Source organism: Diadema antillarum, unplaced genomic scaffold (assembly GCF_040938485.1).
Source record: "Diadema antillarum isolate AM-2024a unplaced genomic scaffold, OU_Dant_1.0 seq00000454_RagTag, whole genome shotgun sequence".
Lineage (NCBI taxonomy): Eukaryota > Metazoa > Echinodermata > Echinoidea > Diadematoida > Diadematidae > Diadema > Diadema antillarum.
The window spans coordinates 1348324-1420412 of record NW_027271426.1 but is presented as its reverse complement, the minus strand read 5'-3'; the positions used below and the strand labels follow the sequence as shown (position 1 = coordinate 1420412).

The window sequence follows — 72089 nt, the reverse complement described above, 5'->3', positions numbered from 1 at the left end:
AATTGTTGGTAGCACATTACATAAAACAGAAGAATGCTTGGTCAAGACATGTATGTGTGCACAATAATGTACTTTCACTATAAAGAAACCTGATTTCACTTCTGTAACACAACCAGACATGTTTTGACAACAGAATAATGGTACTTCTGTAGACCTAATTCCTATGACATTGCCATGACTATGCCGTTTTTGGTTGTATGGTGCACCAATCGTCATTTGTTCATGCTTTTCATCTCGGACAAAAGTTGTTGCTCAAGACATGTTGATTATGCAATATCTCACTGTAAACTCTCCTTCAACACAACTACATGTACAGCGTACACGTTCTTGATACCAGTTACTCTTGACACAAGAATCATGATAAAACAGTCCCTGCATTTGTCTGCAGAGTTCATATACAATGTATCTATTGTGATTTTTCAGCAGTTTAGAGCATTAATCACTTTGTTCCCTTCTTCAATGAAAAAAGCACACCAACAGACTCTTCCAGACAGATTAATGCAATTATCAGATATGCATGCTATCAACAATACACGTTGCTTGCATATCATTCAATTTACTTTGTACCCATTCACAAGCAAAAAATTCATGAACAGAAATAAACAGATAACATTTCTCTTCTTGTTTTCTTTGATGCAAGTGACCACTTTGTAAAAGGCACTCATGATATAGAAGGTCATTTCATTTGGTTATCAAATCTTGCAAATCTTTCTAAAAATCAACAAAATACAGAGAACAAAATCAAGGGAAAAGCTGTTTGCTTTCTTTCTCTTTTTATATCAAAAGACTTAATAATGTTTTCTTTACTTTTCTCTTTTTAATTTCCATGAACAGTTCAGGGCTGTCTATCTTTTCAAATGTCCCCTACTTTCACAATAGATCCTAGTTAATATTTAGCAGTCATTTAGGAACTGCAGAACCTTCTTTGGGCCTCCAACTTGTTTTATGATAACAGGGTGGTCCACGAGGGATTTTAGCATGTCGCTGCAACATGCTAAAATTCTTGTGCAACATCCTAAAAAGCCAGCAACATGCTATGCAACATCCTTAAGAATTTGCAACAAGCTCAAAGTAAAAGTATTCAATAATGTGCAAAACATGTGCATAACATAAGAGACATCAAACTACCAGGTACTTTAGATATTTGTGTGCAAAACATGAGAGAGAACATTGAATGTAAGCAGCACAAAGAGAGATAAGCAGCAAAATATTGCGTACTACGTACTCATCGTGTGCGCTCCGCGCATATTCAATTTCTGCAATATTCTCAGATTCTGAGCTTGCAACATGCTAAAATTTCAAGTTGTGGACCACCCTGGATAACACATGAAGACACGCCTTTAATCCTTGCGACATTCTATCTCCTCTTTCACATACAAAGTTCTATCAGTATGGAAGCCTCCACAGCTCAATCCAATATTGATATTTGGACATGTGCATTAACTGTCATGCAATGAAAGGAGAGATTCATGAATTTCTAACACTTTTTTTTCTTGGTCTGCTGAAGATTATTGACATACGTGCAGCTGCGGTGGTTTTACATTGCAGTCTGGGATCCCATACTGCCGAGTCTCGGTTGCTTTTCACAGTGCAGAATGGATCGTCATTATCCATTCCATTTCGTCCAGTCACCAAGCATAAACATGAGACTGCAGTACCTCGACAGTCACTCCCTCCTTCCAGGCTTACTTCAGGATTCCAGCCACTTCATTTCTTGTACTGCATAGACAAAACACAAAGCACAGGACCACATGTAATCAAATCATGACTGATACTGTATAAAGCTGTTATTTTCGCATACAGATATTTTCACGGAATGAGGAGTTCACAGACATTTTTGCAAGATATTGTTTTGGCAATTTTGACACCGAGGCTATCATAAGTGCACTGATGCCTACGTTAGTTTGACATATTTTCATGTCTATTGATCTTGTTAAATTCGTGGTCCAACAATGATTTGCAAAATTCGCAAAAATCAAACCCTTGCTAAAAATAACAGCTTATACAGTATACAATTCTTTCTGAAGTCTACTTTGCTCAGTCCATCTGGGACTCATTTCTGAGAAGATGTCAGGATAGCAATTCTTGAAACTTCCTCCAATATCAAGGAGTTCTGGTATGTTGAAGTTATGTGTGTGCGTGTTATATGTCAGAATATACCTAGTGTGCATTTATTCATTGGTTTTGCTTCAGCAGATCGGCTTCATCAATGGCTAAAATCTCAGAGCCCTATGCTTTAAGATCACATACTACACACATAAATAAAAAAATAAAAGAGAAAAGAAATTACAAATGATGCAAAATACAGCTAAAGCAAACTTACAACATGACCACATGGTTTGTAGTACTGCAGAAAAAAAGAGACGCATATGATAACTTCATTTGTGACCCTGCACCTCAAAACAAACAAAAAGTCGCCAGACATGAATTTTTAGTTAAGACCATATGCTGAAAGAGCAGACTTTAAGCTTTAAAATGATGTATAACTCAAATCAAATGGACTCTCCTAACCTATCTAAATATTGGAAAGAAAGCACAAACTCAGGAAAAGTGTGAACTGAGAAAAGAGGCTCTGAAGTACAGTGTCTATTCAAGCGCTTTAATCTTTACCAAACCGTGCTGGCTGTGCGATGAATGGGATAAAAACAGGAAGTAAACCAACAGAGTAACAACAATGAAGGGATTATCAGATTAAACTGAAATTAAGCATGTCTCATTAACACATTCTGTCCATAATCAATGCCAACTTTCAAAGCAGTAGCACTATCCTTTCAAAAGTTATTAGAGTTGAAAGTGAAGAGTGTGGACAAGGTTTTTCAGAAATGAAAAAGGGATTCTAAAGACACACCTAATCACACCATTCTACCAAAAATGTTCGAGATAAACTGCTAAAAAACACACTTTCCTGCCCGTTTTATGATACCAAATTTTAGCATAACGTAAAAGAAGAACCGCTCTTTCAGAAAATATGAAAAAGTCAAGTTGGGCTAGGTTGACCCATTTCACTTATTTTCAGTCCTCACGCAAAATCAGTTTGTGCGACTTTATGTTCGTTTTGAGGTGCACGGTCACATTTATAACATTACATTTTACTGACAAGTGACAAAGCACACATGAAAGTAAGAGAGAGAAAGATAAACAAAAACAAAAACTAAACAGACAGTATGCATGCATTTGCACATCTTCATGGCAAATATGAATATGTTTACGAGTATGTAAGAGTAAGAACTCTTACAAACCTTGTTAAGAATCCACTGGGCATCTTCCATAGCCTTCTCAATAATCTGCTGCACTCTCTCTGGATCAGTCTCTTCTGAATGGCTGTGGAAACCCTGCCAGGACATACAAAATAGTACCTTATAATGAATTTCTGCACCGTTAGAAGCCCTCATACAGTTATAAAACATTACGGGGGCTTCACATACATTGTAACTTTAATATCAATTTTGGCTTACAAGTTCAGCCGGCATTTAGGATGTCAACGAGCAAACTGCAATAGACCTTTACTTTAAAAATTTGCCATTGGAAAGGATGTGCACTCTCACCCAAACATGAGGAGGGAGGACTACACACAACTTTGATGCTCTGGTTGAATTTCTGTGCACAATAACAATAATTGTAAAGATTTAGCAGAATTAGTTCCATAATGGTATATCTGCAAACTGTACACAGTCTTCCAACAAGTAACAATATTTTGGAGATTGAGAATTTGACAATCGGCAGCCTCCTGCGTATTCATACTGCTCTGTAATTGTGAACTGATGGCACTATTTTAATTTCTCTCTTTCTCTTTGGCTTGTTTTCTAGTCCTCAAATCATTACATCATCATGTTTGTTGCAATGGTCCGTTGCCATATTTGTTCCTCATCACTTTTTCCAAACACAGATGTCAGATGTATATATTAGAAAGATGAAATTTGCTTATTTTTCTCTCCATTCATTATCTCACTACCAATGAAACTATGACACCATTCAATATGATTCATCCTGTACAAATCTTGACATACTTCTAAGATGTCTGTCTGCCATGGTGTAATATGTTCTACAAGTGCAAACACAGCATCCTTTGCAGCAGAGGTTTGCATATCACATATAATATCAAAGCAACTAGAGCAAGATGCTGTTCAAATGAGAAATTAAATTAGTAGTTTAAAGTTGTCAAACAATAAATTTTGTATAACTGCCAAGTGTTCATGTTTCACATCCAAGAGAGCCACTGGCTCTATTTCAAATGACCCAATTACCTGACGGACATGGTGCTTGTAATGGTCTTGCATTGCTTTCTCTGGCAGCTCATCACACACCCTCATTAGGTATCGGTACAGCTGGCGCGCCGTTCGAATTGACTCAGGAGCAACTCGAGGTCCAGACATCCTGCAACGAATTCAAACTATGAGGGATGAGGTCTTGTATTATCCATCTCACAATCAACAAGATAAACAAGAAATAAAAAGATAGGAAAATTATCTAATTCTTTGATCCAATGTAGGAGCACAACATGTTCACACAGTGGTGCAAGGAATCCTGTATCGACATTCCATCAATTTATAGAATTGAGGTGACAGAGAAGAATTTTTAATTATTGTAATGGCATTCAGAGTAGTGCTTGGGTATGAAAGCCGAACAGATACGTACATTACCCCTCCCGGCTTGTTCAACAGCAATCTCATAAATATAGATCCACAGATGATAACTAAAATAGGGGATTCCAAAATTCATCTTTATCAGTTCACCACCATTAACACTGTACCATCTGGGTGAGGACAACTTCAGTTTTATCAAGTCCAGAAAGTTCTGCAAAAGGCCAGGATTGAATAGAGTGCATCAACTTGCAAGGATGGCGTCGACGAAGAAATTTGGTCACACGAGTGTAAATGGATGCAAGTGCTAATAAAGATGCAAATGCAAAGGGTCTGGAGTGAAATGAGCTACACGTATACAGCTGAACCTCTATTATCCGGCCTCCCTTTATCCGGATCTCTCTATTATACGGACGCAATCTCGCCGTGATTTTTTTTTTTTTAATAATTACGGGAGGAAAGGGGGATTCTCAACTCCTTGAGAACTCCTACACAAACACACATGAATTACATATTACTTCCAACATGAATAACATACATTACATCAAATTTCCTTCCAAATTGCTTACATCCCCAAACATCCCCAAATGTAACAATGAAAAGGTTGCAGTATACACATTACTACATGTGGTACTACAATGGGCTACATCAGTACATGTGTATGTATATGTACATGTATAAAGCATCGAGTCTCCCGTATCCGGCCAAATCCCTTATCCAGATGAGCCCCGGTCCCGACTTGTCCGGATACGAGAGGTTCAACTGTATGTTGAAGCAAGAACAAGATCAAAGTCAACTACTAGCACGACACAAATGAGACAACTCGCAAGAGTCAAATGAGATGAAATGATGTAGACACACTGTGGCAGCCCTTCGATAAAGAGCCTAAATTGTCCAACATCAGCTTTTTCGTGAAGACGGCAAAATCAATGGAATTAATAGCGTCTTATCCAATAGGATTCAAAGCAGTGACGTCCATCAGAATTCAGCAGTTAGTGGGTCTGGCCTGGGCTAAGAATTTCTCAATGATAAAATTCACGAGGACACAAGATCTACAACAGTCTCTAGTCCGAATTGCAAGTTGCAAAAGACTGATCTTCGAACTGCTGTGCTGTAAATGCATCTCCTCCCTGAAAAGATGTTTATAATACATGAAGTTCCTGGCTGGCGAGAAGGTGAGGGTAAAAAGAAAGGACTGGCACACAAAACAAACAAGTTCTCTCAAAGTTTTGCAGCCAAAAGTGGGAAGGAGAAATCAGCTAGACGAGCTGACCTCAGAGGGCATACAAAGGTACACAACAGTAAGTGGCAGCTTTATTAATGTTCTGGTGTTTCCAAGTTTGAAGGGTTTTATATGGCTCAGTGGAGAAGCGACAGTGGTCAATACGAATGCCTCTTGAGGTGTCAAAGATGCACAGGAAGTCTCCATCTTGTCTGAGGTCAGATTTTGTTTTTGGCTGCCTGGCTTTCGCACCCCATCAATCAGACAGCAACTGGTACATTTCCCTGGCATATTGTTTCTGCTATCTGACACTTTGTAATGACATACATGTACCATGAGTTCTATTCATCCAAACTTGAGAGGAAAAGGGCATTGAGCGTGGGCATAAGGAATGGCAATGTTCTTTTCTGTAAGCTGGTGATTCATCATGGTTAGTGACAATAAGGCTGGGGGGGGGGGGGCTAGGGGTAGGGGTATATCTTATCATAAGGACAGAGAGTAGTCAACTGTCAGCTGTGGTGATATGCTGTGGAGTGACATCTTGCAGTGCCCACTCCCTATGGCCTATTATAATAACTGTATCAATACCATATCAGGCACCCTGCAACTGTTTTGTTTTAGCAAACAAACTTTTACTTTCTAAATGTGTACCAGATGCAAGAGGGTATTGCAAAATTCTCACTTTAAGGACATACTTGTAGCAGTGCACTATGGTCACCATGGTAATGAAGAACAGTGCTGCTACAGCTTTACTTGACTGCCCCAAACTGTGGGAGGTCTCCTGGATTCTCAAAGAAGAAACTTCTTCAACTGGTTCAAACTGCAGTTTCATCAGAAGGTAGACATACATAGTGTTGCATCAACATTAGGGTCCAAAATGTCACAGGCACATCAAGTCACGACGCCAACGATGATGATACACAGTCAAACCTGTCTTAGCGACCACTCATCTATAGCGGCAATCTACAATATACAACCACAATGACAATTCACTCTCTCGTGGCAGGTAGTCCTCTTCTCCAGTCAGTGCCGTGCAGGGGTCAGAAAGGTTAAGACCTAGCCAAAACATTCTTGGCTGGACAGGTCAGTGGAATGTAGGGGTACTAGGAAACATTAGCACAGTGTGCTGCACTGTGCTGTGCACACATTATACTTTGTGCGCTAACCAAGGTAAGACATCTTAAAGGGACCTCTACCTTTTACTAAAGTTTAATTCTATTCTGTTAATCAGACATTTATGACAGAACATTTGCTCCTGCGACAATTGCTCTGGTCTTATTTTCTCCAAGGATTTAGAGTTAGGGTTGTGATAGGAGTCTCTACCTTTTCCTTTTACTAACAATGTTTATTCTCTAAGCCAGACATTATGCTGCCACTACACATACAGGGCTCACTATAATGTATCATGTATGTGCCCCAAGATGTGACATACACTTCGTACATTGTATACGAGGTGAGCCAGACCAAAATAAGCATATTGTATGATAAACAGTAGAAATGCCCCAATTTTCTGATTATTCAACTGTACTTAGGCTAGTATGATTTGGCATCAAAATTTATTCTGGTCTATGATTGTTGATAATAGAATACTTCTGTTCTGCAAGTTCAATGAACTAATTTTCTCGTAGGTTGGCAAATTTTACATTTCAAAATTCAAGCATTCTTTCACAGCCTGTTTGATTAGATATTTTTGTTTTTAAAATTTGCTTTTATGCAGCCTACAGGAATGGCATTTACATTTAGCTTCAACTTCAAACAGGAGCTAACAGAAAGAGGCAAAGACCAACCTTCACAAATGTTGATCAATACAATTGCTGTACAGCATTTTTATTAAATAATTGAATCGATTTTAGTACCTTTTTACATTACAATCTACCCCAAATGCAGACAGTGCACAAGCCATGCAATAAAACACGAACAACATGTACAGAAACATCCGTCCAGGGGTAGGCAAGCCTGCTCTGAAAATCCCACAGCATTCACGGCTGTCTGCTCTGGATGCAGTGGGACATTGTTTAAAAGTTGCATAGAGAGGTGAGAGCTGCAGAAAAAAAGGACCAAAATTTCGGGTCAGATCAGGCCAATAAGTGCGGCAGCCCTGCATAGAGAGCCTGCACCCCCGCTGGTGCCTATTATGTTTTGATGGGTCGCGGCATACCGATTAACTAATTTAAACTCAATTTTAGTCATCAACAAAAAAAAACCAACAATTTTTTCCTTCTTTTCATCATGGTTTCATCATGGAGAGTGGGCATGTATGTGGGGAAAAAAAAAAATCACCATTCGAAATTGCGACAGTTTATATGTCAGATGTGAGCAGCACCGGCACCAAAACATTTTCAAAAGTGTTGGGGGGGGGGGGGGCACTTCTGGGTTTCTTGAGCACATGATGAGCTAACACTGAGTAACAGCTACAAGCAAAAAAAAAAAAAAAAAAAAAAAACAAGAACAAAACAAAACAAAACGAAGGCCTTCAGTGCAACTTCTGGTGCCACTTCAGGGTTTCTTCAGCTGACAAGCAAAGAAAAAATAAATGAATAAAAAATAAAAAAATAATAATAATACATGACAAACTAAAAAAAAGTAAATTAAAAAAAAAAACATGCATCAACTTGATCAAGTGCAAAAACATAAAACCTTACCAGCATGCAGCAATACAATAGATAGGGCAATAGTACCACACTCACATTTCAAGGTTTCTAATCTTGTCTATTTCTCTATTATTCTACTGCCACTTACACACTTCCATCCACTGAGCTAATCTTTCTAGTGGCATACCTAGACTACAAAAACAAACAAAATTTTCTAGGTATGGGACTAACGTCCCCTGCACTGCACTGGTATAGCCCATTCATACGCACATATCACTTCTCGTTTGTTTTCCCAGAGCTACTCTTGATCCGGCTAATGAACTTCAGGATTCGCATGAAATACAAACGCCGTAAAGAGCCTCATACCTGGCAGTTTGCAAATCTGTAGCAGAAAACAGATGGTTGCGTCGTCACAGAATCAAATGTCGTCTTTGTGAACTTGTTTTGATGACCACTGATTCGACTGTCTCTTTTCCCCCGGACCCTGGTTGTCGTCTGCGCTTTTATCACGCGCACGTGGCGCTGGTGTGTGCATGGCAGCAATGTCCCCGTTTTAATTGGTCCCTGGATCAAGGACTCAACATTCATAGCAACTGCAAAAAGTAAGGTTGCTATGATGATAACTCCCGCCGCAATGGCAACGACAAGAATTCTGCGTCCTGATTGGCTGTTGCTTCAAGAAGTTGCCCTGCTAGCAAGAAACTTTCGTGAAAATGTGACCGGTCCCCTCCTCCTCCTCCTACACCGCCGGCTCTACGCCCCTCCCCCCCCCCCCCCCCCCCCCCTCCCACAAACGCACAAACAAAATGAGAAATAGACAACAAACAAATTTGAATAATGAATAAGATTTGAATAATTAAGAGGATACTTGTAAGCCTCATACAGGAGGAGATACTCAGTATTCCTGCCGCCAGAAAAATAAAATTGGCATCATTCTTCGGCAAGTTAGTAGTTTCTTTCTTTCTAATTCATTTATTTGATTGAAGGAAATGAAAAAGTAAGGTCTTACCTAGTAGGCCTAAGGGTAGTTCCTTTTAGTGTCATCACTGTTCATCCTGAGGGTCCACCATTAAAGGGAAGATAAACCCCAAGAACGATGTGGATTGAGTGAAAGCAGCAACATTAGTAGAACACATCAGTGAAAGTTTGAGGAAAATCAGGCGATCGATGCAAAAGTTATGAATTTTTAAAGTTTTGGTGTTGGAACCGCTGGATGAGGAGACTACTAGAGGTTATGACGTATGAGTGGACAACAATACCAAGAAAATATAAAGCAAATACTACAAAAATCCATTTTTCATGAAAATTACAAATTCCATCAACTTGATATTGACATATGTTAAGGGTAGCAATTATTCCCCCTGCTTTCTGAAAGCGGTTGGTCCACTGCTCCTTCATAATTCTAGAAAACTGAATTTTGTTGAATTTCCTTTATATTTTCTTTGTATTGTTGTCCACTCATACGTCATATCCTCTAGTAGTCTCCTCATCCAGCAGTTCCAACACCAAAACTTTAAAAATCCATAACTTTTGCATCGATTGTCCGATTTTCCTCAAACTTTCACTCATGTGTTCTACTAATGTTACTGCTTTCACTCAATCCACATTGCTCTTTGGGTTTACCTTCCCTTTAACGTAACCCCAGTATTCAATTCAATTCAAATAAAATCTTATTTCCAATAGCACATGTTTGTTGTCAATACAGATTAATACGTACGATGTACAATGTATTACAGTGTACAACAAAAGGGCTATGCATGGAACTAATCATTCAAAATAATTGCGTGAATGGAAAAGAGGAACCCATGTAAAGACAAGTTTGTCTTACAAGTTGGCCACTCAATATATCGAACTTACAATAGAATAAATGCAAAGGTACGGAAACACACACACACGCATATACACACGCGTATACATTAACTTGTATAATTATGTATACTTTATGATCATAATCATAATATATGAATATATGAATATACAATGTATGCAATATATTCTATATTATATACCCGACATACAGGTAGAAAGACGACAGTAAATAAGAACGTAGACAGGACAAACAATGAGACAAAGGGAAGGACTAAATTAGAGGGAGAAATGAGGAGGGAAGGAAAAGAAGGAAAGGATGGAGGGGTCGAGATACAGGAGGTCTATTGAGAGAAGGCTGAAGGGGTCAGCAGCACATGCTGAGCTATTGCCAAACACTATTCATTGGCATTGGGCAAGGTATAAAAGGAACTTTTGGAAATCCGACTTATATTCAAACCAAGGAGGTACTAGGCAAACTCGCCCTAGTACCTCATTGTTAAAACCAACCAACCAAGCACTGTGCCTGGTAGAGGGGAACTTATACCGTGAGTATAATAGTAACACTTGGGTTTGTCCAAAGACGTTAGCACTCTGTAGGACTCGAACGCGGGACCTTCGTTTCAAATTCATACCACATGCAGTGGCCCCACTAATTCATATAATGAGGTGGTACCTTTCTTCTTCTTCCCCCTTTTCTTTCTTTCTTTCTTTCTTTCTTTCTTCTTCTTCTTGTCAGTTTGATCGTTTCTGTTGATGCGTATTCATCAATATAATGAATCCGTCTCTTGAATGAACAGGTCATGACAAAAGTTCATCATAGGTTGTTATCATTGATTTCATTAATCTGACTTGATTTCTGCATTCCTTTTCATACAGTTTTCATATGAATCCATAACTCATAGCTCACAACCGCATAGCTGACTTAATAACGCCCACGATCTAAACAATAGAATCATTTTCCAAACAGACATTTATTTTGCATATTTCAAACAACTTTTCATACTAAAATATCTTATAAACATTTTCATAGATTCGCATAAATAAATGAAACAACAAATTCTTACTACGTAGAATTATTGATAGAAATACGAATTTTATGCTACGCAGTTTGAAACAAAAATCGTCACCAGGTTATCTACTCTGATTATAAATAAGTTATTATTATCATCACAACTGCAGTATCTTACACACCTGGATTTCACGTTGATTTAATGTTATTATTTGGAGTTGTTTCTTTTTATCTAATTTTTCACGAAATTTCTTCAATAATTAGGCCCTACTGATATCTTTTCTCAAGAACCACATTGATGGTGGCGACGGTGATAATTACGAATTCACAATCACAGAAATAATATAAGAACATCAATGATAACCAAAAAGAAAAGAAAAGAAAATGAACTGTGCTTTGATAACTTGGAAAGACATGTACTATGCATGGTTTAAAACAAAAAGATATGCGTTAATTTTTGTTAAAATACGACCTTCCATTAACACATACGGAGCTTTAGCCTGCCACTCTCTAAATTTAGTGTTTCTGCATTGCTCATGTCTTTGCATTGTGTTGATATTCGCATCACTTAAACTCACATGCCAACGGTACTTCCCTATTAGAACTTATATCCATGTGTCCCTGCGACGCTCCATTTATATTTTTCTTTTCATCAACATATACCATGGGTATATTTGCGCTATAGGTATTTTTCCCCAAATCAGATTTCTGGATATTCCTTTGATCGCATAAGTTCCACGGCCGATGCCATGTTTTGAAAAGTTGGGGAAGTTTATGATTATTTCTGGTGCCACTTCCGGGTTTCACCAGGCCTTAAACCGCACTACCACTTCAATGTTTCAGCATTGCATTGGCTAGCAAAAAAAAAAGAAGAAGAATCGCTCTGTTACAATCGGCAAAAGCTTAACCACATTCTTTTTTTTCTTTTTTTTCTTTTTTTTTTTTTTGGGGGGGGGGTCTGGTGCCATTTCTGAGATTGTGTGTGTGTGTGGGGGGGGGGGGGAGGGAGGGACAAAGTGCTTACACCCTATGTATTCGTAGGTTTTGTGCAAAAAGTAAGGGCCCGAGCCCCATACCCCCTCCCCCAACCCCCGGTTCCGCCGGCACTGAGTTCCGTTCCTCCTCCTTTTGCAACAGGCTTCGCAGAAGAGACACATCTTCTGAAAACTGTCTCTTTAGGTGTGTCCGCAGATATCACTTCACGACACGGCGACGAACGCGGTGGTGTTGCATGAACTTACGTTGTGAGCGGTGTCGAATCAACTTGATGAGCGGTGTTGAATGAACTTGAGAGGTGTCGAAAGAACTCGAGCGGTGTTGAATGAACTTGCGCGGTATCCAATGAACACTCGAGCGGTGTAGCATGGCCCCGGACGGTGTCGAGTAAACATGAAAAATTGCACCCAAAATCAGGTGTTATCTGATAGATCACTGAGGACTGTCTCTGCGTGGGTCAAACGTGAACGCTTTTACTGTTCATAGTGCCAAATGAATGTGCCATAATACAGCACCTGTCCCAAAACCAGAAGTCGAAGTCAGAAGTCATGCGCGTACAAAATATTCGAGATTGTCATGATTATAGAGCCATCTCTCACGTAAATGGCACCTCTTAATCAAGAGGGGACTATGTTGTCTTAACACAAACATCCTTTAAATTCGATGAATGAGTCGTCAGAATTATCCTGCATGAGACATGCTGTGTGCGCGCAAAACTGTTGAGAAATAATCATGCTAAGAATATCAAGATCGTTTCCTCCTCCAAGGTTGTCGAACTTCAAAGTTTGGGAAACTCTTTATCCGAAAGACAAGAGTTGATGATCGCTTGAAACGACGTCGGAAGTTGTTTTATATCTCCCTGCAGATGACAGCCAAAGTCTCTTCAAAATCATCTCCAGTACAAAATTGACGAGAGCATACGAACAACATCCGATGTATGCATAAGAGAGGATAATGTTCTGTCATGCAAGAACTAGCGGACGGAAGTTTGTCGAGAGGCTTTTCCCGATAAGTTTAATCAGTGCTATATGAGTCGCATGAGCTTGGGTGGTGTCGAATGAACTCAAATGGTTGTCGTATGATCTCGAGCGATGTAGAATGAATTCGAGTGCAAGTTGAATGAACTCGAGCGGTGTCATACGAACTCAATAGCGTCGAATGAAATCGAGGGAATTTACATGAACTTGAGCGGTGTCGAAGGAACTCGAGCGGTGCCGAATGAACAGTCGAGCGGTGTCGGCACGACCCTGGAAAGAGTCGAGTAAACTCCCAAATCCGGATCCCACGTTAGCTGTTAACCCTATCTGACCCATTAAGTCAATATGCACTAATTTCACACACATATCCATGGCCAGACAGTGTTGTGTCACACAGAGGGTTGAAGATCCCTTGGAGACTTCCCTGTATGAAACAAAGGTTAACTCTCGCTGTTCATCATGCCGATGCTTCATGCTGAAAACTTCATCCCGCTTGGATGAGCTAAGCAATCAAAGTTAGCCTATAAATGAGCAGCTGAAATGGGCTCTTCGCTTCTCTTGTTGAGTATAACGGTGCAGAATTAAGGATTGCTGTGAGGGTCTTGAGAGAACATACCCGTTCGACAGACATAATGGTCAGGCACGAGCAGTTCAAACATGCGAAAATGGTATTGGATGAGTGTCAGAACTGTTCAATCTAAATTTCCAGAGAGTTTAAGCAGAGTATCCTGAAAGACCCATCATCAATTATGTTGATCATCTATCTCTTGCCGTCTAATTCCTCGGTGTATAGCGTAAACAATGTTGTTTTCTGAGGGGTGTGGTATGAAGAATTCAACACATTTCCAGGGTCTGAGCATCGGAGTTCCTGCGAGCTTTATGCTTGGCCGATACTCTTAGGAGAGCGGTATCATAGGTCAGAAGACGAATGATAACTCAGTGAGCTTGGAACAAAGTATGAACCATATTGGAGACATTGTGCTTTGGCTATACTGTATACGGCGCTGACGAGATATATGCTCTCCGATCGTTGCAGTCATGCCTCCAAGCTGAAAACAAAAAGAGCAAAATATACAATGATAACGATCTATGGGTATTTTCAGAAAACGGGATCATAAACATCTCTGAATCCTCTAAACTGAAGAAGATTGGTTTCTTTAAAAGAATACAAGAAAGAATACCCTTATGGTTCTTTGATATTGACGATCTTGATCAACAACCTTCACTTTTATGTTGATTCATTGTTTGCTGATCATTATGATGCTCTTATTCTGCCCATTAAAAGTTAGATAATAGTAGTAGTAATATAGGTTTTCCATTCATTTTGAACCTTTTTTCATTCAATTTCACAAATTTTTACTTCAATTTCCATTTCGTCGCAAGATGTTGGGAATAGGTCAATCTTACTTTCAAATTCGTCTTTCGTCGTTCATTTTCAAATAAGTCCATTATGGCATACATTTTCGTCATTTACAGTTCAAGTTCGTCAGTCTCACTCGCAGCACTAAAAAACAGCAGGATCGATTTCATCTTTTGTCAATCATTTTCGTTAAATTTTCATTCATATTCGTCTCATATCTCTATCCGGTTTGATTATCCAGACATTCATGCATTTTTTTAATACAAACAGACGTATACCGTCTCGCAAACGAGAACACTGGCAAACGACTTATGGGCAAAAGGATTAAAGACAAAACTTTAAGCGTAGAATTGTAGCCTGTTTAATGTCAAAGAATGGATAACATAATTATGTTTGCTGCTTTCCAGAGTACGAAATTTAAAGTTTGCTTCATGCATTATGATGCGAAAACCTGAAAATTACGAGTTAAAGTTCAAAATGTGACACTGACATACTGTCCTGGGTTATGACTTTTGACTGTCGTTTATTCCTCAATCAATTGTGGCAGGCAGTCATGCTTTTCGTGTGTATTGTTTAAGCAAATGGTTAGGGAATAATGTGTAACGACACAATTTACGAGAGAAAGTAAAATTATGTCGGCTTTAAGTTGGTTCAACATCAAAATAAAGAATCGACAACATCTGACTAATTTGAATGAAAAAAATCATGAAATCGTGTCAACAAAAACGAATTTGATCTTCACATTCTGCGATCCTTCAGCGGGAGGGATGAATTTGAATGAAAATTGACGATTCAGAATGCTGTGTCTTGGAAAATGTTCGACGAAAAACGAATTACAATGACAATTGACGAAATTGAAGTTAGGATTTGCGTTCCACGTGCTTCTCGGGACAAAATTGAAAAATAAATCTTTGAAATTGAATGACAAAAGTGCAAAAATGGATGGGAAAACCTATAATGATTAACGGTGCTTATATCACAGTGCATAACATATAGTGCATATACATGTCCCTATGCGCTTAAAGATCAAGATTACACAATGATTTTGGTCACAAACTTTTATGGTCGAACAACATGATCCATTACTCTCTCTGGTAATGGGGAAATAGGGAGAAAGTTTTTCCCCCACTTAATTCTTTCTTGTATAGCATATCGAAGGAAGAAAAGTTGTCAGCTAACCGTTCAGTTTTCGCTAGCTAGTGTCTTAAAATTGCAGAGATATTATAGTAGTGATTCTTGTTTTCTGATTGTCATAAAATGTTTTTCAATGACCAAAATCGCTCTGCGAGATTGTAATACAAAGTTAAAAAAAATAAATCTGCACTATAAATCATCTATACAAACACTAACCTCTCAAGAGCAGCAGAAAGCCGCTGCTCCCCTCGTCTATTAGTGCACCACTTGCAGTGACTTGATCCCATATAGGTGGTCATAGGTACATGTAAAGTTGACCATGCACCTTTTGATGACGTTTTGTCTGTTTTCTGCGTTGCGGTGCACTGTAATTCGCTGCTCCACGGACGCTTTCTTCCTTGCTGATCTCGACCTAGGTCTCGCCCAGTACCTCCTTGTCCCGTCGCAGCTGATCGGGATCTGGGCCCCCCTCGACGCTGCCGATCTTGAGTCATGGCGCTGGTATACGAATATGATGATGTTGATGATAATAAAGAAAAAACGGTCACGTTAGTATTCGATGGCATATTATGCAGCACACAGTGTAGGGTCTATAATTATGATAGCCATCATACGTATAGTTAGGATCAAGTAAAAATCAAATACAATATACAAAGGTCTTTGAGTGAGTCGTTAGTGAGAAATCATGGTATGTATATAGATGGGAACTCTGAATCCGGATAGCAAGTCAGGTTCAAGCATCCCTGTCCTCCTGTTCGTTTTATTTCATATCAGCATATCCATTTACACAATATAAGCATAATACATTATGGTTCATAGACGATGTGAATTCATCCTTTCGTTCTGAACAACAACAAAGCTGCAGTTGATTTTATCAAAATGTAATGCCGATACTGAGGAAATGCTTAAAAGACAGAAAGAGAGAGGGAAATAAGAAGACTTGTAAGCATGGTTGACATTCTTTTCTGTATTCTTTAAGGTAGGCACATTTTACAAGCAATTACTCTCTGACCCAGTATTCCCCCCCCCCCCTTATTACAAGACTGATAAAAGAGTTGTATATACGATCGACTTCCTCTTTTTTCATACTGCGCTGGCAGAAAAATAAGATTTTTGCCGCTAGGTTTGACCGTTCATGGGACGATTTGTTGAAGAATAAAATTAATTGAACTGTCGGTAACTTACGCCTATCTTGTAGCTGCCGTCTCTGTGATGTCACAATCGCTCCAAATACCCTCCCTTCCGTGTACTCAGCTTGTCTCTATCAAGGCAGACAAAACAAGAGATAATAATGATAATAATGATAATGATAATAATAATAATAATAATGATAATAATAATAATAACAATAATAATAACAATAATAATAATGATAATAATAAGGTCTTTTTATCCAGGGTAGCCTCTTCAGTGTTATTTGTTATAGTAATAGAAAGGGACATATCTCTTTGTTATTTTTGTTATGGTACAAACTCTTGTGTCTGATTCGGAGATTGCCAGCGGTAGCTATAGCATTGACAACCACAGACTCAACATGAGGAAATTGGTGTGAATTGTTCATAAATTGATGAAATAATAATTGTGTAATGTAGATTTTATACTTTTTTTGGTTTTTGTGAAGGAATGGAAATTAAACCTCCACTGAACTAAACTGCCTGCGTACCGTCTGCTGAGGGTCGACACCGATTTTGTTTTTCCTCCAGGAGAAAAACCGTCTCCATCCCCTTCTTGGACGGGGCTCCATCGGCCTGGTTGCTTGCTGGAGACGAGAAATTTCTGCCTCAAGCTCCTGGGAAAATAATCCACAAGGGTGATGGAAACGTTATTCACTTTTTCTTTGCTGGAAGAGGAGGTGACTTGCTTTATTCTCGGACTTAATAGGACCGGCAAACGCGATTGCACAGTGGGATTCATAGTTAAAAGTATATAAGCTATCAACATCTTTATCTTTATTAGTTTGTTGACTTTCGTTTATTTTTCGTACTTTGTAATGTATATAATGCTTATGATAGAACCCCTGATTTACGTTGTGTTATGTTTTGTTGAAAAAAAAATGAGAATGAAAAATAAATGAATTGAATTGAATTGAAATGAATATAAACAGTGAATTTCGCCAGTACGTGTCTATTGTGTATAGAAGAGAGTTTTTTCCTCTTTGTTTAGTTTAGTTTTGTTGTGTATGTGAGCGTATGTGTTTGTGTGTTTGTTTGTTTGTTTGTTTGTTTGTTTCATTTTTTGGGGGGTAAATAAGTGTGGGCCGAGACTTAATTGGTACTAGTATATACCGAGATTCTCTGCTCGTCTTCTTCCAGCCTTGCTCTCAGTACAGGTACGTCGCTGAAAGTTCGTCGAACTTTCTTGATTACGTCAGGAAAGTCGTCCCCTTTCTCCGTCGGGACCATCAGATCTCGTGCGAGCTTCTACCATAATCATGATAATGCGAATTGATACACGGAAGTTATATGATTTACAAGTGGCAAGGTCTTCAGACACAAACAGACAAGGATGACGTGATCATTGTCTCAACGTAAATATTATGCCATGCATGTAAATGTATTTTCTGCTCGTAGGCCTAACATGACTATCGATCTTCGTAAAAGACGTATAGGAAACACTGACATGAACATAAGATGTCATTTTTCTTGCTCCACACAGTAGTTCATCTTGTATATCACTTCCCTCTTCCTGTCCCCCTGTATACGACTAGTATTCTATGTTCTCTTCCTTTTCTCTTTCTATCTCTTGCATGCATCTGTTTCCACGTTCACATAACTGAAATAACAAAAAAAAATATTAATTTCTTGCTGTCAATTTGCTACATTCAGATCATGATTAGTATTCGTCATGAGTTTACCTTGATCAAGTCGTTCGCATATTATTTTATACCTTTATCTCCTGACGCATTGTCTCAGCATCTTGCCCGAGATGCCTAACCACGTGACGGCTCTCCTGTACATGAATGGCAGATAGAAAAATATAGATTCTATGAGAGATTTCAATGATATTGCTGGCGTGGAAATGATATGGTCAAAAGGATGCATCCGGCATGCAAAATGTCAGCTTCTGCTGTCATGAGGAAAATTGAATCTATTTTCTCAGATCGTGAAAAAGAAAGAAAGAAAGAAAGAAAGATAAAGATAAACCATCTTGTCTTCTCTTACCACGAGGTTGTCCTCCAGATCCTGGACCCTCGTTTCCATGGCATCCCAAGCTTCGGTGAAGTCACATGACAAGTCTCGTGTCTCGCGATCCTTCTTACAGCCAATCGCCCGCTTGATAGGCTGAACCAGATCTTGGTAGTCCTTATATGATATATTATAAGAAAAGGAAAAAGTGGGTGACTTTAACTCTACTGTGGAAATTGTAGTTAGACTCTTCAACAAGATATGCTGAATTCGACTCCCATATTCGGATGTCTCAGACATCCGAATATGGAGATATTGATATTGTATCGAGATATCATATGGAGATATCATAATGGAGATATTATATGGAGATATTTTGGTGTGGTACCCATGATGACCTTCTTCGCTTATATTTGTGTTCAATGCATTAATCTTAGTCCAAGATAATGGTGTCAAGTCGCTGTGGAAAAGGTAATGCTAACATAGATGATCAATTCACCCTTATCTCATCATTCCTATCTCAGATAGTCTAATTCTCAGCGGTAGTAGTTATGCAGTAGTATCATTATTACCACCGAGAAGATTATGTACGAAAGAGTTGTATCTACAGCCATCCAAGGAAGTACCTATTAAAGATCAACGTCATAATATCAACATAGTATAATGTTTGAATAATTATTTGATGGGAACTTGCATGAAAGGTGATTTTATGATATACCCAAAGCTGTTTGATGGGTGGATGATTTTTCAGCTTTTTCACCGGTTTCATGGCCAAATAACAAACATAATAATCATTCCTCTGGGTGGGGCGGAAAGTTAGATAAAAACCTTCTGCTCATGACTTTGTATTCAAACAATTTTACCTGTATCTGGTCTCGGAGCGTGGTCACGTCTTCAGAGAGCTGCGTACATCGCTCCTTCCACGAGGTCTCGATCCCCTCGGCCCTGGAGCTCAGCTGGGTCCAGGATGCCCGGAGATGGCGGATGGCATCCTCCGGAAAGATGACGTCATAATATGACTCTTTCTCCTCCGAGGCGGAGGTGTCGACCTCATTAGCCAAGTCTACAAACTCCTAGAATTGTTTAACAACGAAGTTGTTAATGTTAAGAAACAGCGACTTTTAATCCCTTCCGCGAGTATGCATTTCATTTAGGAGATGATTACAACCCTTGGGTCATGTGGAAAGGAAGAAAATTGTGGTGACATAGCGGTGGTGATTATATGACGTAATTATCATTATTAACGCCAGCATCGTCGTCATAAAAGGATGCAAGATGATTATATATAATGATGAGACACGGATTGTTGATAGAGACATTGATGACAATGATGAAAATGACTATAATGATGACAATGGAGACGACGATGATGATAATAATGATATCAAACACGATGATGATAACAAGAAGACAAGATGACAACAATACTCATAGCGATAGAAATGACGTTGATGCTCTTAAAACAATCGAGAACTTCTCACCTGTAGCTGGGCATCTTTCTGCAGCTTCTGCTTCGTGGTGTCATGCAGAACACCCCGGAGCCGATTGATTTCCTGCTGCTGCTTGTCCGAGGTGCTAAGGAGATCCTTCGCCAGATCTCCAGGGGAAACGTCATCTGGTGAACCGGTGACGACCCGGGCGGCTTTCTCCAGCTCACGTAGATCCTTTCGCAAAGTTTTACACATGAATTGTAGAATTAACCAAAGAGATTTTACAAGATGTAAAACCTCTTTGTTGGAAGTAACGCACATAGTTTATGATCTTCGAGGTTGTTCATATCCCTAATAAACAGGCACATCTAACTACAGAACTTTGTTCAAAGGTGTTTATCAACCATCCATAATAAAGATAATTATGATAGCGGACTCCTGAATTATCAACAGACCTATCCACACCGAATACTGTATCTTTCTTGTGCGAGTAATATAACCGGTCATGGTGTAATCGTTTGTTTGTTTGTTTGTTGTTGTTGTTGTTGTTGTTGTTGTTGTTGTTGTTGTTGTTGTTGTTTCCTCTGTCTTGGTTTTGAGTGATTTCAGGATTGGCTTGTGTTTTCAAAATGACACCTACCTGTGTGATCTTGTCATTGGTTCTCGTGTATTTTAAGAAGACGTACAGAGAAGCGAGGCTTACCTCCAGTTGTTCCTGAAGTTCTTTGATCTTCTTCTCGAGCTGAAAAGAGTTGGATTCACCGGCCTTTTGACAGGAAGATTGTAATAAACACGTTTTACAGCTTTGTAATGAAGCATTTTGCTCAGAAGGGAATTTAAGATGATACGCACTGACTTCTGCCGGTCTCGATAACTATTATTTCTAATCAATTATAATTCATGTTTCCTTTATGCTTTCACATTATGAATTGTGTTGCCTATACTCTCTTCCACAACTACTACTTCTCCTGCTATTTCAAAAAGGAGGAATAGAATTAATGAGAAAGATGATTGAAAATAATAATAGTAACCATAAAAACAATAACAATGATAACAATAATTGTCATTATGATGATGATAGTGATTACAATAATATTATATATAGTACTAAGTAATGATAGGTAATAGTATTTATAACAAAAATAATGATAATAATGATAATAATCCTACAAAACGTAAATTGACAAATTACCTCCAGGATGGTTTGTGTGGTGGCGGTAGAGGTGCATACCCGCTTACAAACCCGAAGGTCTAAGGCGGGGCCAGCAGCGATAGCATGAGACTCGGCACGCGGGGATCCGCCCGTTGTCTTGGCAACCGCATCCTCGTCGTCGTTGCTATCGTCATCATCCGCCGAGGCGACCACGCTGCTGGTGGTCGATGGCGGGACGCTAGGTTTGGCCGTCATCATCCGAACGACCATGTCCATGCGGGATGGTGGTGGGTCCTGCGGGACGGAGATGGGGGTGCGGGAGGTAGAAGCAGCTGCTTCCACAGAGACTGAGGCGTCCTGCAAGTATGAGCACGTTACAATCCATTTTCATACCATTACGAATAAATTCGACAATATGCAGATAAAAAACAAAACTGAAGTGTGATAATCGACAGCATGTAAGCAGCATCTCTTCGTATGGTCTGAAACACAGCTGAAATCATTTTCATCACACAAATTTCCTTCCATATATATAGATAAGGAGAAAAAACATGAGAAGAATTAGAATGGGCCAGCTGTGGCATGACAACAATGATAATCACCGTTTCATAATCTTGATTATCACTGATATAGAGACTAATATGTGAATATGATAGCTAAAGACAGGTAGACATAATCGAGTAATGGATTTGCGAATAAACTAATAATAATGATGATGATAATGATAACAATAATAAAAAGATATTATTATTATTATCATTATCTATTATTATTATTATTAATCATTATCATTAGTATCATCATCATTATTATCATCATCATCACCAACATAAACACAGTTCAACTATATCAAGCGCCTATACGAAAGATACTTGTACAAAAAAAAAATGATATATTTCAAATCATTACAACTGAGGAAAATTAAAAAGACATCAGATAAAAAATGCTCTTTTATCATTGAATCTTTCATAATATTTACTATTATGCTTCTTTGTTTGAAAGTTTAAAGAGACGTTTATTCATAACACATAATTCAGCATAAAGGAATGGTATGCAGAAAACTCATTGTAATGCCCAAGAAATTCTCTTTTATAAACTCAAAAGTACTCGACTGGACAACTAAAAAAACAACAACAAGTGTGATTCCACTGGTACAATAAAGATGAACATTTTTTGAAAATCGAATTCGATTATGAGAAAAATAATCATCACAGATAGTAATACATCGCAAACACTGCATTAAAATGTACGATGAAACGACTTGAAAGATAAAAAAAGTCACTTGAGCATTAACATTCTGTATAGTAAGCATGGGTGTTTTTTGTGTGTTTTGCGTGTATAGGCCTATTTATATGCATGTACGTGTATTTATATATGAGGGTGTACATAATGTATGTGTGTGAATATGTGTGAGAATGTATCTGTAAAGAATTGTGGTAGAAAAATTCATCGTCATCACCTGCTCGGAGTTTTCGACGTCGCTCGCCTGGTCGTCCGCCTCGAGGATGGAGTCCTCGTTGGAGGGATCGAACGGGTTCGTCCAACCGAAAGTCTTCTGCAAGACTTGCTTGACAGCCTTGGCGACAACGTCGCTGTCATTCTCCGATTCAACAGTGCGAAGGTCTTCTCGCCGGGATGAGGTCATCGTCCTGTTCGCGCGCCGGAGTCTCCGCGCCCCCTGTGCGGCATTGCTGCCGCTTGCTGGAATCAGTGGAAAATCTTCCATACTGCTGGAACAAAGCACATTCGTAATCGAGACTGTATACACCTGGGTCCCGTTGCATAAAACTTTTTTAGCAACCTTAAAAAATTCAGGTTGGGATTTGCCCAACCTGAATTTTTTTAAGGTTGCTAACCTAAGAATGTAAAATCCGTTGCATAAAAACTCTGGTTGGGAGCTTCCAACCGGAATTTTGTGATTTCAACCGGAATACAAATCTGGTTGGAGTTCTATGCAACGGGCCCCTGGGCTATAATAGGGGGGGGGGGGGTGGAGCCAGGGTGAATCTGTTTCTGTTCTTGTTTAGCAATCAGCAAACAAAGAAAATGAATTTTAAAGGTGGGCTAATTTCATTCAAAACTGAACTAAAATGTCAATAATTCCGTTGCGTCATACGGTGCTCACAAAAAGTCAACAACGCTTTGCTGGTATTATGACTGCACTGTCCTAAGTTTGTGGTTCGCAATTCTGCATGCCTTAAGTCAGCTCTCTTAATGTTTTCTACGAGTTTATTTGCATATTAATGGTATAATAATCACAGAGGATGAAAACACAGAATTGCACAAGCGACTTTGTATACATGTAATGCATTTATTCCACGATTGGTTACAGTCACTTTTACAGTTTCCACAGCATGCAGTCATGCACGCAGGTCAAGGTATACACACGAAAACAATATCACTGACTGAAAATATCATCCCAACATCCCGTTTCAACTGATCATAATATTATCTTTGTAAATTTTCATGGTAAAAATAACGTAAACAACTCACTCAGACTTTCTCGCCGTCAGCTATAATACGGTAGTTGATTCTGAGATGGTAGATGAAAAAGAACCGTCAAAAAGTCGCAAAAATACGAAAATTGAAACAAAGTATTGTTCCAGCCGAAGTGCACTCAACGAAAGAGTTAAACACAGTGAAGATCATAGGAGTGTAAAGTGTGTATAAAAACTGCTTCATTGTTTCTAGGTTGCTGATGACGTCATAATACAGAACTTCGAGCAAATGGGCCGGTTGACATTTGCGCATACCCAAATTGAGAAAACGTCATCAATGTCAGTGCGCGGAAATAGTGGAATACAGGCGATGATAAATGTATATCTCTCCCTTAAAGGGAGGGTACAGTATAATCAGCCTGGGCCGTTTCATTAAGAAGTTACTTTGATTACCAAGCCCGCAGTTGTAATTTGCAATAATTGCAGTTACAACAGTAATAAATAAAACGGTAAAGTCTTAAAGACTATTATTTTGTCAATGCGGTTTCAATCATTGCAGGCCGAAACCTATCGTATAGCCACAATAAATATTTAAAACTCCCGATATCAAACAGGGGCTCAGGATATTGCTCGTACACCAAAACCTTCTATAGTTTGGTCTAGGTCAAGGAAAATGAATGCCCATACTGTTATGATGGTACATCCAATCATCAATAACTTTCTGGGGTCTGGTTCCCTCAGATTTTCTATAAATGACCACTTATATGTCAGGGGAAAGGGAAATCAACGACAGGGCAGTGTTACAGCGTTGTCTTACAGTGTTCAATCGTTTGAAAATGAATAATAACAGAGTGAAATCGGACAAAGAGAATGGTAACGCTTTATCCAAAGTTGAAATGAAATATATAAGACAACTATGGGATCCTTAAACTTGATGTCTTCATGAAGCACAAATAATGGTAGCAAACGCGATATATGCGGTGTATTATGATTATGACTACTATGGCCTTACCAATGCGTCCGTTCATGATCTATACAGGAATGTAAGAAATGCATGAAAAAAAAATGAAATGAATTCGGTTCGTCATTTGAAAGATGAAATAAGGTTCTTTTTTTCCCAAAGTTCGTTAAAGATGAAATAAGGTTTGTAATCTTGAGGCTCGTTAGTACGCACCTTTTTTATATTCTCTCTCTTTCTTTTTTCTTTTCAGATTAAAGAACATCTGGTACACGCGGAATTCAGTGTGCCTTTTGGAATGACGAACCTGAGGAATAACGAAAGTTTATAGGTGTAGTTACATACCAGGAAGGAGAGAGGCCTCCCTGGTTATATCCAAAACATATGTATATCTTATGTAACATGAAATCAGAAGAAGAAAAAAAATCTCTGTACAAATTGTATGTTGGATTAGCCAACAATGTAATAAAGGCGTGATGGAGATAAGCGTAACTCTATAATTATCTTACACATAATCTATACAAAAAAGAAAAGATACCAAAATTCCCTCACAAAGCAGCAGCTGCAACAACAACAACAGCGACAACGACGACGACGACGACAACAACAACAACAACAACAACAGATCACTTCTCCAATCAGAGTCCAAGCTCCTCCAGAAGGCACGCATGGATAACATCACTATCTCTGTATAACATGTCACCGAAAGTTCAGTCTGTATTTCATAGTCGGGAACATCTTCCGAGGGGACTTCGTCTGGCTTCACGGAATATACAGATATATTTAAAATGAAACTCCTCCGAACAGACAGATTTTTCTGTCTAGTCAAGAGACTGCGAACTTTTTTTAGAATGTGTAGATCGAGTCATTTGAGTGATACTATCAATATGCAAAATATAAACGTGTGACCAACTTGCCCCTACTTTCTTCATTCCTTTCACTGAAGATTTTTTTTTTTTTCCACCCAGCTTTCTCCATTCGCTAAATCCCCATAATTGTCTACGCGGAATTCATGGTATCCTTTTCTGTCGAGGAATCTGAGAATGACAGCACGCCAGGCCAGGCGTTCTTCACTGTGGTTCTTCAGTGAGACGTCGTAACGCGCAGACGCACTGCCCTGGATCGATCGTCAGCCGGGCTCAAAGAATGACAAAGGAGTACCTTTTCCGACCAATCAGAGACCAGCACAGTGGACCTTTAACTTCAAAATCTAAACGCAAAACATCGTCGGCGTGTCTCCGGTGTGTGCAAGAAGTGGTCGTTTCATCAAATTCCAGTTAGTCAAGCACGCCATTATGCCGCGGAAACGTAAGTTTAAAGCCACCTCTTAGTATATTCTGAGGTATTTATACTATAATTCTTTTCTGCTTAATTCTACATATCGATTTGGTTGGTAGAAATCTCACGTTCTAAAACAGTGTGTGGCTACGGCTGCAAGCTGTTATGTTACACGTCTGCGCTGCTGGCAGCCGTTGCTATTAAGTCCCATATGTGGCAAATTGTGTTAGTGGGCGTTCATATGACTGTTTTCTTTACAACGGCGAGTGTCATGTTCTGTGCTGCGAGATTAACTTTCGTTCATATCTCTACTTCATCAGCTACAGCCGACATCTTTTCCGTTTTAATCTTAAAGAAGATAGATAAGGTCATGGTAAATATAGCCCGACGGCGACCAGACGCTGTTGTGTACTGTGTTACTAGTAGAGTCTAGAGGTGGGCTATAGAGTTCTAGAGGGTGACATTTTCAGAACATGCTCATCACACCTTAGTTTGATGACTTTTTGCCTACTGACACCATTTTTGAAAAAAAGAATGAAAAAAATGCAAAATCCAGGGTGCCCTGGCCGAAATCGTAAAAAAATCCAAGATGGCCGCCGTTTCGGCTTTAAAAAGACATTTTTGGCCATTACTCGGCTATTTTTTGGTCTATTGTGATGATTTTGGTGTCTAACCCCATGTTCTAGGGGTCAAGGAAATGGATTATCATGATAATTTTAGTGTAAAACCTAAGCTTCTACATGAAACAAACCTTTTCCCCATATTTAGGGTTAGATTTCCTTCTCCTTTTCCCCTACCCCAACCGCCATTTTTTGCACTTTTTTTCCGTATTTTTTTCAAGTCATGTTAACTACCATACTCTTAATAACAAGTTCTAGCAATCTGTTTTTTGTTTTTTTTTACTACCGACAATACAGCGAGAAATACACAAAATAACTTACGGTATACATGTATGTGTCATGCCAATACTGGTCATGTGGCTGGTGCATTCAGAATGCATGGTAACTGTTGAACCAGTATTGTACTGTATCTGCTTTATAGTGTCAATTAACATTTTGGTCCTAAGACCTTTAACAATATAAATAGATAATAATAAATATTCCTTCTCCTTTACCCCTACCCCAACTGCCATTTTTTGCACTTTTTTCCGTATTTTTTTTCAAGTCATGTTAACTACCATACTCTTAATAACAAGTTTGTTTGTTTGCTTTTATTTCTGCATTCAATCAGATGCAATTTGAATGCAAACTTCAAAAAGTACAAAGACAAAGAATAACAAGTGCAGTGAAATAAATCGATAACAGTACATAAATAGATTCACATAGGTGATTGCATTGAGCAATGTAGATACACAGAAACATAAAATAAAATATACAGTATTTTTCAGTAAACAACAGAGATAATTGTATGCAGGAGACCACCATCATAAGCGATTAAGCTTGAAATGGATGGAGGTCTAGCTATCAATGTGGTGTTTTCTTGCAACAATACAGCAAGAAATATACAAATAACTTACATTATACATGGTTTACATATGTGTCATGCACTACAGGTCTGAATACCAAATGTTTATCAGCACTACAAAGCAGATACAGTATAAGCACTGGCTTCTGTTACAATGTACCATGCATCCTGAATGCACAAGCCACACTATACCGATATGTGCATGACACATATGTAAACCATGTATTATGTAAGTTATTTGTTATTATTTATTATTATATTTATTTATTTATATTGTTAAAGGTCTTAGGACCAAAATGTTAATGGACACTATAAAGCAGATACAGTATTTAATACTGGTTCAACAGTTACCATGCATTCTGAATGCACCAGCCACATACCAGTATTTGCATGACACATACATGTATACCGTGAGTTATTTGTATATTTCTTGCTGTATTGTCGGTAGTTTAAAAAAAAAAGATTGCAAGAACTTGTTATTAAAAGTATGGTATGAAAAAATGCGGAAAAAAAGGCAAAAAATGGCGGTTTGGGTAGGGGTAAAGGAGAAGGAAATTTAACCCTTAATATGGGAAAAAGGTTAGTTTCATGTAGAAGCTTAGGTTTTCCACTAAAATTATCATGATAATCCATTCCCTTGACCCCTAAAACATGGGGTTAGACACCAAAATATCACAATAGACCAATAAATAGCCGAGTTATGGCCAAAAATGTCTTTTTAAAGCCGAAACGGCGGCCATCTTGGATTTTTTACGATTTCGGCCGGGGCACCCCGGATTTTGCATTTTTTTGGTTCTTTTTTTCAAAAATGGTGTCAGTAGGCAAATTGTCATCAAACTAAGGTGTGATGAGCATGTTCTGAAAATATGACCTAAAATTGACCCTCTATAGCCCACCTCTATTACTAGTGTTAGTGTTAGACTTTCTATTCAACTGGACCTGATGATATCCCGGTCCCAGGAACTTTCCTCAAGATGTTTGCAAAGAAACTAGCCCCCATAGCCCATCCTCACCGTTGTATTCCAACAATCGGGGAAATTACAGAATACCGGTTTTGCGTCATATAAATTCAGTTCGATTCGGGAAACCCACTCACAAGGGGGGCCCCTCCTTATAAGTAACCCGTCCCCCTTATAAGTAACCCCGTCCCCCTTAGCCCTTATAAGTAACCCCCGGGGCACCCCTTATAAGGAGTCTCCACGCTTTTTTGCAATGCAACGTGAAAATGAAAGGACTGCGGCAATTCGCTTGATTATGTCCATAAAGCTTCACAAGTTTCCTAGTTACTCACGAAATTTGAGCAAAATCGGTTCGAGGCATCATATCTAAAATCATGGATTTAAATGCGATGTCAAACGACCCATGCGAATGCTGAAATGCGAGCGATTACTGGCGTGAGTGTCGCCAGGCGCAGCGGCGCGGCAATGCTTGAGTGCAGACGTGGCGACTGAGTACGGAGACTTTCGTTCATTCAGGTGGCTAGATGAAAGTCTCCGTACGCATGGGTCGTTTGACATCGCATTTAAATCCATGATTTTAGATATGATGCCTCGAACCGATTTTGCTCAAATTTCGTGAGTAACTAGGAAACTTGTGAAGCTTTATGGACATAATCAAGCAAATTGCCGCAGTCCTTTCATTTTCGCGTTGCATTGCAAAAAAGCGTGGAGACTCCTTATAAGGGGTGCCCCGGGGGTTACTTATAAGGGGGACGGGGTTACTTATAAGGGGGACGGATTACTTATAAGGAGGGGCCCCCCTTGTGAGTGGGTTTCCCGAACTGAATTAGCATATTGGTGCGTATAAGGGCCGCCGGAGGCGGGGCCAAAGGCCCCGCCTCCGGCGGCTCTCCCTTAGAGATGAATTTCAGCCCGAAGGGCTGAAATTCGTCTTTTCCGTCGTCTGGGGCCCCAAAAAAGCCCGGGAACGGAACGGCCGTCAAAAAGTAGGTTGACCACACAATTTTTATGAAAATTGAGTGGTTTCAAAGGAAAACATGCTCTAAATCAAGATAACTCAAGTAAATCGTCGATAAAGAAAATTGAGCCGATTTTGACGGAACTATTTTAAACGTGATGACGTCATCACAGCTGGCAGCCCTTCTTCCTTTTACTCTTTTCGACACAAGTCATTCACGATCAATCACACTACAGTTATAACACACTAGTTTGGCAAGGCAGCGCGTATACGCGTATTGTCAAGAGACAAGCGCGCACTCAACTGCTATACGTATCATACACTGTACTAGTAAACGTGCACGCGTTCTGCAGACTCAATACGCGCTACCACTGCACACGTACAGTGTACGCATCAGAAGCTGTTATGTGTAGGGTACTGCATAGAGTCAACATGGTGGGCTGTCAAGGGCACCCACACAGTGCGTAGGCTCTACTGTAAGCTAGCACCAGCAGTTAGATAAGTGATTGTTTTCTAGTCTCACCTAAATTGCTATCGATTTCTAGGATATGGACTATCCTCGACTCCTAAAAACGTGAGTATACATCGTAAATTCGGGTAAATTTTAACGGCTAGTCTAGACAAGCATCGTCAGGATCTAGAACTACATTATTATCGCTATCGGGGGACACCCCCGAAACCCCCGTAAACAACGTATGAATACCACACTTCTCATCGCACAGAGCAAAGAAAACACACGTAAACGAATGCAATCGTCGACAGCCGAATCACGGACCGTATCGCAAATCGGATTAATATTTCAGATGGTTGCTATCGGCAAGCGTAATTACGCTCTTTTCAGAGCGATTTGCGCTCTCCGTGATTGGCTGCCGGTATTTTGTAATTTACCCCAACAATCTTTACTATACAGGTATTGTTCCTTCTGACTGGCAGGTAGCAAACATCACACCGATATTCAAGAAAGGTGATAAAAGCACTCCATCCAATTACCGCCCTGTCTCAGTCACCTCAATCTATAGTAAGATAAATTGATTAATTGAACACATCATTTTTAGCGAAATAATGGATCATTATGACAATAATGGTATACTACACGACTAACAACATGGATTCCGCCCCAACCACTCATGTGAGACACAACTTATTTAAACAGCACAAGATCTTACCTCAGGCCGGGAAACCCGCTCATGAGGACCGCTCCCGCGTACGAGGACTGCCCCGCCTCATGAGGACCGCCCCCACGCTTCATGAGGACCGCCCCCACGCCTCATGAGGCCCGGGGGGGAACGCCTAATGAGGCCCCCTATTCACTTCTATTCATCTCACATCTGACGTATAAATTGTCACAACTTTGCACGGTGATTTTTTGTTACACACACATGTCCACTATCCATGATGAAAAGAAGAAAAAAATCCTGTTTTTTTTTTTCAAAAATCGTGTTTTAATCAACCGATGCAGAGCGCCCATCAAAACACCCGTGAGGCGTGGGGGCGGTCCTCATGAGGCCGGGCAGTCCTTGTACGCAGGAGCGGTCCTCATGAGCGGGTTTCCCGGACTGTACCTTTAGTCTCCTTGGACCAAAAGGACCAGGTTGATGCAATCGCTCTTGACTTCTCAAAAGCTTTCGACCGGGTGCCCCATGAATGACTTTTGCTAAAACTCCATCATTATGGTATTAGAGCTCATCTCCTTGACTGGATCAGATCCTTTCTCACCACTAGGTCACAGAGGGTTGTTATTGATGGAGTCTCATCTGAGTGGACCCATGTTTCATCAGGAGTACCACAAGGGACAGTCCTGGGGCCTCTCTTTCATCTCATTCATCAATGGCCTCACAACTGACATAACATCCAAGATAAGATTGTTTGCAGATGACTGTCTCAACAATTCAGACCACCACGCTCTTCAACAAGACCTAGAGACCGCCTCCACCACTAGTCCAGCATAATGGCAGATGAAATTCAACACTGAGAAGTGCCATCTTCTCTGATTCACCCTGCGTCACAACATCCTAGAAGGAAATTACTCACTGGGTAACTCCCAACTTACAGCCGTGCAAAATTATGAATACCTAGGACTCACCTTCACCCACAATCTTTCATGGAAAACCCATATTAATGACATGATCTCCAAATCCAACCAAATGCCAGGTTTAATAAACAGGGATTAAGACGTTCTTCGCAGAAGATACGACAGAAGGCTTACCTCACCCTCGTGCGGCTGGAATACTGTGCCACCGTCTGGAATCAATTTACAAAGAAGGATTTATCTAGAATCGAGGCAGTACAGCGACGAGCTGCTCGATTTGTCCTGCAGAGGTACTATCACAGGGACAGTGTGTCCGATATGATCCAACAACTTAATTGGGACACACTAGAGCGCCGCAGGCTTCACTGCTGCCTCATTCTTCTCCACAAAATAAAGGACAACAAGGTAGCCGTCAACACAGACCATCTCTTAACACCCATTCCCTACACAAACACTAGAAATTATCATCCAAACAAGATCAAATCCATACCCGCATGAACCCGACTATACCAGAACTCCTTTTTTCTGAGGACTATACTGGCATGGAATGTGCTCCCAATCAGCATCCTGGCTTCCACATCAATATCTAAGCCTTCAAGGGTGCACTCACATCACTCAACCACTAAATGATGTGGCCTTTTTTACTTGCACCTTGTACTAAGTATTATAAGCACCATCTGTCTGCGCTGCACAGGACACTCACTAGTCCCCTCGACACTACATTCAGAGTGATGGATCCTGTCGAGTACCGAAGTAGAAGTAGAAGTATTCGTGATTAGTGAATAGTGTTAATACTAATTAATATTTTAGTAATAATACAGCGACTGGGCGGGCTGCTGGTCCTATCACTTTACTAGCCTGATCCGACTCAAACTTTTTGGTGCTTTTTTTTTCTGTGCCATGGCTCTCACTTCTCCATGCACAAATCAGCCCTTCCTGTAAAACTAAAGCCTGACATCATTTTACAAATATTCAGATTTAAGACCAGAGAAAAGTACGATCAGAACTATCTGATTTTGTGTGCATAGTATTCCAAATTAAAAATTTATATTGGTGAGTTTTATTGTCTGCGTCTGCGCACAGTGAGCGAACTCGTTGCCGTTGGCGCCCGATCATTGTAACCTGATTTTTGTCGAAAAGTGCTAACAGAATTTGTTTCTTCTTTTTATCACGGAGAGTGGACATACATATGATATGTGTGCAACAAGAAATCCCCATGCAAACTTGCAACATTTTATATTGTGATAGTTAATGTGAGATGGATGAGAAGTGAAAGGGGGCCTCATGAGCGTCTCTCCCCCCGGGACCTTAATCCAAGTTAATGAGCATGGCCAGGGTGCTCATGAGGAGGAGAGAACCTTATGAGCAGGTTTTCCATACTGATACTAGATAGGATATTTCTTTTGTGAGCAAGCGTTTCTTTAACCAATACTTGTATTTCTTTTCTCCTTATCTTGTATTGTCTTTTTGTAGGTAGCAGGGGTCGTCGTGGAAATTCAGGCAAAAGATCCAATGTTGACCAACAAGTGAGTGATTGAAAAAATGTATTGCTCAATTTCTATGCATTATTTTGCTTATATTGCATTTCTATAAATATTGACATTTATTAGAATCCAGATGAAGTTAAAGCTGCACTAATTTTCTAATATAATTGTTATCAGTAATCAATATGACTAAATAAGATAGTTGTGCTTACAATTGATTTCATAGTACCATAGTTTGTAATGTAATTCATCCCAGCACTTTTTTTTTTTTTTGGGGGGGAGGGGGTAAATTACTTTTTTAAACATGTCTTTTTCCTTTATTTGTACAGTTACAGAACAGTTTATGTTTAGCCATGAATTGATAATTATCAGAGGTCTCTTCTGAAATGTCAGGTGCAGTGAAGATGTACTTAGTGGTCTATTAAGTAGCAAAGTCTTTTGCTGTATGTCGTAAGATGTATTTTGTCTCGCCGTAGACGATGGTTGTCCTATATTACATAGCAACGTTGTTGTCAAAGCATTTGACATCAGGCCTCGAATTACCCGGGAGGCAAAAGGCAATTTGCCGCAATGCCCTATCTACTTGCCGCAATGCCTCTCTCAAAATTACCATGCTTACTGCAACTTTTCCTTTCTGCCCTTAAAAAATTTTGAGAGAGAGTGCCCCTAAAACCAAAAATTGCCTGTCCCTAAAACTGGCGAAATTCGAGGCCTGTGACATGTATTGGCATTCGTGTATAAGGGCATGTGCAAGTTCAGCGGCGATGCCAACATTATCATGCCATGCTTTTGGTCTGAAGCTTTGTTTTATCTACAATTGTACACGATATCCCTGCTTAGACATTTGTCATATAACAGGCATTTAGAGACAGTTGGCTTACATGTACATCTCATTCAAAGTCAGTGTTTGTTGCTTGTTGTTGTCTAGCTAGGAATACCGGTATTCAAGTTCACCTTTTGATTGCTGACGTGATGGCGTGATATAATCATCAAGTAAGAAGCTATTTGAATGAAGGATCCCCAGCTTCCACCAGTTGTGCACACAAGTGTATCACTGTTTTGTTTCATGCAGGCTACTGCACCTCCCTCATCTCCAAAGCTTGATGATTCCAAGATCACCCATTATTTTCCTGCCTCTGAAGGCCAACTTGAGAGTTCCCCTGACAAGCAAACATCTGACCTGATCAACCCAGGAGCAAATATTGGTAGTGAGTGTAAATCCCTTCTTGCCACCTTCTACTGTCATTCTATCCCTGGATGGTATAAAAAACCTGGGAAATTGAATTAAGTTTTTTGTTTTTTCATGCCTCCGCCAACGAAGTGGCCGGAGGCATTATGTTTTCAGGTCGTCCGTCCGTCCGTCCCGTTTTGTTTTTGTCGATATCTCAAGACTCCGTGTGGTGGTTTTACATCAAACTTGATACTAGTATGAGGGTATATCCTGGGGGGATAATACTTTGTTTGGATTTTAGGGTCACGGGGTCAAAGGTCACAGGTTATTTTGTGTAAAAAGGTTGAAATTTCATGTTTTTCTCCATATCTCGCAAATGCCTTTATGGTTCAAGTAATCTTCATGGAACTTAGTATACATGTATATGCATGTACCGATGGGCAGTAATTATGTAGGGAAGTTGGGGGTCATGGGTCAAAGGTCAGGGGTCAACGGTCAAGGTCAACTCCTCAAAATATCACTACTTTCCTTATATTTATGCAATGCCTGAAGAATTTTTTTAAAAACTTGATGTATGCATGTATAACCCAATATATATTCTGAGGGAAATTTCTTGTCAAAGGTCAAAAGGTCAAAGGTCAAGTGAAAGTGCTAAATTGCACTTCCTTCATATCTCAAAAGTAACTCAAGGTATTATCATGAAACTTACATATTTATGCATGTTCTACCTAACAGTGATTCTCTTTGGAACTGTGAGGTCAAAGGTCAAAGGCCAGGTTTAGATAATACTATTTTATCATTTGATACTGAAATTATACTTTTTCTCAATACCTTGAAAATTACTCAATGCATAAACTTATAAAAGGGTCAAAAGTCAAGTAAAAATCATCAGTTCCCCCAAATACCTGCACTCTGACGTTTTAATTATTCATCCAATTGAACCTAATTCTAGGAAAGTGAACATTCAGTACATTTGTGGCAAACCTGTCATTTTAATATTTTGCCAGTTGTGTGAAACTGACATCACACATTGTCAAGACATTGCACTATGGACCTATTGGGAGAACCATGCATTATTGCGGAGGCATACACCAGTCGCCGTAGCGACATTTCTAGTTTAATCAAATCTTTTGCATGTTTGTTGTTTGTTTGTGTGTGTGTTTGTTTGTTTTTTCATCTAGATCCCCATTGTATTAGCCAGCATGATAAGTCAGTGCTCCTGATAAAATTTTCTCTATTATGGCTTGGTATTCTGTGTTCAGCAGTTTTATGCATTTAAATAGCTTTTCTGGTGTTTTAAGGAGCCAATAAATGAACAAAATGATAAACACAAATCCCGTTGTTTAGTGTTTCTGACATTATATTCATTTGCATGCATTGCATACAATTGGTCTTCTTCATCGCAATGTTTGTGCCACCAGTATCCACCTGCGCAGATGTTGTACCAGGTTTGCTGACACCAGACAGCACCCCCACCAAAACTCCCATACCACCCGACCGTCGCCAGTCCCCTTCTCCGGATGCGACTCTGCCCTATCCCCTGGAGGAGGCTTCCCCGGGCAATAATTCCATCTCCATGCTGGCTGGGGACGTCGGGAAAAGAGGAGGTGAACAGCTGGGTCCCTCCGTTGACTCACCTTGTCCGACCCGAAGGACGTCACCCCGAAAAGGCAACAAATCTGTCACTGACAATGCCCAATCGTTCACCCTGCCGACTGGGGACGCTGGGGAAGGAGGAGGGGAACAGCTGGGTCCCTCCGTCGACTCACCTCGTCCAGCCCGAAGGACATCGGCCCAAAAAGCCATCAACTTTTTTGCCAACAATTTCCAATCGGTCACAGAGCAATCAGGTGAAGTGCTATTCTTCTACAGCCACAAATTGAATGTTCAATCTCCTTAGATTCATTTTCCACATACAATGTACATTGTACATAGGGGGGGGGGGGGGGGGGCAAACTGTTATTTTCCATTTATATCTTAATTGAAGAACAGAGTCCTAGTTTTTGCTTTGTTTGTTTATTAAAATTTTCCTTTGAGCAGCATGGGGACGACACTGTTTCCAGCTAGAAACTGTGAACCAGTGAGTGATACATGACCAATAAATCAAACAAACAATATGTGCCATAATGTGATCACAAGTTTGAGAACATGATCCTGAACGAGTATTGAGATGCAAAATTTGAAGAAACCCACTTTTCTTATCATTTATCAATTTTGTGTTTTTTCTGAACATTATCCCGCTACTGTTGATTTTGTATCAGTGCATTGATAGCAAAATCGGTAAGGAAGCTTTCATTTCATGCCTTCTCCTTTGAATACATATATGATAGATTCATATTGTCCAATGTACAGTGGACTCCTGTTATAACGAAGTCCTTGGGACCAGCAATTTCCATTTGTTATATTGAAATTTCATTATATCCGAACAAATAAACAATAAAAAAACATAGAAATGATATGGTTGCAGCCTGAAATTTTATTTCGTTGTAACCAGAATTTTGTTTTAACCATGGTTGTTATAACAGGAGTGCACTGTATTGTAAAACAGCCACATAGCTCAAGGAATTGTACATGTATATGTATATATCTGCTGATTTGGACTAATTGTATTTCTTCAGGTACCGGTAAACTCTTTTTATATATGTAAGCAATTTTCACTATAGTGTGTAAATATTGCTGTATTTCTGATAAAATGTGGTAATATGAACTGTTTTCTTTTGAAAAAAAAAATGGCACAGGCAAGGATTCTGGGCGACAAAGGAAATTTAGCGATACAGTGGAATCGCCAGTGTCTAGTCGAACAGAAACAGGGCCCAAGAAGTCACGACGAGGTCGCAGAGGAAGGAAGGCTGGCGCCAAGTCTGGAACCCCAAAGGCCCATTCAACTCAAAAGTAAGGGGATGGTGAAGCGCGTCATGATATTTACAGTGTGGAATACTGTAAATCCAGAAACGTTCGCATTAGATCATGAAACTCTTGTGATTTGGAGGTGACAGCATTTTTCACGGCATGGAACTTTTGTGAATTGCCAACCATGACGGTCTATGGCTTTGTACTGACATTCATTCAGTGCCTTGTGTAGCCAAAACTTTTCATGTACAGTAAACTTTCACCAGTCTCGGCTCCTAGCAAAGTTTCATTCACTCAAAAAATTGCTGGTTTTTCAGTACTATGATGTTGTGTTTTCTTTACCTTCAACATCAGTAAGAAAACACAGCAAAATCAAATATATGTCAAAGTTTAATGGGTTCAGCATCTTGAGAGAGGGCCAGAGTGAGAGTGAGGGCTAGAATTTGTAAAATAACCAATAAAGCAATAGTGACTTGACTTCTACAAGCTGCCTCCTATTTTCAAACAACAAAAGCAAAAACCTCTCATGTAGATGCTCAGTTCTTCTTCTACCTGCTGTTACCTTTTTCAGACTTTGCTTTATTGTGCAAAGTACACCTTGTATAATCAAATGTCATGTAATGAATTTACTTGTAGTCTTAACATGTTACTTTGCAAATAGGAGTGGTTACATTCAACATGACATTTAGCTGCATAGTACAGTGCACTCCCATTATTGCGAAGTCATTGGGACTTGTAGTTTTCTTTCGCTGTATTAAAATTTCATTATAACCAGACAGTAAAGTGTAGGCAGATGGCATAGATGATTATTTTAGGACATGAATTTTTACTTCATTATATCAAGAATTTTGTTATAACCAGATTTATTACAGTAGGAGTGCACTGTAACAACATGATATCCAAAGTCTTCATATGTATCCTTTTGAAGCTGAGGACCTTGTGCTGTAAATCCTATGAAATGAAATTGCTATCACTGCATGTAAAGTGAACATTGATAGAGTTGACTTTGCATTTCTTTTGCTTTATCAGGCGTGAGAGTGAAATGAGAGTAACGACCATCAAGGATTTCTTCCCAGTCCGAAGAAGTGATCGACGATGTAAATCAGAGCTTGAGGTCAGTGTGAAATGACAATCACTCTGTGTTGTTTCCTCCACCAAGGAGGTTATGTTTTTCCAAGTGTTTGTTTATTTCTTTATTTGTTTTTCTGTTACTTTATTGCAAAATAACTCCTGAAGTTATGAAAGGGTTTGGATGGAATTTTCAGAAAAGTTATTATGACACAAGGAACACATGATCTAGCTCACCATTTGGATCCAGGATATTTTTGGAAGAAGGAAATCACAGTGTGGGAGCAAATGAACTGCTTGGTAGAGGTCTGCATTCTTCAAGTGATTTTCAAGATTCTTGTTCTTCATTGTTTAGTTGTTGTTGTTTTTTTTTTACTTCATGGTTTTGGAAGTAGTAGTAGTAGTAGTAGTAGTAGTAGTGGTAGTAGTAGTAGTAGTGGTGGTAGTAGTAGTAGTAGTAGTAGTAGCAGTAGTAGTAGTAGCAGCAGCAGCAGCAGCAGTAGTAGTAGTAGTAGTAGCAGCAGCAGCAGTAGTAATAGTAGTAGCAGCAGTAGTAGAAGTAGTAACAGTCGTAGCATCAAGTTGCAGTGCTAGTTGCAAAAGTATTAGCAGTAGTAATGGTACTTGGTAAATTTGATATTATCATTGCCAGTGCTATCACTGTTATTTACTTGTCTGTCTGTCCATCTTTCTATCTATATCTATTCATCTGTCTGTCTGTCTGTCTGTCTATCAATCCATACATCTATCATTATTGTCCCCGCCGAACGAGTTCGAGCAGGGGACTATGAAACGGGCTCCATACGTGTGTGTGTCTGTCCGTGCGTCCGTCCGTGTGTGCGTCCGTGTGTGATCAAAATGTTCAATTTGCTACTTCTCTCTCATTTATGACCCAATTTTGATTCTGTTTGCTTTATATGATAGCACTACATGGGAGCTTTAAAACTTCTTCACAGAATTTCAGTTGCGACCTTTGACCTTGACCTTTCATTTTGCTACAAAATGCTACTCCTTCGCCATTTCTAACCCGATTTCGATTCCGTTTGCTTTATGTGATGGCACTAGGTGAGGGCTTCAAAACTTCTACACAGAATTTTGACCTTTGACTTCTTTGACCTTTGACCTTGATTTTTGACCTATATTGTACATTTTGCTACAAAATGCTACTCCTTCGCCATTTCTAACCCGATTTCGATTCCGTTTGCTTTATATGATGGCACTAGTTAAGGGCATCAAAACTTCTACACAGAATTTTGACCTTTGACTTCTTTGACCTTTGACCTTGATTTTTGACCTATATTGTGCATTTTGCTACAAAATGCTACTCCTTCGCCATTTCTAACCCGATTTCGATTCCGTTTGCTTTATGTGATAGCACTAGGTGAGGGCTTCAAAACTTCTACACAGAATTTTGACCTTTGTCTTCTTTGACCTTTGACCTTGATTTTTGACCTATATTGTACATTGGCTACAAAATGCTACTCCTTCACCATTTCTAACCCAATTTTGATTCCATTTGGTTTATGTGATTGCACTAGGTGAGGGCTTCAAAACTTCTACACAGAATTTTGACCTTTGACTTCTTTGACCTTTGACCTTGATTTTTTACCTATATTGCACATTTTGTTACAAAATGCTACTTCCGGCGGGGACATATATTACGCACCGCGTAATTTCTACTTTTCCTTGTTCCATTCTTTTTCTCTTCACACACCCAGGCTGAAAAGAAGGAAGCCCTCGAGGATGCCATTCTGTCAAACAGAGAGGATGGTCTGAAGGTGAGAAGTTGGTAGTGTATGGAAGAAAGGGGATGGGGGAGGGGGGGGGGGGAGGGGGGAGGTTGTCTGGCTTTTGAGGAAAAAGGTTGACTTGATGGGACAGTCAAGAAGGAGGGAGAAGAAAATGTCCTGTGTGTGAAGTTACAGCATTGTGAGCAGAAAAGGGGGCTTCTGCACCTCCAAAAGGTAAAACTCATACCCAGACTCCTTCAAGTTGACAAGCTGTTAGGAGTAGAAGGTACAAAAATGACTTTGTCAGCTATGCATGCAGTGATAGTGGTTCTTAATGTTCATGATGAAGGCTTTCTTTCTTTCCTGTCCTGTAATATACAGTTTGTATATAGCGCATACACATAGACACACATGCACACACCAACCTGCACACGCACACTGATAGCCACTTGAGCATTTCCATACTTCGCATCCGCATTAAAGGCACTCAATCGTGGCGAGTGGTTTGTGCGGCACGGAGACGAACGCAACACGCTGCCTCCCCCATTCTGTATCAAATGTAGTGACCCCGAATGAGAATAGCGCTGGCTCAATGGGTCAGCGAACAACACACTAACCTACAAGAGCTCTATGCTACAAATCTCCTAACCCAAAATGGCTGTACGAGCGAGCCATGAGAGCTTCCAAATGGACGCACACTCTCAGTGCGCATGCGCATGAAGAGAGGCCAAAAGAGCCACGCGTCTTCTGGCCTCTCCTCCAATCACCGCAGCTCGCGGTGACAATGTTTGTGTATGATGCGTACACCAGGCTTGGCGTACACACACACACACACACACACGTGTCTCAGTGGCAGCATTGTCCCACACGTTTATGGATATAGCACCAAGTCTGGCATTGCGCAATTGCATGCACAAACTTCGGTCGTTCGGAGTTTACGTATCATAAGGGATGGCAATCGGCTGCCTTTAATCACTATACAGGAGAGTATAATATACAAGGCAACTCGGGATAAAAAGTGTGTCATCTGTAACTGAGGATTCTTATGTTGATGAAGCCCAGTAAATTTACGAATATTAGTTGAATATAGCCCAGAACATTCTTTCGTCTTTTCAGAACCAGTGACAAAGCAGTATGTTAGTTTTTATCACAGTGTATAGTGCAATGTATCTCTGTACCATATCACATATGAATAGCAACATACTGTAGATTTATTGATATTATCCATATTAGAAAATTACAGATAGATGGATACAAACATATGACACACTTTTGTTGTTACCTGTTAGCATGCATATTTCCAATCACCCCAGGTGGACGAAATACTTGGTAAAGGTCGCGGGGTCATCTCCACCAAGCCATTCAAGAGGGGCGACTTTGTGGTGGAGTACTACGGGGACCTCATCAGCATGCCAGAGGCCAGACAGCGGGAGGCGAAGTACCAGGAGGATCCCGAGACCGGGTGCTACATGTACTACTTTGAGCACAAGAACAGAAGCTACTGGTAAGTCTTAGTGGCCACAATTTTCGCCAGTCAGATAATGACCGTCGTCAGTATTCATATGCATGGTGGTAGCCACTCTTGTTTTTAGCCTTTTTCAAGGGCCTTCTTGCAGATGTTAGCACCGACAGTCACAAATAGAGTGAGCTCACTCTAAATGCATCAGCATGGGGGCCTTTTGAGATCTGTGAATGTGATTATTATTCATGAGGAAAGAGAAAGTGCCAACCGTTCCTACTGAATAACAACTTAGTTCAACCAGTGGAATGGCTAGATTTTACTTTCAGCAGGCAGTGGGAAATGTAGATGCAAAAGCTTCTTCAGTATTGCTTAACCAGATAGACGATTGTTGCTGGCAAAAACACTGTTAATAGCAGTCCTATGTGCAATTCAGAGGCATAGGAAAGGTTCTGTGGACCCTGTATGTTACTCTCACAAAGTGTCATTTGTGGTATTCTCCCATCCATTATAGCGTTGATGCCACGAGAGAATCTGGCCGACTGGGGCGACTCCTGAACCACAGCCGGCAGGGCAACTGCTGCACCAAACTCATCGACATCAAGGAGCGGCCGCACCTGATACTCGTGGCGAAGCAGGACATTGAAGCAGGGGAGGAGCTTGTATATGATTACGGCGACAGGAATAAGGAATCGATACAATCTCACCCCTGGCTGGCTCTATGATAGCGAGCCAGTCCTTCTTTGACTTTCAGCACTCAGGAACGAAATTCGTTGTGTACAGATGTGCTAAAAATAATTGGGAGTGGAATCTTCCAATCTGTACAGACCCATGATTCATGCCCTCATCACTCACATATAAAAGGTGCGATGGCTACCTCTTGCCATGTAAGCTGTAAGAGATAGCGGCCATATTCTTCCAAGTGGCTGCAAATGTTCACCTGGATGTGTGCTGGCGAGCATGGCTAAATCTCTCTATAGAAACAGAACTCAAATGTTCACAAGAGTTCTCCTCATCACAAACACGTGCGGCCGATGTTCTGGCAGTCCAATATTACAACAGAACACGCACAATTTCTTCTCTCTTTGGGTGTGAGATGAAGTGTAGCACAGCATTTCATCAGTCTACTACAGTGGCTGTCTTCTAGACCCCATCCATTGTGTGTGTTCAAACAGCGCTGCTCTGCCAATTTGTGTCACAGTTATTCAGGTCTCAGTAATACCCAGCTTGTCATGAGAGAACACATTATGTAGCAGCGTTCCATTTACTTTGTGTGTCTGTGTGTGAGTGTGAGTGTGCATGTTTGTGTGCTTGTGTGAGTGTGTGTGTGTGTGTGTGTGTATGCGTATATTGTATATGACAAGCTGTTTGCCAACGTCAGATTAATCTCATTGTCTGCCAAGAAAAATATTTTGTTTTAATTCTTTATTTCAGGGCACATGTCTAATGGTCAATGGGAAAGATTTGTTTGTATGTTTGTGTGTGTGTATGTGTGTGTGTGTGTGTGTGTGTGTGTGTGTGTGTGTGTGTGTGTGTGTGCTTACTGTCTTGTTGAAACCTAGAAGAGAAACACACATTGCACTGTATCTTCACAGAGAGAAGGCAAAGAACAGTGGTGTGCTTGTCAGGCACTGAGGGAAAAGAAGAATAAATGTGTTTCTTAGCCTACTTTTATACTGGTGGGATTTTCAAGCCCGTATACTTTTAAACTTGAATTAGAGTAAGAAGTTGCAATAATTATTTGTCTATGGAAATTCATAAGTTTAGAAATTCTAATAGCTAATCTCAATGGCAGTAAGACATAATATCTTAGCTTTAAAACATGATTCTGTAAGAAATTGTTCCCCCGAAAAAATCTGCTGTATCAGTAGGGTGTTTCAGAAGTTTTTGTTGATGCTTTAAAGACATGTGTGGTACTGGATAGGTAATTTTACTGTTGACTTCATTCTGATTCTTTTTGTCGTTGTGTTTTTAATGAAGTGAAAATGAAGACAATCATTAATGTTGCAACATCAAGTGTTTGAAATTTAGGCTTGGCTAAGTACATGTAAGCATTTCACAAAGCCATGGCTAAAAGAAAAAGAGTGAAGAGAATATGAAATGAATTTTGTGAACAGCCTTGTCATAGTTGTTCAGTTATGATCTCAATTTGCTTTTTATACTTCTGCCAAAGGCATTGTGTGTTTGTGTGTTCAGGTTGTCCATCCATCCTGTTATTCGTTCCAGATCTCAGGTTTGCAGTACTGTATAGCGGAAAAACAAAGCAGCATGTTTGGAGGACTTTGTTGGTATTTGGCCTGGGCAGGCTTCGTAAAGTGTAGGTGAGCCAAAGTTCGGAGATCAAAGGTGTTACTAAACTTTGGCTGGAAAGTAACATTTTTCAGCAGTAACTTCATTAGGGAATGTCCTGTAGAAATGTAATTTCATAGAAGAGATAAGATTGTTGACAGGCTGTTCATATATTTGTAACATATTGTTACACATATATGCTTTAAAAAAATCACAGTCGAAAAGGCCACAGGTGAAGGTCAAAAGGTCACTGGACTCCAGTCATATCCAGGTGTCATTGATGCTAGGAATTTCTAAAAGCAAGAAGGGATGGTAATTGATAGACATTGAGTGCCGTAAAAATGACAGGGACGAGAGGCCAAAGGTCACTGAAATCTAGCGAAAAAATTAAGCTCTCATTCTCTTGTCGTGCTGTAAAAAATGATGTTTTTCGCGGCATGAAACTTTCGCGAATTGGAGCCGATGGCCTTTTTCGCGGCATGAAATTTTTGTGAGTTGCCTCTGACATTCAATGCGTATGGTGTAGAAAAGAATTTAACTTTCACATGCATTTGAATTTCGCAAAATTCGCGACATTAAAATGCATGCGAACATTCCTTGTTTTACAGTAACTTCCACCAGGCGAGGTCAATCAATGTTATCTCTGGTAATGGCTTATCAATACATTGGGGAGTACATGTATTTCTTCGGTGCAGAGAGGGTCAAAGGTCAATCTGTAAGAAATGGAAGAGAGTGCATGAACTCTGCGAGTGCGGGAGAAGGGCCACTGACCCTACAGGCAGATGAAGTGATTGCATGAGAAAGCGGGGGCATCCCAGTCGACATCAATGACATGCTGCAGTCTGCTGCTCTAGTCCACTTTATGGTCGGGGGAATCTTTTGGAGGTGATGTCCACATGGCCCAATGCAGTTTAAACTCTTGTCCTATACTGCTGTAGAGGAGTGTACAAACAATTGTTTAATCTATAATAATTTATGCAGAGTTTAGAAAATATATAGTTTGTGAAAGTAGCAGCATCTTGAAGAGTGCCATTTTTTTCCTCCTGCCTGTTTTTCTCTGGCCATACTTTGTACTGTTAAAGCAACTATAAATAACTCTGGAGTATTGTATGAATTCAGTTGGATGTAGATTTCTCCAAATTCTATTCGTCTAATAATGTTGCCAGCTGAGAACCAGAAGGGTGCTACTGCTTTGGCATACTAAGAATTGAGCATTGATAAAAACTAAACAATAAATTTTCATGAAAAAAAATGGTTAATAAATCAAAAGGGAGTACATTAATAAGCTTTGTACTAAATACTGGGTTAAAAAAAAAGCATCCATGTGGTTTTGATTTTTGAAATATTACTAAATATAAAAATGATTTAAAATTGACACCATGATGTAGAGGAGATCAAGCTCTGCAACGTGATACCAATAACTCGAAATGCCCCCAAAATTGCGATAACACCCTTCTGCTTCTCAGCTGACAGTATACAGATGTATGTGAATGAGAACCTTTATCTACTTCACTACAATCTACGAAGTACTGCTACAGTAGGTGGAATCACTCTCACCACCACTGCCACTACCTGTTGGTTTTATGTGTTTCGTGATGAAGTGTGAGCGGTTGTCAGTAAAGTTATTACAGTATCAATGCCAATTTGAATGTATAACTCATGTAAATACTACAGTTCGTGGTGAAATACTTACGTTAAGGTATTGTTCGTCAGACATAAATTCATGTTCCAATGTTATGCCTTGATCACCATGTTCATGTGTGTTGCTCTCTTTTTGAGTCCAATTGTCAATTGATGAAAGGAGTGATTAGCGGTACTGATATTATAGTCAATTATTCATACTAATATCATCTGGCCCAAACGGGGACAATAGATGTATCACCATTGCACGTGTTACGGCGCACATGCCTTCAACTCATGCAATATGGTCCTTTAACCCCCCCCAAGGACGGGCTGATTTTGCTATAACACGCATTTCCCATAGACACCTGCTCGAGTATACTCGGGACTCGTCCTCAACGGGTTAAAGGAAACCAAAACCCCAATATAAATGTGGATAGAGAGAAAGCAGCAATATTAGCAGAACACATCGGTGAAAGTTTGAGGAAATCTGGACAATCGATTTAAAACAGTTATGAATTTTTGAGGTTTCGGTGGCGTCATCACTGGATACGGAGACTACAACTACAGTCAATGACGTCTTTCTGGACAACAATACAGTGTATACAGAAATTACAAAGAAAATTCAACATATTGTCACTTTTCCAGCACAATGAAAGAGCACTTGACTTGCCTCTTTCAAAAGGCAGGGGGAATACAATGCACTCCTCTTATAACAAAGTCCTTGGAACTAACGGTTTTCTTTCGTTGTTCTTATAGCGCAACAGTAAAGAACATAAAACTATACTGTAGCTGCTAATTTTAGGACCTGAATTTTCACTTTGTTGTAAAAGAATTTTTTTATAAACATGTTCATTATAACAGTAGTGCACTGTAATATTAGCCTAATCATATGTCAGTTACAAGTTGAGGGAATGTGTACTTTTCATGAAAAAATACAATTTTGGGGAATTCTCATTTAATCTCTTTTATTATTGTCAAGAATGACGTCATGAACTGTACTAGTAGTCTTCTTAAATATCCAGTGATGACAGCACTAAAACTCTAAAAATACATAGCCTTTGAATCAATTGTCCGATTGTTCTCAGACTATCACTGACGTGTTCTACTATTGCTGTTTTCACTCAGTCCACATTTATGTTTGGTTTCAGTTTCCTTTAATGAGGGCAATACAATTTCAATTGTATTGTTTCAGTCCTAAAAAGGACTAGCCAATAATTTCATTAGTATGTCATCATCATCAACTGCAAATCAATATAGGAACATGCTCAAATGTAGGTGTTATCAAAAACATTTCTCTCACGACACCCATACTCAAGGGGCATAAAACAGACTAAAACCAGCTCTGAGGAGGTCTCAAATTGTATAAAATTTTTAATCACTTTGTGCATGGATCAGCATCAATATTTCTCACATGGTTATTCTTAAGATAAATACACATTTTGCTAAATATTGCCATTAATTTGCTCTTTACCAATACTGCCCAGTCATATTTCTAATAGTTATTAACTATGCAGTACAGGGGAACCTTGATATAACAAGGACCTAAAAATCCTGACAATGACCTATTTATAGGGTACAAAAATAAAGAAATATATAATGGAATTGGGACCTGCAAAACCACTTTGTTATATGTTATACTCTGACTTGTAATATTTCAAACAGTACTTATAACTAGCAGTACAGTGGATACCCATCATCATGAGGTCAGACATAGTATGACATGTGTACCCAATTGTATAAAGAGGTAATTTTGCCAGTCCCATTCTTTTTATATTTTAATTTTTCATCCCTGATTTATAATTGGATATCAAATATAACAAAGAAATTTTGGTGGTACCAAGCAGCTTGTTATAACAAGGTTCCCATGTACCAGCGACCCATAATCAAGTTCACGCACTTCTATTTCCCTTTCAGTTTAATACCAACCTGTAATAAAGGCACTGCTTAACAATGTTTCCAATGTGATAAACCTGAGCTGTATAGTCCTCCATGCTTCCAGTCTCTGATATTGTGTAAAACATTAAGCTATGAAAAAATGGAAAAAAAAAATCAGGGCTGAAATACAGTACTGTAAATGCATGCTTTTAGAACAGCCGGTCTTTGAGTGACCAGATTTTACCACACTTAACCTGTTCCACACGGGAACCTGGTGGCCTGTGTATTAAGTCTATGGAGATTTCAGAATTCAGTATGGAATGGGTTAATCATTTCCCTTAGAGAGTAGCCACAAATAAATCATTCATAAACACACCATTCATAAATAAACCATTCAGTTTATAGAGGTTTGTCAGCATATTTGTTCATAGACCTCCTGACAGTGACAGCATATAATTGTCAAAAGGCTCAGTCATAAAAGTGTAATCATTTCTAAGCTATACTGCAATGTCGAGCAGTATTTAAGCAATGTACAATTTGTATCTTGCAAAGAGCCAATAGGAGTTTAATACATACATGTATTAAGACCTGACAATTTATTGAAATCTATAATCAAATGTTATAATGATAATAACAATAATGGAGTCTTTTAATGTGCCATGTCTGTCACACAGGCACTCCTGGTGCAGAAAGGTTATGAAAATCACCCAGTATTACAAGGAAATCCTGCACACCATACCCATTCTAGGAACGTGGAGAGTCATTCTGTAACTTGTAAATGCGTTTTGAAAACCAAATCTTGGGCTCTCAAAATGGCCGACAGGACTGGACTTTACCAACCTCCTCACTAAGTGTTGCCAGACAGACCTTAAACTGGATAGTGATCAGGGGTGTATCCAGGATTTTTTGTGGGGGGTCGTAATCACAATTTTTGGACCTTTAGGCCTACCTTTGCGAGGGAGCGGAGTGACCGAGCGGGGGGAGGGGGGTGTCCCCCCTCCCACAGTAGAGAGTTTTTGAATTTTATATCTTAGAATGGGGCCATTTGGTGCATACAAAAGTGACTTTTTTCGGCATACTTAGAAAAACACATTTATGTTAAAACTGGTGATAAAACCTGTGTTGGTCACTTACAAGTTCGTGAATCGGTAAGTTGAAACTGTATTTTAAAAAAGTTGATGACTAGCTATAACCTTCCTAGAGTACAATTTGCTGACAAAATTTGGTAAAAGGCCCTCTAAAAACAAAAATGTCTTTTACAAAAAGTGGACCTTTTGAATTTTTTTTTTTTTTTTTTTTGGGGGGGGGGGTCGTACAACCCTCCCGACCCCCCCTTGCATACATCCATGGTGATATGCCCTCCCCTCTGCTGCTCACACCAAAAAGGTGTACAACTGAAATGTCTGTTGCCCCTTACTGTTAGCATTGCAGCAATCTGAATGTTTTGTTTTATTCATTCACATTTGTTCTCTTCATACTTCAACCTTTGGCACCTAAGCTGCCCAAATCACTCAGCTTCCTGCAGCCACTCTAAATCTTAGGTGTGTGTGTGTGTGTGTGTGTGTGTGTGTGTGTGCGTGTGATGGTTTGTGTGTCCTTGTGTAGGGGTGTGGGAATGTGAAAACATGCTTCTTCTTTTTTTCTTCTGCTTTTTTGCATGGTTCGTATGATCCCTATGTCACCCTATTCTGTAAGTTAATCTTCACAAACAAACACTAAACTAGGTTAAACCCAAGCCATATACTGGTAGTGGTTGGCATTGCAAGAAATCTCTAGGTAGTAGTACTTTATGAAGAGTTCAGCTCAATCAATGCAACTCCTTATGTAAATGGATACAGGATGCTTGTGTTACATTGTACAGCGAACATGGCTATATATCCAAATTTTGTTACAACAAAGTAAAACTACAGGTCCTCAAATTTTGTCATTAAAGTCTATGGTGCAAAATTCCCTCCGGTTACAGCAAAATTTTGAAATGAAAAAAGAAACTACCAGTCCCCGAGGACTTCGTTTTAACGGGAGTCACCTGTCATATACCTATCCACATGTTCATGCATAGGACTGGGACACATGCCTACATGTAGGAACACAAAAATGTGTGATCATGACATAAGAGGAGCTGGAATGGATCACTTACATCCGTGAGAACCTCGCTCACTTTTCATCAAGAAGTTATTTCATATTAATCTGATACACAAGGTACCACTTACCTACACACATTACTCTTTCATATACATTGTACTTGTCAAACAACAGACATAACTTCTGCAACTGATTGACACATTGCCCTATATAGACGTACACTGTATACAAAGAATTGACATAACTATGATTGTTGTTGTCATAGATATTTCTTGCGATAAATTACATAATTTCTAGCATCACGAATTGCGCTTTTAAAAAGAGGCAAACAGGAATAATGTCAATTATAGGATTCATTCAATGCCCTTTTTCAAATTTGTATGTAAAACACAAACATACTCTCAGAGATAACATATCCATATTACGATGAGTCCATTAATTAGAGTTAACATGATAAAAGTCTACAGACTCCATACATGAAAACCCCTCCCCACAATATGACATCATTTTTCGAATAAGGAAAATAGGAGAAATACAGTGTGTTGACATTTCATAGGATTCCCATGAGGTTTCTTGGTATAGTTATATAAAAGAATTTTAAGAGAAGCCAGGATAAACTTTTGTTGCCATAGAAACTTAAGGCTCCACACCAATTAACTCCAAGTAGCTACAATGTTAGCTGACATTAAGTAGCTAGGTGACCTGGTAGATCCCATGAATTGTAAATACATGCTTTCTCACTACCTTTTATCGATACTCCTTAAAAAAAAAGGGTAATGCAAAATTTATTCTTTCCCAATGAATATACATTAGAAAGAAACATTTTGTTCAGAATGCTAGGTATGTGGTGAAACAGAGCTTATCCTACTGCATTTCCACCTGCAAAGTTGTTCAGAATTTAATTTCGGCCATTTCTGCCATGTTTCTCTCATTCTTTATGCATTGAATGATTTTAATAGAAAGATACATAAAAATATGGCTTTGCATTTTTTTTTAAGGGTACATTTTCATTTCCACTTTTAAATCATGTTTTCCTTTTTACATACAATTTTGAGAGCAGTATCACAACATAATTTCAGGAAAGAGTGTATTCTTTTTTCTCATTTGTCTTTTGATGATTGAATAAACTGAATAAGTGTAAAAGTCAAAATTTCAGACTCCCTCAAAATTTAAGACAGCTGTATCAGCGAACCTGAGTTTGATACAATGCTCTCTACAAACTATGACCCACTAATTGGAAGCATGACGCATAATTATGAATTACCTTTCCATACACATGTGTGCTAATACCGGCATGTTGTATCATATACGGTAGTCTTTCCACCCATTCACCAATAGCAGGTCATCTTCGAACAACAGACACTTTAGACCAAGTTGACAAAATTCTGAAATCCCATTGGCCTAGAGCTCTGCACTGATTTTTACTGGCCAGAGGTTTGATATCAAGTAAATTCTTACAATCACTGATGATAACCAATGAACACTTGCTGCCGCGCACTAAGCAGGAGGTTGAACACTTTTGCAATAGATGGCTGCCACGCAGCCAGTAAATTGTCGGCCGTTTCATGGAATGACATTTGCAAATGCGTGGTCACAAATGAGATTCATATTGAAATCTGAACACTAATTATATCTTTAAAAAAGAAATGTTTAAATAGTAGTATGCATTTAAAAACACAGCTATGAACTAGTTCCTTTTATTTTGAAGTCTGAAGCTCCTTTGTATTTTATAATACATAATTTCTCATCTGTACAGCATAGAATACACAACTACCCCGTTACAATACTTTTGCATAACATAACCTACAAGTTTCTTGATATTGCATTCAATTCATTCAGAACTAGTGTTTGTTTGCTTGCTTGTTTTTTTACGGAATTGTAATTACGTGACATTTCTTTTATTTTCAAATATGATGAAAATGATTTTCTTGATATATGTTGCAGTTGATTTTCCAAGAAGATATCTAGGATGGCAAGAAAGAACATCATGTAAAAATGGAAGCTGTAACACTATAATCAATCACCTGGCACCGTAGCTACAACTTCAACCTATGTTTGTGCACAGCCGCTATTTCTAATTCACTCCTTGCCATGTTCTGTGTGCAACCACACAAAAAGTGGTAAATGACAGTAAAATAATTATTAATCTTAAATCTCAATCTAAACTCAAAAGCTACAGTAATTGCACAATGAATAAACTAAAAATCAATCGCATACGTGTACTAAACATAGCACTCAGTTCTACTGCATTAAAGTGATGTTAAAATTCACAACTCGTAAATAGCAACCATATTTTGAAGGCCACATTGGCACAAATTAATTTCACGGCAAGTTATTCTTTGCTGTTTAAAATCTCTTTGTTTTTGCTTGACAAACATTTTATGCATCATGGAATTGAAGAGCAAATGGAAACTGCCAGTATTAAATGTTGCAGACGTGTGATCAACATAAAATTGCAAGGCATCCTTTGATGAATCTCGCAAACTCCCCGAGAGTAATTTGTCTTCTTTTTTTTAATCGTATTTTGGTCATTGTTACTCAGCAGGCTATTGCTGACTACCAGTAGTCACTTCAACAATACTACTTTGTCTCACAAAACACTTTCACTCTTTGTAGCAGTAGCATCTTTCTCCTTCCTCTAAGGCCAAACATCAGCTCTTGCCTGAATCGGCACCCTCAGGTTTCGCCGACGCGTTCACACTGATCTCCGCAATTGAGTTCTGCAGCTCTTCCATTTGTTGATCTGCAGACATGATGGAGTAGACCTGGCTGACGTTAACGAGCTTGGAACGAATCGCCTCCTGCCGACTGCCATCTGTTAATCTATCAAGGCACTGGCGCACGTAGTACTTGTTTGCTGCGTGCACTTCGGGATTCTTCATGTATTCCTCCACCTGAAAGTCAATATGTAAAATCAAAATGCATCCCAATGAGAATACTGATGTCAGTCATAATAATTTTTCCTGAACAGAAATCTAACTATATTCCATTTCAACTTATTTTCAATACAGACGACCTCCCGTCAGAGCAAATTCTTCTAGACTGGCACTTTTGTTTCGTCATATCAAAATTTCATTGTGGTTGAACAATAAAGTACAGGTTTGTATGTAAAGATGGTGACAGGATATTTGCTCCAGCAATAATTGCTCTGGTCTTATTTCCTCCAAGGACTTAGGGTTAGGGTTAGGGCTGTGATAGGGTTTTGGGTTTAGTTTGATGTGATTAGGGTTAGGGTTATGTTTGTGGGCATAATTTATGTTTGGCTTAGCATGCAGATATTTCATGGGAACAACTGTCACAGAAGCATATGCCATGGAACCTGCAAAGACATATCAATAATAATTTTGGCACCTGAGATTTTTACTTTATTGTAACGAGACTTTTGTTATAACTGTGTTCATTATAACAAGAGTGCACTGTAATCTTTACATCAAGAAGAGCATTAAAAAAAAAAAAAAAGATCGTTTGTGACTTACAGGCATCCACTGGCATTCTGCGATCTCCTGCTTATTCTTCTTAATCTTGGACGAGAGGGGCTCCAGGTGGCACACGAAGTAGATGTCCGAGCGCCCGAAGCGGAACCGGTGGAGGTGCCTGAAGCAGCTCAGTGAGATGAACTTGGTCTGCACCCCCGTCTCTTCCCTAACTTCCCGGCAAACGGCATCGCCCAGATCTTCCCCTGAGAGTAGGAATTGACATCAAGGGTCAAATTTCCAGTCGCAAGAAGACTACCGCTATCAAAACTATTGCTCAGAGCCTAATGTAGCTGCATGAGCAAACACATATTCATGACACTGTTAGGTTACGGGAGAAAAATTTTGATTCTAATCATATTAACATGACAATAACAACAACAATACTGATAATAATAAACCATTTTTGTGCAGCACAAATTACATTTACGTTTCTAAGCGCTCTTACACTTTTGTCAAAGGTACATTGATATGTTTTAACCATTTTTCAAAACTATACTTTTCCACCATACTGAAAAGGAAATCTATATCACTGCAGAAATTTTGCCACCGAGCACAACCTTCAGTTTCTCTCTATGCATGTGTGCATACTCTCATATTATTTAGCTCTAAAATCTTGCGGCCCCCTTCTTTGGACCATCTCAGTTTCCACAAAATCAGTCACACAATTTATGCATATTCTAAGTGGTTAGCTTAGCTTCTTGCTACTACATGTATTCTCAATACACATTTAACCACGACTGAACAGACTAATCATCTGACCAAATGATTGACCAACCAGTCAGCCAACCCACAAAAAAAATAAAAAATAAATACATACTGAAATCAATAACAAATGACCTACAGGTCCAGCAGTGCTTATCTAGGTGGAACGCTTTGCTTGTATGGCACTCCACCTGAGGGAAATTATATTTAAAAAATCTCGAGATTGTGCCGATTGCTGCAGACCTCTTGGGCAACACCCTCATAACTTTGGGTATGTCTTGCCCTAGAGACCCCCCCCCCCCCCTCCCCCCATAGCCTCCCACTGGCACCACCACCATTTGTATAACTATGATCCCCTCCCCCTATTCATGATTCTTGTGAAGTTTGGTCAAAATCCAGCCAGTAATTTTCTAAAGAGAAAATAAAAATTGGGGCAAAGTTTAAGCACGATTCATGGCAGACTATGGACAGCACAAATTGCAAATATTCATTTTAGTACCATGATAATCCATTAAATCAATCAATCAACAAACAAATCTATAATAAATAAACTCGCCTGGTTCCACAGCACCTCCTGGTAGCTTCCACGTAGTGAGTTTCCCATACAGCTCTTTGATGACCAGAATTTCATTCTTCTCATTCAACACACATCCACCTGCACCTGAACATTTGGACAGGAAGAGCAAGGGAATACAGAATGAGGGAATAAAGGAGGGGGGGGGGGGGGGGGGGGAGAAAATACGTGCTTGCAGCTTGTTAACCCAATCAAAACCAAAGGCCCTATCATGATGTACAAGAACAATAGCATCCTATAGACACCTGTCTGTTAAAAGAGTTAATAAACCAGAGCTGGTATAAGTTTAATCTCCTAGCCATTAAATGCCGACTTCCCATTTGCCAACAAATATATTTCAGATCTCGCTAACAGCATGCATAATATTATACACATACAAGGAACTCACTGGTCACCCCCCCCCCCCCCCCCCCACTTATTGTATACAGAACAAATCTCACAAGCATACTCATAACCTGTGCAGACACTCTTCATATACAAATCACATAATATAAAACAAAAGTAGCATTAGAAGACTGAGTACTCTGTATTTGCCTGTGCAGCCCCCACCCCCCGCCATTAGAAATTTGTCATCCAAGTTCTCATATGCAATGTACTCAGAATTATATCTGTTGTGAATATGCATCATATAAGAATGTAATCACACATCATTAGAATATGCTTGATACATTTGTATATTTATTGCATTCTCGGTCAATTTTTATTTGTGTGATGAACTAGGCAGTACTTACATGTCAGAGAAAAATTCTCACAAAGTATTGAACATTGTTTACATTCTACCCTATCAATGCATCACAGAAATTGCTACTTTCATTTCCTTTCTTTAACTTCCTTCTGTCACTTTCACTCTCTTTGTTCAAGTTATTATTCCCTGTGAACAACTTCACATTCTGGTCACAAGCTCTTCAAAATCTTGGCTTTGTGAATGTTGTACTCTTTCATTACCTCTTTGTATTTCTCTAATTTTTTTTTCTCATTCTGATGTCCCTTTGTACATATCACCATTATGTGTGTGTGAGATACCAACTCTTGTGGTGTGGTATATGGAATACATATACCAGTAATGTCTGCTTAATAAAGTGGCATATTGGTGTGAGTTTATGTAGAGTGCATGTCACTGAATGAGTCCTATGGAGAGTCATCGACGTGCAGAGTTAAAGTGTTACATACTGTATATTCTGCTGTTGGATATCGGTATACAATGTACATTGTACTGATTGCAGAGTTACAATGTATAGTAGTATTGCGTTCAATGGCATAGTATTGAGGCATGCATTGTTCAGAAACTGCCCAACCGTGTTTTGGTAAGAGGGGCTACATGTAAGAGTGAGCAGCATCACTTTTTTGGGTGTCCATTTGCTAGATTCTCAAGGCCAAATTTTTCATTCAGCCAATTCTCATAATTCACTGAACTCTTGTTCAGCTATTCCCTTCCTGCTGATTTGGCATAAAGGCGTATCTGTAGAACCACCCCTGAATTTTCATGGATAGGTTTTCACAGATTTGGCAGAAGGGCTTATCTCCAGATTCACCCTTTTGTCAAATTAATTTGGCAAAGGAACACAGAAGAATACATAAAAAATGGGCAAAAGGGCATATTTCCAGATTTATCCTTTTGCCAAATTTATCAATAATGGGTTGAGTGCTTGCAAATTTCTCAAAATACCACTCTGGGAATCAGTACAAAGGTAGGGTGTTCCAAAATTTGGCCATAAGGTGTTGCTCTTGATACAGCCTTCCATCATCAAATTGTTCACAATATTTACAATGTACATATGCATATGCAGATACACCCTTCTGTGGAATATAATGGGTTGAAGTACCAGTAAATATGGCTTGCATGAATAAAACTATTCATTTTGAAAGGTTTTCAAAAGTTTGAGGCAAGAAAATCATCATATGATAACATCTGAAGTGTACACAACATTCTAGAAGAAAACTGATGCAAACCTAAACTTGAATTATTTTTTCAGTCAAGGGAAATACAAAACTTCATAGCCAATTTTCTTGCCTTTTTTTTATTGTAGTAAGACAGATATAAGCCCTCTCACCAAAACATGGCCATGTAGTGTGTAGTATTGATTGCAGTGTAGCTCTGCAGGGCTCGACACTAACGGTGGCCCGGTGGCCCGGGGCCACCAAAAACGCACATCGGGCCACCAAAATATCAGAAATGAAGATTTTGATCAGATATCAGAAATGAAGATTTTGAAATGAAGACCAAAAAAAATCGGATGTTTGCCTTTAATTTTGGAAATGAACGGCAGTAACAATTGGCTCCGTAAGATGCTAAAATAAACGTCAATGTTTGCTTTTTATTTTAGAAATGAATAACGGTAATATTTGACTCCGTATGATACTAAAATAAATGTCGGATGTTTGCTTATACTTTTGGAAATGAATAACGGCAACATTCAGCTCTGTACGGTGCTAGATTTAATGTCAGATATTTGATTTTGCTTTCGGAAATGAATAGGGATAACATTCGGCTCCGCGGCTGGAATGAATGTCGAATGTTTGCTTTGACATTCGGAAGTGAATGATAATAATATTCAACTCCGTAAGATGATAAAATAAATGCCAGATGTTTGCTTTTACGTTCGAAAGTTAATAGCAAAAACATTCAGCTTCGGAAGATGCTAAAATAAACGTTGAATGATCCCTTTGACGTTCGGAAATGAATAACAATAATATTCAACTCCATACGATGATTAAATAAAATAATGTTGGATGTTTGCTCTTACTTTTGAAAGTAAATAGCAATAACACTCTGCTCCAGGAGATGGCAAAACAAATGTCAGATTGTTGCTTTTATGTTTGGAAGTGAATACCAGTAACACTCTGCTCCATACGATGCTAAAATAAATGTCGGATATTTGCTTTTACATTTCGAAATGAATAGCAGGAACATTCAGCTGCGTTTGATGGTAAAATAAATGTCTGATGTCTGCCTTGACGTTTAAAAATAAAAAACAGTAACATTCAGCTCCGTATGATGCTAGAATAATTGTCAGATGATTCATTTCACTTTCAGAAGTGGACAGCAGTAACATTCGGCTCCGTACGATGATAAAATAAATGCCGGATGTTTGCTTTTAAATTTGGAAATAAATAACAGATTGTTGCTTTTACATTTGGAAATGATTAACGGTTTCAATCAGTTCAGTTAGATGCTGAAATGAAAAGCGCATGTTTGCTTTCACTTTCGGAAATGAATAGGGATAACATTCAGCTCCGTAAGATGCTAAAATGAATGTCGGTTGTTTTCTTTTACATTTAAAAATGATTAACGGCAACAATCGGCTCCGTAAGGTGCTAAAATACTAGAAAGTGTTGGATGATTGCTTTTACAATCAGAAATGAATAACGGTAACTTTCGGCTCTTTACAATGCTAAAACAAATGTCGGATGTTTACAAATAACTGTAAATGCTCCCACTTTCTCATTTCAAACGGAAGTTTTGACCACGAAAATAGCATAAAATTTCAATATAATCTATAAGCCTATTTGCTAAATCTTAGAACTCAGAATAACGGTAAGATGATTGAATTTTCTATTCACTAATGTTGGACATGGGTACCTGTTTTACTTCAGTAATGCTTAATATTTATGTTTCTATGTTTAGTAGGACCGATTTAGTTTTTTCATGTTTTTCTTGATTTTTTTTCGGGCCACCAGATAGAGTGTATTACTTTCTTGCCAACCCAAAAAATACGAATTCATGATTTTGGTGGCCCGATCGGGCCACCAAAAATAAAAGTGAGCGTCGAACCCTGCTCTGGTTGTTGCAGTGTTTTGATATGGAGATATGCAGGTGTAGCATGGCCCAGATGGATTTATACCATTCCAGCACTTAACACATTGTGGTGTAATGCTTGGTGATGGGCAAATTGCAAAACATTTTATGTGGCCTGATGGTGGTACAGTATCTAGAGTGATGTGATGAGATGAGGTGTAAAACAGAGGAGTATGATTCATTCTCATGAATGACGTGGGATGTTGGCATGGTGCACTTAAATGCATTGAGACGATGGTTGACGGTGTCTGGTGTATAGTGTATGGTATAAGTTACACTGTGCTATGGGATGTTGCAGAGCATGGCATGGTATATTGAAACACATTGAGGAGCAACCTACATGTACATCAATATGGTTGATGGTGTCTGGTGTTCAGTGCATGACAGATTTCACTGTGCTAAGAAGTGACATACAATGTAATATGTACACATCAGGGCAGCTGATTGGTGTTTGGTGTACAACACATGGTGTCTGGTGTACTATTACCTATGTAGTGTGAGGCATAGCCTGGCAGCATATTGGGTTCATCTTTGGGTAGCCATCGTGTCATCATGACATAGCTGGGTTGTGCGTGATGATACACAAAGCCATGCTGCAGGGCAGAGGGAGCAAGCAACAGAGAAACATTTGGCTACAAAACTGCAACTACACTGTAATTTCCACGCACTGTTTATACACAATCACATTGTTTTCATTTCCTCTTTCTGCCCTTGTTTGTTTGCACATGTATTTGGCAACAAAACAGCAATTAAATTCCACACATTTTAACACACAATCAAATTAATTTCATTTTCTTCTGTTTCTCTTTTCTTCAGTCTTTTTACACATGTATCAATGCCTTTGACTGCATACATAGTTTTGTGACGCAAAAAAAACAAGGAAAAGTAGAAATTACGCGGTGCGTAATATATGTCCCCGCCGGAAGTAGCATTTTGCAACTAAATGTACAATATAGGTAAAAAATCAAGGTCAAAGGTCAAAGAAGTCAAAGGTCAAAATTCTGTGTAGAAGTTTTGAAGCGCTCACCTAGTGCCATCACATAAAGCAAACGGAATCGAAATCGGGTTAGAAATGGCGAAGGAGTAGCATTTTGTAGCAAAATGTACAAAAAATGTAGGTCAAAAATTAAGGTCAAAGGTCAAAGAAGTCAAAGGTCAAAATTCTGTGTAGAAGTTATTGAAGCCCTCACCTAGTGCCATCACATAAAGCAAACAGAATCAAAATCGGGTAAGAAATGGCAAAGGAGTAGCATTTTGTAGCAAAATGTACAAAACAGGTCAAAAATCAAGGTCAAAGGTCAAAATTCTGTGTACAAGTTTTGAAGCCCTCACCTAGTGCCATCACATAAAGCAAACAGAATCGAAATCGGGCTAGAAATGGCGAAGGAGTAGCATTTTGTAGCCAATGTACAATATGGGTCAAAAATCAAGGTCAAAGGTCAAAGAAGTCAAAGGTCAAAATTCTGTGTAGAAGTTTTGAAGCCCTCACCTAGTGCCATCACATAAAGCAAACGGAATCGAAATCGGGTTAGAAATGGCGAAGGAGTAGCATTTTGTAGCAAAATGTACAATATAGGTCAAAGGTCAAGGTCAAAGGTCGCGACTGAAATTCTGTGTACAAGTTTCAAAGCTCCCATGTAGTGCTATCATATAAAGCAAACAGAATCAAAATTGGCTCATAAATGACAGAGAAGTAGCAAATTGAAGATTTTGATCACACACGGACGCACACACGGACGGACACACGGACGTACGGACACACGGACGGACGGACACACGGACACACACACGTACGGAGCCCGTTTCATAGTCCCCTGCTCGAACTCGTTCGGCGGGGACAAAAAATATATAGATATATAATACCAGCATTATCAATAATCTATCAAAGTATTTCCATCTACGAAGAGCGAATGAAAAATTATCAGGATGAGGTATAAAGTTGTTTTGCTTTGTTGTTGTCAATGTTTTTTAAACAGATAAGAATAAGCTAAAACAAGGGCATTTTTTATTTCTCATCTGTGTATTTTGGATAGGTAGGATGGGATTACGGTTTTGATAGTATCTCCTATATACACAGCTTTTAGGCATGGATCAAAGTCAGTGCCATCCATTGGCCTCCAGGGCAACATGATATGCTCCTAAAATTTGGTTCGATGCATCTAAAAGATACAGATCCACCTAAGAATGCAAAAATCAAATACAGGTACATTGTAGATTTAATAATTTGAAGAAAAAAATGATACTCAAAAGAGCCTATTGGGTTTCTGAAGGCTGCATGAAAGAAAGGAGTGACAGCCACCAAATAAAAATAGAATATACATGTAATAACTAGGTGCTCAAAGAAATCCTTTTCAAGTTATTTAAATGCTGAATTTTAATGTTTGATTTCCTCAAGTTGAAATGCTATCTTCGAACAAATGCTTGTATGACGCATCTTCCTATTAAAAAGCATGATGGTGAAAAAACAGCAACATTTTCACATCATTTTTGGTGGTTTTTCAAAAAAATAAATTCAAGCTTCAATAAAAGCATAACAAAAACACTAAACACAACAACAACACTAAACACAACAACAACAAACAAAAAACCCAAAACCAAATGGACAAGCAAAATTTTACCACAGACTTGCAAAGTGACACTTATACACTGATTTGGAGTTTGCGACAGAACCACAAAGAACATGTGATGACGCCTTAAAGACAAAAACAACCAACAACAAAAAAGACTTTCATTTTTTCCTCACCTTTGCGATTACCCCAACAAGCTCTGCGTGCTCCAGAGGGATCTTTATCCACACTCCACGGATTCCCTTTGTCTTCCACTCATCAAGAGAGTCTGGAGATGAGAATACAGGCACCGTATAGTATGCCAAGACATTTGTGGCCCACACCAGAATACCCTGTTTTGTTACAAATCATTAGTGATAGCATTTACACCGCTGCAAATCAAAGCGGGATCCAAATATCGATATCTGCATTGCTACGCAGATCTTATAAATGGTTTCTGCCAGTGTGGATGGAAAAATCTCACTAGAGAGTGCAATTAGCATAATTGCAACCCAAATTCCAAGAAATCTTGAGATTATTTATAATTATTTGAGAAATAGTGTGATCGTTCGTATTGCAGTGAGTATCTGAACGCTGGAGCATATTACAAATGTATCTTTTATCCCATCAAATCAAAACACACCCCATGACAATGCAAAAACACAAGGGCAAAGGTCATCATTTCGGCAGATTTCAGATCAAAATCAGTAAGATATCGAATAGTAAGGATTCCCGCATAACCCCTCTCCGAAAATCAAGAAACTACCTCTTTTTGTTTTTTAACTTGGCCTTTAAAATATACACTAGAATAAGCCAAAACATTAATAGTATATACCAGATTGCACTTTGTACTGCTTAAAAATGCTTAAAGGACAAGTTCACCTTCATAGACATGTGGGTTGAGTGAATGCAGCAATATTAGTAGAACATATCAGTGAGAGTTTGAGCAAAATCGGACAATCCTTTCCAAAGTTATGAATTTTTGAAGTTTTTGCTCAGTCACGGCTGCATGACAACACTACTATAGCTTGTGATGTCACATGTGTACAACGATATAAAGAAAGAATAAAGAAAATTCAACATATTTCCATTTTTCTCCCATAACAAAAGAACACTCGACTTCTCTCTTTCAGAAGGCAGGGGGAATGATATTACCCTTAACATACGTCAGTAGCAAGTTGAAGAACTATGCACTTTTTTCAAAAAGTAACATTTGTGAAATTCTCTTTTTATTTTCCTGATATAGTTGTACGCATGTGACATCATACACTGTAGTAGTCTTCTCTTCCAGCAGTGACTGCGCAGATACTTAAATATTCATAACTTTTGAACGGATTGTCCAATTTTCCTCAAACTTTCACTGATGTGTTCTACTAATATTGCTGCATTCTCTAAATCCTTACGTACATGAAGGTGGACTTGTCCTTTAGGCTCCATGCCATGGGAGGGGGAATACACTTTCTTTCGTGCACTCCCCTATGCAACATTCGTGAAAATAAAACAACTATTTCTATACAAAAAATGTGGCATGTACAATATTTCAAAGTCACTGCATAGCTTTACCTGACAACATCTTCTCAAAATCCTGTACGGTGTTCCATACATTCAGCTGGTCGTTGGTTGTTACAGTGATGCCACTGAAGACATCTGACTTTCCTCCCAAGATCCTCTTGAATTCCTCCATGCTCTCCTTCCTTTGACGGCAGCAAAACATCCCCTCGAAAAGCTCTGCAGATTAGAGAGAAAATTTCACCCAACTTGAAGGCAGCCTAATATATATGCACCAGTTATTTTATTTGAAAAGCTTTTAATAGATGATATGTGGACGTGAAATGAGCTCATTTCAGCATTGTACACGATGCGATGATCCCATGTCATTATAACCACAGCTACACGCCCATGCATCCTTGGGTCATAATGAGAATTTGGCCCCTAATTAGAGTATACCTAGTTATCTTTGCAATGGCACTTAAAGGTCCACATCTGGCATGTCCAAAAAGAAAAAAGAAAAAAAAGGAAAGAAGTCCCAACACAAAATCACACACTAATCAGACACTCTGTCCTCATCCATTGCTACCCACAAGGCAGTCTGATTATAAGTGTGACAACTGTATTTCAATAGCTTTCTTTATTTTGATAAGATACCTCTGCAAAATAGATGATTTACACAAACAAAAACATGCGTGGGAGCTCATGAGATAGGACAAATTGTCACCTGAGAACCAGAAGGGTGCTATCGTGTTTTTAAGATTTGAGAGTAAATTTAATCAATTTCCATGACATATTTTTTAAAGCTTATTTAATCAAAAGTTGGTAGATTTATAAGCATTTTTCCAAATATGGGGAGAAATAGCACCCTTGTGGTTTTAATTTGTAACATTTTTCTGAAAATGAAAATAATTCAAAATTGACACCATAATTTAGAGGAGATTGAGCCATACAACATAAACTCAATACCCCCCCCCCCCCAGCCAATGAAATGGCATTCTTGCATGAGTTGTGAATGCTGAGCACTACATGAGTTTAATACAATGTTTCAAGTTTTGTCTAAATTCATAAGACTCTACTTTTTGAAGGAAAAAAGGTCTGAGCAGAAATTTTCTCACAAACCTGCCAAAGATACCCAATGGCCCGAATTCACAAAGGTGGTACAATCTTTCTCCATGGTTTAAACCACGGACAAAGACCGTAGTTTTGTATGGGGTGCCAACTGTCGCATGGCGTATTTCTTTACGAAATCAGTCATTCTTCAACAAAATATTAACATTTCGTAACGAAATGAACATTTCGTCGCGTCGACAAAGTGGTCATTTCATCGACGAAATGACTGATTTTGTAACAAAATAGGCCATGAGACACTTGGCGCCCCATACAAAACTACACGTATGGTCTTTGTCAATGGTTTAAACCATGGACAAAGATTGTACCACCTTTGTGAATTTGGGCCTTCGAGTCTTTTGTATGCGGCACACGCAAAGTGTGATGACTGCAGTACTCCATACATCAAGTGACAATGCATACTACACAATTGCAATTTTTACAGTGCTGGATAATGTACAGGAAAGTGGATGAGATAATGGCATCCTTATAAAAACCTCATTTGAGTGGCTAACTGCTACTTTGGCAACTGTTTGTGTAATGTGGATTACATGTAATATTCATAAACCGGCTGCTGGTTCATCATGTAGGACATTCAAAGAGAGCAACATTGATTGGAACAAATTTAAGTCATGAAAACGCAAGGCATGAGTCACTCCGTACGCTTACTGCTATTTCAAAGACTAATACAACGTGTATTTATAATGCAAAGAGTTCTCCCAACACCATGTATTTAGTGAGTCTAATATTTCTTGAATCGAGGCTTACTGACAATTTCCCAACTATAAAGTACAACTGTAGAGTGGTAAACGGAGAAATGTACACGCACATCGCATTCATATCAAGATCAAAGTATCTTCTTGTGCATTGTTAAATTCTGGAAGAATAAAATGCACAAAATATAAATGCCTGCTGAGATATATGCCAGAAGACTATTTTTTCTAGCTGATCTCTACAGCTAAATTCTGGGCCAACAGATTTGAGCATCTGGCTGGAACTCTGCACCCACTTGCACCATCTGGTAGTGGACATATAAACATAGGCATTTAGCTTCAAGGAAACCAAAACCAAAAGAGCAATGTAGATTGAGTGAAAGCAGCAACGTTATTAGAATATATCAGTGAAAGTTTGATGAATATCGGACGATAGATTTGAAAGTTATGAATTTTGAAAGTTTTGGTGTTGTAATGACTGGATAAGGAGACTACTTCAGTTTATAATCATGTGAGGACAACAATTTATAAAGAAAATTCAACATACTATCACTTTTCTAGCTAAATGAAATCGAGCACTTCAGAAGGCTGGTTTCATTTGGTTTCCTTTCCAGCTGAACTAGCTCAATGTGTTTTTATCACTTTCTTCAGCCCCCACCCTTCTGAAACATACTAGAATTTTCTTTCTTTCTTCCTTTCTTGAGACTGTAAGAACATGTAGATTTCAAATACTTGTACCAGAAAAACAGTTTTCCTAGCTATGCCAACTCCCTCCGCTCTGGATTTAAAAAAAAAAACCCAAGCAAAACAAACCAAACAAAACAATACTGAAAACCAAAATCATCAGATCCATTCTGGCTTGTAAAGTGTTAGTAATACAATGAAAGTTAAAACTTTAGACAAATATGGCAAGGAAGAAGGAAGGCATTAGAAAGAGTCTCTTGAGCACAAGAGGAGAGTCATTCAAAGCTGAAACTACAACTATGGACAATATAAAGTGCTTCCTACAATGTCACATACTTTATAATAGACTGTTTTTCTTTCTTTCTTGGTGACTAGCATACTGCATGTCAAGTGCCTCCCCTGGAATCAAGATACATGTAGCATGCACACATGCATTCTTGGCATACAATGTACTACTGAAGTTGGACGATGAATTCATATGCACCAGAAGAAATCTGAAAACATGATAAAAGTTTTGTGCATAAAACAAGTGAACAGGTTGAGAGTTGGATGCTAAAGATCACTATCTTTATTGTAAAAAGCCAAAAATTCCTCTTTCCTGCATAAAAAAAATGTCAACAGTGATACAAGAAACAGTGTTCTAGTTTCTTATAATGAGATATCACAACGGTGACAACTCAACATTTGCCCAGACTGCGATAATTGCTCAGATGGTCTTATTTTCCGATAGGGTTTTAAATTTAGTTTGATGTGAGGATTAGGATTAGGGTTAGGGTTATGTTTGTGGGTAGAATTTATGTTTGGCTTTTTTAATAGCCCTCGGATATTTCATAGGAGCAACTGCTGCAGGAGCAGATGCCATGGAACCTACGTACAATTTTGTACCACATCACACACCGTGTGAGTCATCACTCATACAATCTGCTTGAGGCCACTCTGTGCTTGAAAATTACAAAGACTGATGAGAACCTTTAACCTTACTGGGGCAACTTATTTGTTGGAATGTGTGGTTAACTTTCTCAAACATTCTCACACACTACTGTAAAAGTGGAAATTTTCATGCATTTTGCACAACCAGAAGCTAGTGCAAAAATAAAAGCATGTGAATATTTTTTACATGCTATGTTCCATTAGTTAATGTACTGATTCTGCGGAATTAAAATCACATGAGATTCATCTTACCGGGCCAAGCACGAAAAATTACTAACTTGTGCAAAAATATTCGCCTTTACAGTAACTGCACATCACAGTGTACAGTGTTGCAGAATACATTGGAAGTATGACTATGATTCATTGATTAGAATTAAGCTATACTGCAAAAACCCAAGCATGGAACTTACCCCCCCCCCCCCCCCCCACACACACACACACACAAAAGTAGACTAAGTACTGCAAGTTACTGCTGATTACCTTTTGTAATACAAGGGTAACACAAAGCTTCACTGTAATACTACCAACATGTTATACTACCAGTACCGGTACTTGTTATGTTAGTTTGTTTGTTTCATTTTTCCATCTCAGAAGACGGCTGGATAGTCCATAGGGCCTATAAAATAGCCCATACAGCTGTACATTATATTCAGCTGTCAGTGTAGCTGGTCTTTTTATGATATGGGGTCCACATGAATGTGAGGTGAGGCCACTTCACCGGGATATAATGCACCCTGCTCTTTGCGATATGAACGAATGAAGCGGGATCTTTTATGAGCATGAGTTGTGACTCTCTGACACAATGAGGAACCTTCATCTTTACAAGTATGTCCCATCTGAGGGACAGAGCATTTTGCCTCTTACTACGACGGGACAATATGATTTAGACACAACATTGTCCAGTTAGACTTGAGAATCAAACCCGGGTCCTTCGGATCTTGAGGCAGATGCGCTTCTTGACCAAAAGATCGGTCTGTATCTGGTCGTCGGGGATGTATGTTCCGCAGAGACTGCATCTGGCTTCATGGATTCCCTCCTATACGGAGGAGAGCGATAACGTCAAAAAAATATTTCGAAAAGACTCCTCCGGACAGACGGATCTTTCTGTCTAACACACTTCTAACTGAGCGAAATCACTGTCCTAGATATGTGCCTCTGTCAGTATTTGTTTAATCTGCCTTGCAACAACAAAAACAGCAATAACAACAACAGTTAAACACAACAGCAAACAAAACATTTTAGAATTTAAAGGAATGGCATATTAAAAAGGGAAATACTCCTAATAGGTCTGATTATGGCCTTTAGCCAATGTACATGTAGTCTGGGCTTCGATATCCTCTGTGTGTCTAAATTGAGACTAAACTGCAATTTACCAAAGATCCGGAGGGGCCAAAGGCCCAGATGGCCTTTACTAGCTTGATTGATCGCTGTAGTTGTAGCAACAACCAAGCTGCTGATGCAGCTCATGGTGTAGATCACTCAAACGCCATCCCTAGTGACGCACTTTAAATAGTCTATTTTCAAGGCAGCAAAGGCCTTATCCAAAGGCTAGTCTAATTAGTCAAGATACAATAAAAACATGTGCTACAAGTGTATACATGTTTGTTACAATTTTAATATGTCTTCTGACCATCAGCTGTTTTATGGCTACGGATGCATTTGATTTATAAAAAAACAAACAAACAATTTGAATGCTCATTTCATTTCATTAATCTTGAAAGAGAGCTTTAGTAACACACTGAGAACAAGTAAAAAATTTTAGCAGAAATGCAAAAATGACTCTCAATGGAGAGCAAGGGATCTGCTAAGTAATTACATCGATGTATGTGGACTACATACTAAATTATGCATTCACCATATCATCATAATGAAAGTAATTTGTAAAACACTTTAAGAGCCTAATATAGTGGATAGATTATGATGAGACAACATTTAATCATTTACACCCCTGTGCTGAAACCTTATTGGCATCATGATGATCATCATTAGAGATTATTAATTCAACAAAATTCAGCCGACCAGAACCCATTATGAAACTGAAACTCATCAAAAATGGCAGAGTTAACATTAAACTTCCCAGCATTGCCTTTACTGTCAGCTGGTTCAACGGAAGCTCAGTTATTATTTAAAGTGAAAACTTGTCATGATGAACTTTGAACATTTCATCAACCGAGAAAAATAAAAACAAGTTTCAAGTTTCAAGTTATTTTCCACATGTCATACAAGTACAAACTTGTACAAGTGGGGTCTTGATGCTGACCTAAAGCTTCAAGATGAATTCAAGCTTGTGTAACTTCCCTTTCAGTATCCCTTGACAGTACTGCATTTTAAACTCACATTATTACTTGACACACTGTAGATACACCTCCTCTGGGGCCCCAACATTCGATTTAAAATGTTGTTGTGTTTTTTTCAACATACGATGTAGGGTATCTACACAAAATGCAATTCGTCAGCTACACTTTTATAGAGAAGCGTCGGCTGAAATTTACAGATACTTATTTCATTCCCCTGCAATGCTTCCTTACCATTGAGGACGACTCCCAAGTATACTTGGCAAGGGTCAATGAGAACTGTGCGTTGTAGCAAATTCAGCCCGTCCTGCTTGGGAGCATGCTTTTCAATATCTTTTTTTAATTTACCTCTGTCTTCTGTACCCTATAATGATCTCTTCCAAATTTAATGAGAACCACTTGGACTGCAAAAAGAAAAAAGAAAAAAAAAGAAAAAAAAAAGACTTGTCTTGCCTCTAAAGCTGGTGTACAATAAAGGAGTCTACTTGTACAATGTTACCACAAGAATGCCCTACTTGAACTGGAGAAGATTTTGCCTGTAATTACTGTTAAAAAACGATTCCTTTGGGGATTTACATTTATACATTAGAGTTCTGGCTTGTTATAATACCCCTACATGCCGAATCAATGATCATTATGAATCATACACTGTCAGACCTACCAAGACTTGTGCATCAGGAGTGACAGTCACGCCTCTGGGTTCTTTCTCACACTCACACACCAGACAAGCTTCTTTTTTTTACACACCAGACAAGCTTCTTTTTTTTCCACACCTCAAAAAATAAACAAAAAAACAAACAAAACAAAACAATATATATACAATGTATTGTTTTCCAACCGGAAAAAAAAAAAATCACATTTTAGGATTTTTCCCCTCTTTTTTTTTTTTTTTTTGGGGGGGGGGGGGGTGGGAGAGAACCAGAACAAGCTAAAATATAGTTGTTAATACATACCACAGGGCCCCGTTTTATCAAAAGATAAAATCGATTTTAAATTTCCTTACCACACAGGCTACCATAGACTTACAGTTGAAATCAACTATACAATCAATTTTAACTCTTCATAAAACAGGGCCCAGACCACACAATTTACACTTTAATATGCTATAAAGGGAGGGGTGACCCTGTGCATAGCAGCCACCCTGTATTTACTCAGCCAGCGGCCACTGGATGTATAATTATCCAACAATAGATTTTCAACTGTGTATCATGGCCACAGACCCAAACAGAGCCTCAACCAAGCTATCATTGTATCAATACTAGGCCAATAATACAGTATGTTTTTGTGCTTTGCAGCCAAATCGGTCATAATGCATCATACCCCATGGCGAATGATCATCACCCAGGCTGCATTCACCCACCATGCACAAGTAGTATACACTTGTCAGAAGCTTGCTTGCTTTACGTGTAGTATGCATTCTAGTTTGTAACATGATAAATACAGCATTGTTCAATGTAACATTAATAGCCCATTCATAAAACAAGCAAGTGTACACCACCATGTAAACATACATTGTACGCATGTCAACATCAATAGTATGTTTATTTTTCAAATTGTACGTATCTAGGCCTATAGATATGAAATGGCTGAAAACCTGACTGTAAAGGCATAATTTACCATTTGCAGATGAAACAAATCCCAGCATTAGTCCTTTAAAATAGTTTTAAAGTGTGAGTTAGGGATAGGAACAACCAATTTGAATCCGTATATAAATCGATGTTAAGTATAGTTAAATACACAAAATGTGAACAATAGTTATAATAAAAATGTTTCCAGATTAGATCATCTATAGTTTTGGTTTATTGAGAAAAATGCTGATATCTCCTTCTATTTGAGGATTTATTGTGAAAATTTTATATGGTAAGCTGTTTTGTGATACAACAGAGACCTATACACGTAAGCATCAAATGTGATATCTTAACCATTTTTTAAATCACTGCTCCCACAGGTAAACAGGACCCTTAAAAGATGTATAGCGGTTGTGACCTGTCTATAATGTTTTTGTCTCTCTTGATTGGGTGGCCACTATATATACAGGTTTGACTAGACTGTTCATTTGTGTTTAAAAAAAAAAAACCTTTAAAAAAATAAATATTGTACATTACAATGTACCAGGCTGGAATTAAATATTGTTACATCAAACAACCATGTTAACTGTCTACTCTCTACAAACTGTATTCACATTGCTTCTGAACTCAAGAAGAGTGAGGAAGTTGAAGAAATGGGGATATCTACTAAGTGCATATCTACACTGGATGCTGGAATCATAGGACAAGGGTTTGGGTAACTATACACAGCCCAGTCGCTGTAAAAATACAACAGGGCTGTACCAGGATGGTGCACAACAACAAAGCGAACATAAAGTGAACATGGCGAACATAAAGTGAACATGGCGATCGCATTGAGTTTTGATATTTGACATCATATTTGTCACCTCAAACTCATTAAAGGCAATCTTCATTAATTAGACTTCATGTCTATGTTATCGATATTGACATAAATATAATACACAATTCACAACTTACCGAAAATGGAGATTGATTATGCAGAGTGTGCAAATTGTACATCGTCTTTCACTGATGGCCATTTTGAATAATCAGGAGTTGCACCAAATTGCAGCCCTGATCGCATGAACTCCTAATGTACTGTTCGCACACGCTGCACATAATCTTCGTTTTTGGTAAGTTGTGAATTGTGTATACCTTACATGTCAATATTGATAACATGTACTAAATGTAGGTAGAACTTCTATAGACATAAAGTCTAATGAAGACTGTCTTTAATGTGTTTGAGGTGACAAAAATGATGTCAAGTATCAAAACTCAATGCGATCGCCATGTTCGCTTTGTGTTCGCTTTGTTGTTGTGTACCATCCTGGTACAGCCCTGTTGCGTTTTTACAGCGACAGGGCTGTGTATAAGTTAGGGTTTGGGATGATATTTTTCTTATAAACAGGTTTCCCATAAAAATACTAATTTACTATGAACCATTTTTACACAATCACAGGATATTCTTGTTAGCTTATTTCCAATCACTCACATCTGTAAATGTGAATCAAATTGGTCCTCCTGGAAGCGTCAACATTGACGTCCACTTTCACTGTTTCAGGTCGTTGCTCAAACATGAACTTGCTCTTTGCGAGCGATTGTGGTGTATTATGCTGCCTGCACAATCTGAAACTGGAAATAAATTTAATTACCATTGTGTAAATTTAGACTCTGGTAAAACTATCCTGTGATTTTGGTGCACTTTTAATAGTGGAATTTGAAATAGGATCTTTGATTCTAATTTACAAGTCTAACCTGCATCATACATGCACGCCCATGGATACAAAAAGTATTATAGAATGGGTAGCGAGAATCCTGCGATCTGATTGGGCGAGAGCTATGTGTTGATTTTTACTGGCCGCACGCTACGTATGCTGAGTCACCATGCCATGGCCTAGACAGAAAGATCCGTCTGTCCGGAGGACTCTTTTATATTTTGCCATTAACGCTGTCCCCCGTAGACAGACGGAAGGTTGCAGTACCCATTGCTGTGTGGATGTTCTTAACCACTGTCTCTATGGAAAATTGGGTGAGGTACCTCACCCTTCTCGATTGCGTCTAATTCACGGCCCTAGGTCGGCAAATTTAAGCTTGTATGGTGAATTTATTTTTTTATGAATACGTTACACTCACCAGATTAATGAATAATCCAACACTTTAGGAGAATTTTCAACGTAAAACACAGCCTGTCGCGTCGTCACATTCAAACTGCAGAAACATACACTATGAATCTATTAGCCAATCACATGCGAGGTAGTTTCTACGTGTTTGTTTTACTAAAACACGTACCTCGCATGTGATTGGCTTAGCAATTGTTACAGATTCAAAATGGCGACTTACTGCTCGCGAACGGCGATGTTGCGATATCGATAAAATTTCTGCATTATAACCGAGGTTATGTGAGTATTTCGATTGCACAATGTGAGAAATTTATCCCAAATATTGCTGCATAATGTGTCATGTCATGTCATACTTGTTTGAATGTAAAAAAGCTGTCTGAAATTTGGTTTATCGTAACGTTTGATCTGTGCGCGACTGCTCCACACAGGAGCCGCAATCATTGACTTCGGTCTGTATACGGAGGGGATCCGTGAAGCCAGACGCAGTCTCCGCGGAACATTCCCCGACGGACAGATACAGACCGATCTTTCGGTCAAGCCATGGCCATGCGTCCAGTAAATACTGATACATGGCTGGCCGTGCGTCCAGTAAAAACTGATGCATGCTTGTTTACGGCAAGCCAAAAGGAAATGCATCCAGTAATTTTGTCATCGGGTAACACGATAGAAAAATGGGTTTTTGACAAGAAAATTACCCATTCTATAAATCAGATGACGCACATGTCTTTTCGTGCGTCAGTCGGAATATAGTGTGCATGCGGTAACTATGGAATTTAGCCTAAACCCACTCGGCTTCGCCTCGTAGGTTAAGCATTCCATAGTTACCGTACCTTATGCACACAATTCCGACTGACGCACTCAGACCTGTGCGTCATTTGTATACCGGTAGACATCTGATTACATTCTATTTTTACAGCCAAGGCAAATGTGACCACAAAACACACAAAAAAAAAAAAACAACAACAACAACAACAACAATAACAACTTATACAAAAAAAAAAACTTTCT

At 39.0% G+C, this 72089-nt stretch overlaps 2 protein-coding genes across 2 annotated transcripts; one reads left to right on the top strand and one right to left on the bottom strand.

Annotated features, from left to right (window-relative positions):
* Positions 1-30546: 30546 nt before the first annotated feature.
* LOC139732880 (uncharacterized) lies at positions 30547-42065 on the top strand. Its single transcript, XM_071643718.1, has 10 exons — positions 30547-30570; positions 31220-31379; positions 32944-32996; positions 34027-34162; positions 35547-35975; positions 36864-37017; positions 38005-38089; positions 39762-39821; positions 41087-41277; positions 41747-42065. Exons 1-10 carry the CDS (start codon positions 30547-30549, stop codon positions 41955-41957), a joined length of 1503 nt encoding a protein of 500 aa, XP_071499819.1. The 3' UTR covers positions 41958-42065.
* An 8195-nt stretch (positions 42066-50260) lies between these two features.
* On the bottom strand, positions 50261-61913 carry LOC139732834 (uncharacterized). The gene is made up of 6 exons (XM_071643675.1): positions 61759-61913; positions 60393-60484; positions 58137-58242; positions 53836-53940; positions 52578-52780; positions 50261-51995 (listed from the first exon to the last, which is right to left on the bottom strand). Exons 1-6 carry the CDS (start codon positions 61907-61909, stop codon positions 51753-51755), a joined length of 900 nt encoding a protein of 299 aa, XP_071499776.1. The 5' UTR covers positions 61910-61913; the 3' UTR covers positions 50261-51752.
* Positions 61914-72089: the final 10176 nt, after the last annotated feature.

Bases quoted from the DNA above. Each gene is read 5' to 3' on its own strand.
- LOC139732834 (XM_071643675.1), bottom strand. From the start codon at position 61,909: ATGTTTTGCTGCCGTCAAAGGAAGGAGAGCATGGAGGAATTCAAGAGG. The intron at 60,485-61,758 runs GTAAAGCTATGC...TCTCATCTCCAG, and splicing joins TTTTGAGAAGATGTTGTCAG to ACTCTCTTGATGAGTGGAAG. The intron at 52,781-53,835 runs GCGAGTTTATTT...TCCTACTCTCAG, and splicing joins AGGAGGTGCTGTGGAACCAG to GGGAAGATCTGGGCGATGCC.
- LOC139732880 (XM_071643718.1), top strand. From the start codon at position 30,547: ATGGATTCCGCCCCAACCACTCAT. The intron at 32,997-34,026 runs GTGAGTGATTGA...TGTTTCATGCAG, and splicing joins GATCCAATGTTGACCAACAA to GCTACTGCACCTCCCTCATC. The intron at 37,018-38,004 runs GTAAGGGGATGG...TTGCTTTATCAG, and splicing joins AAGGCCCATTCAACTCAAAA to GCGTGAGAGTGAAATGAGAG.